This window comes from Teleopsis dalmanni, chromosome 1 (genome assembly GCF_002237135.1).
Source record: "Teleopsis dalmanni isolate 2A chromosome 1, ASM223713v2, whole genome shotgun sequence".
NCBI classification, from domain to species: domain Eukaryota; kingdom Metazoa; phylum Arthropoda; class Insecta; order Diptera; family Diopsidae; genus Teleopsis; species Teleopsis dalmanni.
This window is the reverse complement of record NC_051846.1, coordinates 106,559,132-106,631,220: the sequence shown is the minus strand read 5'-3', so window position 1 is coordinate 106,631,220 and position 72,089 is coordinate 106,559,132. Positions and strand designations below refer to the sequence as shown.

General features: G+C 33.1%; 1 protein-coding gene across 1 annotated transcript; it reads left to right on the top strand.

The window, feature by feature from the left end:
* The first annotated feature begins 36,687 nt into the window (after nucleotides 1–36,687).
* On the top strand, nucleotides 36,688–66,892 carry LOC119665067 (inhibitory POU protein-like). The gene is made up of 2 exons (XM_038074390.1): nucleotides 36,688–36,952; nucleotides 66,821–66,892. Exons 1-2 carry the CDS (start codon nucleotides 36,827–36,829, stop codon nucleotides 66,890–66,892), a joined length of 198 nt encoding a protein of 65 aa, XP_037930318.1. The 5' UTR covers nucleotides 36,688–36,826.
* Nucleotides 66,893–72,089: the final 5,197 nt, after the last annotated feature.

Sequence of the window (72,089 nt, the reverse complement as noted above, 5' to 3'; positions counted from 1 at the left end):
TAAACGCCGATATTATTTGGCGATCCTTTTACTAACATCAATTTTATTTTATTTAAAATCAAAGAAAGTTTTAAAGTTCGGAACCTAGTGCGCTTCTATTGAGTGCACTTCTAGTTCTGATTTTTATTTAGTTTTTCACTTTCGACTTAACCTAGGTACATAACGACGCAGCGTATGTACTTTCTTATTTACTAAATATTTTTAACAATTATATATGTATTTTAGTATTATTTATATTAATATGTATTTTTATTTATGTACAACACGACGCAGCGTAAGTACTTTAATATTTAATAATTTATTGCTAAGTAAGCGTCTTCGATTCCACTTGTATCGAGTACGCTTACTGTTGATGTTGTTGTATATGCGGTCAATGCCTGGCAAGCATATGGTTATATCGAAGGCAAAGTGCCGCCGATATGTGTGGTGTCAAATTCCTTGTGTGGAATTGTGCATTTGTTTGTAAACAATGCAATGCGCTTGGAAACAATTAGTGTATTTTTATATACACTGCGCATTTAAATATAGAACCACTTATTATTATATTAATTGTATGCATTGCCAATATAACTAACGCATGTACCATACATTACACCTCCTTTTTGGGAAAGAATAATGCCATAACGGGATTATTCTTACTTTCTTAAATAAAGTTTTAATTTTCAATAGTTTAATATAATTAAATTTAGTTTAGTTATATTTATTTGTGTAATCACTACATTTATTGTAACTTATTCATTGTACAATTTTATTCTATTAGAATGTACTAACTGTTTCTTATTTTTATTGTTTCTTATTTCAATGTTTCCATTGTTTTCTATACTTTCTATTCTATAGGGACCCGTGTATTGACTATCTAGCTTATGACCTACTTCATTCCTAAGTAGTACTTTATCTCCTATTTTTAATTCTAATTGTTCACTATTTCTATCATAGAGCAACTTTTGTTTTAATTTAGACTTATCTAAAAGTGTTTTGGCTCTAGTGTGCGCTATTTCTAATCTATATTTAATTTCTTTACTATAGTCATCTACATTATATAATGTATTGAATTTATTGAAACCTTTAGGAATTTTTCCAAAAATAAGCTCGTATGGACAATATCCATGCACCACTGATGGTGTTGTATTGAAACAATATGTGAAGCATTTCAACCATATATCCCAGTCGTTTTTATCGACTGATATGTATGAACGTACATATTCATTAAATGTTCGGTGACTGCGTTCCACAGTTCCGAGTGTTTGATGGTGATGAGCTGTTGATGTTATATTTTTGATTTTTAAGTATTTGCATATATCCGTTATTAAAGAATTTTTGTACTCTGTACCCATGTCCGTAATGAACGTCTTCATTGGACCGTATAAAAGTATAAAATTTTCAAAAATTGCCTTGGCTACAGTATTTGCACTTTTATTTGGTATTGGTATAGTTACTAAGTATTTTGTTAAATCACATATAAGTGTGACAGCATACTCATTGCCATTCTCAGTTTTAGGTAATGGACCAATGGTATCTACCAATACTGTGTCAAAAGAGCCTGTTGGCGTATCAGTTATTGTCATTGGTATTTTTGTATGATTATGAATTTTAGATTTTTGACATTTCTGACATGATTTGACATATCTTGATATATCTTTGGTCATGTTTGGCCAATAGAAATGTCTTTTAATTTTTTGTAACGTTTTTGTTATTCCGCAGTGTCCACCTTCCACTGGGTCATCATGGTAATTTTTTAAAGTTTTTCTTATTTCTTCCTCTTTAACCAGTTTGGTCACCTTTGGCAGTAGCGCTACTGTTAAATTTTTCAATAATTTATTGCCCTTGGCCTTAAATTCATTTATTGAGACAAATTCGAAAATTTTCTCACTAGGTGCCATTTGTACTTTGTTGATGCGATGTTTGCAGGTTAATTTCTCTAACCTTGGGAATAATTGTCCTAAGTCAATTTTCTCATTGACAAACAGATCATCAATTATTATTTTTTCAATAATTCTATTTCCACGTTTTAAATAACAGTGGTTAGAAGTCAATTTCAATTTTATTTGTTTTCTGACGTCAGTACTATTAATGACTTCGTATATATGGGGCTTTTCGTACTTTAATTGTTGGTCGAGGGTATTTATTTCTTTATTTTGTTTGGTGGTTGATCTAGTTCTCATTTTGAGAATCTTTATAGATTTTTCATTCATATCTTTAAAATCGTCTATCGTCTATCGGCAATATAATTTTCTTTGCCTCTGAGATATTCCACTGTGAAATCGTATTCTTCGAGATCTAATCTCATTCAGTTAGTTTTGAACTCGGGTTTTCCATTGAGAAAAGGTAGGTTAATGGGCGATGGTCGGTCTTAATTAAGAAATGAGTACCATATATATATGGTCTAAAATGTGTTATAGCCCAATGAATTGCAGTAAGTTCTTGTTCAATGGTTGACTTGTTACTTTCTCCTTGAGTAAAAGTCTTTGAAGCGTAGGAGACTGGAAGTTGTCTACCATCATGCTCTTGGCTGAGTACTGCACCACAAGCATGCTTGCTTGAATCAGTAGTGATACAGAATGGTTTTTTAAAATCTGGATACTGTAAAATAGTTGGATACATAAGTTCATTTTTTAGATAATCAAACGCTTTTTGGCAATCTTGAGTGCATTGAAATGGAACTTTCTTTTTGGTTAATCTCGTTATGTGTCGAGAATAGTCAGAGAAATTTTTTATGAATCTTCTATAATAGTTACAAAAAGCAACAAATCGTCGTGCTCCATCAGCATCAGTCGGTACTGGGTAATCTCTGATTGCTGTGTATTTATTGTCATCCGGAAGGATGCCTTTGTTAGTGCATTTATGATCGAGATATGTAACCTCATGCATAAAAAATGTGCATTTGTCAGGATGTAGTTTAAGATTGTACTTCCGACATAGCTCAAAAACATCTGTCAAATTTTTAAACATATGCCTTTCAGAACATCCGAGTACAACTAAATCATCCATATATAAAAATGCTTGAGATGGTGTTAAACCAGAAAACGCAAGAGTCATCATCCGTTGAAAAGAATTTGGAGCAATTTTCAATCCATACGGGAGTCGTTTAAAACGATAATAGCCATTTTCTGTAGAGAAGGATGTAATATCTCTTGAAGATTCGTGTAGCTCTATTTGATGGAATCCAGACATTAGGTCAAGGCATGAAAAATATTTAGCTCTTCCCAATTGATCAAGGATGTCTTCTATTCTTGGAAGAGGAAATTTGTCTGCAATCAATTTTTTATTTATTTGACGGTAGTCCACTACTAACCGCCATCTTTTCTCATTTGAACCGGGTAATGACTTTTTAGGTACTAATAACAAAGGACTATTGTAGTTTGACATTGATGGTTCTACTATGTCATCATCTACCAATTTCTTTGCTTGTTTTTCGACTTCTACTTTGTGGGTATGTGGTATTCTATAGTTTTTTATGTAGCTTGGTGTTTTATCGCCTAACCTTAAACGCTGTTTGTAGAAATTATTTACAGAAATTTGTTCATTTTCTAAACCGAATATGTCACTGTAATTTGTACAAAGTGTTGTTAACTTGTCGCTAAATTTATTAGGAAAATTTTTGGATAATCTATTTATGATTTCTTTAGTTCTATGGTATGAAGTATATTTTGGTTGTAATATATCATAATTTCATATTTTTTCAGTTTTTATATTTTTAGCTTTTAAAGCTGTAACTGAACTATTTGTGTTGAGTATCCTTATAAACGCATTATTACCTTGAACTATAGTGTTTGCAATAAACACACCAGGTTGTAATTCTTGGTTTGGCACCAATAAATCTTCCTGTTCTGCGCTGAGGTGTACTCTACTAATTACTTGAGATCTTGCTGGTAACATGATAAAATCATTATCACAAGTGTTTTTAATTGGTATGGCAATATGCTGTGAAAAACATTTTGGTAGTAAAACGAGCCATTCTTTATTTTGCATGAAATCGAGTTTACAATTAAATTCTCTTAGAAAGTCCATGCCAATGATTCCATCGCATGGTATAGGAAAATCATCTTGTACTGCATAAAATTTATGTGTTACTAGAATATTTTCAATTCTAAGATCTAACTGTGTAAGACCCAATGATTGGATCGAACCTTGGCCTATACCGCTGAGGGTTGTTACCTCAAATTTATTTACTTTATAGTTATCTACATTTGCGATTTTTAGTAGAGACACGTCTGCTCCTGTATCTACTAATAGGGTTAGTAATTTATTAGTGGCATTATTAAAAAAATTAACAAACACGCCCAGGTTAAGGTTTAAGCTATTTATTGTGTTATGTTTTAATCTCTCAGAGGCTGGTTCAGGTTTTCCGAACCAATATTGTTTTGGTTAGTACCATTATTAGTACTAGTTATTCTAACATTATGTTGGAACCTGCGGTTATTTCCGCGTCCTCGTTGATTTCCATATTGATTAGAGTTATTGTATTGTCTCTGCCTATTGTAGTTATTATTTCGGTAGTATCCTCTACCTCTAAAATTTCCATTCACGCGATTGTTTTCGCGATAATTATTTATATTTTGACGCTGTGTAAATAGAACAGTGTCTGTCCGTCCAGTAGCATCCGTTCAGCTTTCTACAAATTTTTGTACCGCATCGTTCAAATTATTGAATTGGCCTGACTTCATAATTAGTCTGACTTCAGGAAGTGTACAATTTTTAACCATTGCATCTACAGATGCCTTAGTTGAATAGTGTATAGCTATTTTTGGTGGTATCCCATTCGAAATGTAAGCACCTTGAATTGCTTTAGTTAATTGCTCAACCTCTTTAGTATATTGGTTGGCAGTTTTGTTCTTCTGTTGGAGATTCATTAATTTAGCAGTTAAGACTGCAACCGATTCTCCTTTGATATTTGTTTTTAAAGTATTTATTATGGCTAATATCGAGTTTTCAGTGGTTATTATTTGCCTAGCTGTACCTTTTAATTTAGTTTTTATTAAAGTAACTGCCAATCTTTCATGTTCTCCTTTTAACTCATCGACCATTTCGATATCGTCAAGGAAACTTTGTAGATTGGATGCAGTTCCGTCATACTCAGGAATGTGTCGTGACGCTGTACTAATAAATTGGTCAGCTGATTGTGCCATATTTGTAACGTGGTATTTTTCTATTTCTGATAAATTTTCAATTTCGCTATTTGCTTCTACAATTGGTATTAATATGTCACTATCTTCTGTGACAAACAGTCTATGTACATCGAGCTGTATTGGTTCATCTAAGTTATGTGGAATTTTTCCTCTATTTTATATTTAGAATAAATGTTTATTAACCTGTCTCTGGTTTCCCAAAATACAGAGTTAACAATTCATTTATGGCTTTCTGTTAATCTATGGCTATAGTTTATATATATAGTTCTGATATTCTCTAAACTATTAACTAAGGTCAATAAGTGTTTTCTCAGAGTTTCTGATCTGATAAACGTATTTTTGTTTATACACTTGTATGCCTTGTTGAAATTTTCTTTTTCTGTTCTTAGAAATTCTTCGATTTGAGACCATTTATCCATAAGAGTTAAAGAATTTTGTTGATTGATTTAATGAAAAATTTTTCTAACTATTTCATTCGCATAGTTAATTATTTTATTATGTTTCTTCAAATGATTGTCTAATTTCTGTTTAGTTTTGCAGCTTTTGCCACATACAAAGCAGTTAAAAGTTTTCATTTTGACGAATCTAAGTAATTTTAGAATATTTTGAGAAATGTTGATTTACGTGCTGCCTATCTAATTATTTATATTTTTTCTAATACAGTAGCGATATTTGCAGTTTTTACAAAATTTTTCTTAAGGGATCTATGATGAGCCTTATACAGTTTAAGAGCTAAGTTTGCACTAAGCAAAATAATTATTATTACGAAAAATTTTGTTGGGTTGTAAGATTCTCTTCTATCAACTTCTATTTCGTTTACTACATTAGCTACAGGTTTATTTATTTTCGATTGAGGGCTCCCCATTATAAAATAAGAAACAACAAAAAAAAAATATCAACAGTAGAGAGAGACAAGGAAAAAAAAAATCAAAGAGATACCGTAGTGATTAAACAATTAAAAAAAAAATTTTTCATTCAAAACATACTTTATAATATATTATAATTTTTAATGCAAAAGATGTTTTACATATTTTATATACATAATTTACATGCAGTTTCCCACGATGGTGGTAATTCTTGTTGATTTATTTCTTTATTATATTATTTCTGTTGCTACAGTTGTTGTTGTTGTTGGCTTTTTCCGTTCTTACACCCATCCTGGGTTTTGGTGCTACAGGAATAGCTGTGAGCCATGTAATATTTGCTTCCAAGTGCCGTTGTTGTCTGGCACGATATTCCTTGATTGTGAGACGTTTTTGGCACTGGACATGTGTTATTTTTATTTTAATATTTTATATATATATATATATATATTTTTTTTTTAAAAAAATAATCACATTAGTCCTGCACCAAAGTCACGGTCGCCATGTAATATTTGCAAAATACTGATGTTTAGTTTTGCAATAATGTTTAGTTTTTAAAGGATATTTAAACGCCGATATTATTTGGCGATCCTTTTACTAACATCAATTTTATTTTATTTAAAATCAAAGAAAGTTTTAAAGTTCGGAACCTAGTGCGCTTCTATTGAGTGCACTTCTAGTTCTGATTTTTATTTAGTTTTTCACTTTCGACTTAACCTAGGTACATAACGACGCAGCGTATGTACTTTCTTATTTACTAAATATTTTTAACAATTATATATGTATTTTAGTATTATTTATATTAATATGTATTTTTATTTATGTACAACACGACGCAGCGTAAGTACTTTAATATTTAATAATTTATTGCTAAGTAAGCGTCTTCGATTCCACTTGTATCGAGTACGCTTACTGTTGATGTTGTTGTATATGCGGTCAATGCCTGACAAGCATATGGTTATATCGAAGGCAAAGTGCCGCCGATATGTGTGGTGTCAAATTCCTTGTGTGGAATTGTGCATTTGTTTGTAAACAATGCAATGCGCTTGGAAACAATTAGTGTATTTTTATATACACTGCGCATTTAAATATAGAACCACTTATTATTATATTAATTGTATGCATTGCCAATATAACTAACGCATATACATTACAATGCAACAAACAATGAACCAATTTGATCAAATATTATGACTCGTATCATTCTGAATACGGATTCTTAACTCCTTAAGACTACCGAAACGTTCCTTCAGAAGTCCAAAACAATGTTCAATTCTTACACGTAATCTGCTATGGCGTAAGTTAAAAGTTTTACGTTTGGAGTAGTCAAGCTGTTGGGAGTTTGACCGAAACGGAGTTATAAGACTTTTAAGTAATGGATAAGCAGAATCGCCTGCTAACCATTGTTCTGAAGAAAATAAAGAATTTTCTTGGATGCATAGAGCGCCTGTACGAAACATGCGAGCATCATGTGCACTTCCAAAGTGACCAACTGCGACATGTCGAATCTTCAATTGATAGTCACATACGACTTGTGCTTTTATTGAATACATTTTTTTTTTTGAAAAATAGGATGTATGGTAACCACTGGTGGTTCGGCAAGTTTTATTTCAGTACCGTCAATATATCCAAAATGGAGCGAAAAACTCTTCGGGTTATCTTATAAATTGTTTCCCCATCTCCAGCACCAAATAATGTAGCGACTTTACGAATAGTCGCATTTTCGCCTGATGAACCCAAACGATATAAAACAATAGCAAGTTGAAGATAGAGCGGGAATTGTTGAATTGAAAGCGAATTAGTGAACTCCGCGCTAGTGTTTATTAGTGAGAGTATTGAGGAAAATTCGTGCCAATTTACTCTAAGCATCTGACGGCCTTCATCAAATTCTTGAAGAATGGTAGATCTCCATTGAATAGATTTTGGTACGGGTTGGTGATTTCTGTGATGGTTTACTAAAGTAAACAAAAGGTCTTCATTTAATTGCTCCATCACTTCGCAGTAATTTGCATCATCTAACAAATAGAAACTATACAGTAGTGAAAACTACATTAACAACATGTTAATACCTTCAATCAGAACAAGTATTTCACTTGTTCGCGGCATTGTTATACTTTTATTTTTCTTTGCTCAATGTGATACGCTTGCAAAAACAGCTAAATCATTTTGATGATGCAATTCTGCAACAGAGGTGTTCTCGCAGTCTTGCAGTTTTTGTATAGCATTCTTGCATTTCGTGCTCCTTGCAATGAGTTTGCAAGAGAGAGTGAATACCCCTTATGTGTACCACATACTTTACAACTAGTAATAAAAAATGCTATTAAATACTTTGTAAAAAAATGTCGAATTCTATCACTTATGTTGAAGTTCACGAATACTGATATTAAAAGATCTTTTTTAGATTATCCAACTAGATGAAATAGCACATACAATACAACAATAGAACATACAATTACTAGATTGTAAACGATTTTGTTCTTCTTTACCGGAATTTAATTTAGATTATTATTAAATGGAGAACGAATAGGAGAAGATACATTTAATTCTAGACACTATGCAACCCGTAACAGAATCAACTTTAAATTTACAAAGTTAACAATTAAGTTTAAGTGATTTTTATGGAGTTTGGATATGTAAAATAAAATTAAAAAAATCTGCAAATATATTGTTAGATATTTTATATAATGCATTATGCACTAAAGAAAAAATATTATTAAAAACTGATCATACACAAGGAACAATTTACCTAGATGCGCATTTTAAAATCTTACTTTCAACATTTGAAAAAATAAAAGCTGTGCAGCATTTAAAAATATTTGGAAAAGTTGCAATTGTTAGAGCAATCAATTCCAATTGCAAAGGAACAAGCAGTATCATCTACTCAAACCCACAATGAAGTAGTAGATGACTTAGAGATTATTTTAAGAATCAACAATACTGAAACATAGCTCTTGTATTAAAACTGAATTGGATACAGGCTACATATTAAATAATTTTGATCATGTACAGCGGTTGAACAAAGAAAAACACATATATATTAGAGTTTTGGAAAGAGTATAAGTATACTTATCCTCATTGCAATGGTGGTTTTAGGTGCACGAGCAACACAAGTTAGTATCGAAAGAGCTTTCTTTGGATTAAAATTTATTCTAAGGGACAACAGAAGTAATTTGAATGAAAACTCATTGAAAGATGTATTAATAATAAGAGAAAATTTCCACTTTTTCAAAATTTTTTATAAGTTTTATTTTTAAAAACTTTTTTTTTTTAATTAACATTTAAACTTACTTAAACAATTTTAAGCAAGAAGCTTACAATTATATCGTTGTTTATATAAACAGAAGTTTTGTTATTAAATATATGCATTAACTATGCTTTTTAAAAGAATGAATTAGTACTTTAGTTATGCGAAAAAAAACTGCATATAAATACATGAAAAATATTGGCAGAGAAGCGAACCGAAAACTGAAAAAAATCAATACTTTTGCCGGAACGAAAACTGGTACCGAATTGATATATTTTTATTTTGGAACCGAAACGAAAACTGGAACGGAAAAAATTCTGGTTGCTCTGATATTAGTGTACGTAAAACCTGACGTTTAATTGTGTTTTTCTGTCTCTGAAGAACTATTGCGCTCTTTTCCAATTGTAACAAGTTCAACTTTATAAATGGTGAGTGTAATCTGATGGATACTATTGGTGAGTTGTGAATTGTAATTTCAAGTAATTGAATCAAGATGTTATGTTAGTAAATAAAGAAAATTACGAATCTGCTATGATATATGTAGTATATGGTGTTTGAAATCATATTGTATCGCTGAAAAAATCGAGAGTCATCGTTATTAAATATATTTGTAAAATTTAAGATCACCCTCAGGAACTGACAGAACTGAACTAACACGGATAAATTAGTCTTTAAATTTTGAATGTGGATGCATATTGGGCTAGACTTTTTTGACTTTAAAAGATTTGATGTAAAGTGTAAAAATAGAATGTTTTGCAAAAAGTTGTTAGGAATAAATGAGTTTCCAGAAAGCAATAAAAATAATCCCGTTTGCCTCACGAACGGTTGAGTGTTTCCGAGAGTGAAATATGGATATAAATGTGCTATCACCTAGCTTCTCCGCAACAAGTCGGCCAGTAAGCCTTCTTATGACGAGACTGTTACCACTGATTATCGACGATGAGCCGACACAGAGTCGGCATAAGCTTTACACCCGAACATGCGAAAGCCGAGGATGTACGAATTTCTCTGTGAAAAACTTCCGCAATGGTTTCCATACTGTTGGCTTAGGTTATCAGGTTAGGGTGGAATAGGTCAATAACTTGAAAACTATCTGTCTACAAACTGTCCACAAAAAAAAAATAAATAGGCCGAATAGATCAAGAAAACTAGCGCAAGCCAGTAAAATTCTTAAAAGTTACATACTTTCTTTTATGGGCCTAAGTGAAGTAAGATGGAATCAGTATGGAAGTATTCAAACCACAAAAGAACATGAACTTTAACATATTTGTTTGGCATGATAAATGAAATTTATCTACATCAATATGGCGTTGGTGTTTTAGTCAATTTAAAAATCAATATAGCTGTCATACGTTTTAAATACATTAACGAATGCATTATACTTTTACGCTTCAAATTTCAAAAACAACATTCTAACGACCGTGTAGTGCTACGCCCCTACTGAGGTTGGAGATACAGAATAAAGGACTCTTTTAACGTTCTGCTTAATAATTCTATAGATAACACCCCCAAGCAGATCTGTTAGCAGTTATTGGCGACTTCAATGCCAAAGTGGGTACCGACAAATCTAGGTTTGAAGTATTACACTTCTTTGGATGTGTAAAGTATAATCTTACAAAAGGTAAGAGGAACGATCAGATCAATACGCTACATAGTACACTGTATAATCCTGCGAATTACACTGCTCAAAACTCAACAACAGCAAATATTGCGCATTCATGGAACAGTACAAAGAAAGCCATAATTGACTCATGTAAAGAGAAACTGGGAAAAAAGACCAACAGAAGTGAGGACTTTATTACTACACTCACCTGAAATCTTATTGATAGACGGGCCAAATTGAAAAACGATATAAGTTCTGCTAGAAATGTAAACCAACGAAGACAAATACAGGGTCAATACAGATAGATAGATAGATAAAAATATCATACGCATTGTGAGAGATAATAAGAGGGAACATATGGACAATATGGTTAAAAAGGCGGAAAATATGGCTGCTACGGCCTAAATGAAAGTCCTTTATAATATAACAAAAAGGAATCGTCGGTACCTGTAATAAAAAAACATCTACCATTAAAGAACTAGATGGTAACCTTTTGACTACCATGAAAGACCAGCTTAAACGGTGGAGGCAGTACTTTGCAAACGTGCTAAATTTACTGTGCACGGGCACGAAATCTACATTGAATTAAAATGTATTACCATTCCCTATAAACATAATTCACCATCAAAAAAGGAAATAATCGGCGCTATAATGTCACTAAAAATGTTCATAAAGTAGATGCGTAGCTATTTGCAAATATTCTTAGCCCTCTGTTTATTGAAATATTGAGATCGGAAGTTTTTCCCACAGATCTAGTTATGGTACAGTTGTAATGATACCAAAGAAAGGTGATAATCAACAGCTTGTGCGGCATAACATTACTTTATGTCGTTAAGAAAGTGTTTATGAAGGTAATTTTGGAATGAATCACAAAACATGTTGACCCTAATATGCGGCGAGAACAAGTACGATTTCGCAGTAATCGCTTATGCATTGACCAGATTAATACTTTAAGAATCATCATTGAACAGTCAAATGAGATGCGCTCCCTTCTATTTGTCGTGATGTATTTAGGTGGAGATGCATGACATCGGTATCCTGGAGAAGATAATCTCCTTTATATGCAACAGAAACGTCGGTTTTGAATGTGCAGTGATACATGAAGGTAAAATGTCGGATATGGAGAAATCAAAGCTGTGGCGTTATATGGAGTCTTTTAGACCCTAATGACCGATTAGAATCTTTGGATAATATAGCGAATACTTGAAGATCTGGAAGAGGAAGCGACAAAAGTTGGGCTTAAGATCAATGCACAAAAACCAAAAAGGCAAATTGTAGAACAAGTAAATTAATTTTAATAGTATTGAAGTGCAGTAGCTATTGATAGAGGCATTATGCTGGACGTGAGTGAAAGAATACGAAAGTTGTTTGATGCGTTTACAAATATGAACACAATATGGAGATCTAGCTTTTACAAGTTAACGACGAAAGTTAACATTTTCAAAGCATGTGTTATATCCTTGCTGCTATATGATTGCAATACATAGGTCATGACCGAAATAATTTAAGTCATACTAATCCAACTTTTCTTCACTAAAGTATAACGTTTATAATTGTAACTTTATTTTGTGTTTCGAAAATGTTTTCCAAAATCGTGATAGTTGTGAGTTTGATTTGAAGTTCCAAAATTTATATGGGAGGGATACTTATAAGTCAAGTTTGACCTTTTATAAATTTGTTCATGTGCTATCGCTAGTATCCGTTCATATACATATGAACTCCCAAAGTAAGACTTTTACCTATATAAAATCTGACGGTATATTCGAGGTACCAACTTCGAAAAAAATTCGACATAAATTTTATTTTTAACTTAAATATGTATGACACATATGTTACTAATATTTTTTGTAGGGTGATACGATCCTATATACCCAAATATTGACAGTAAGTAAAAATCTTATACCCTATACCAAGCTTCATTATATAAAAGTATATAAATTCCGAGCAGATTGATTTAGTACGAATCAAAAAAAATTACATTATATACAGATTATATATCTTTAAGCCTCATACCTTATATGTCCTTAAAGTGGGTTCGAAAGTCTTTAAAGTATATATTTATAGTAGTAGTAATTAAATTCAATTAACCGCGACGTGATAGGATTACAAAAATATATTAGGATTTAATTTCATACAAAAGATTTTGTAATGCATATGCATTTGAATCTGAACACATTTTTTGATGAAGTTTGTCAATTCGGGGATAGCAAAAATACTTCTACTGAGCCTTTCACGAGGGTGCCGTCTGGTAATGGGTCACACAGTTTTCTCGTCCTGTACGTTGTCAGGACGGTGCCCAGCTAAAATCAGGAGAAATTGAGTAAATTTCCTTAGGTCTTTAATAGCTGCACACCACTCAATGGCTTTTGATCATCGTTTGAAGGTCCCCTTAACTCGGAAATGTTACGCGATCTGTGCTCACCGAGAGTAGGTTTGCAGTCAAGGGGTCTGTCCGACTGTATTTTTGCGAAACATCTCTATTATATTGACGCATTTAAGAGTAAGTGTTAGGTGGTGTACGATTATGAACATGAAATTAATTCTTCCGATACTGTCTCGGAACTCGTGGCTTGAGAGTATAAACCCACTAAATTTACGGAGGACGAATTGGTGAAATCGGATGACGAGATCGTTGCCAATTCCAATACAGGTTGTTCCAGTCACAGTACACCGGCGTCTAATCCAATCCAAACTACATCCAAAACCAACGACAGCATTCTGTCTACGAGTAAAGTAGACTAAATGCCAACCGCGCGCCAACACTCAAAACTGCCAGTTTAAGCAGTAAAGGCAAGGTTAAATCACGCAAAAAAAACGGTCAGTATTGCACTTAAAAATCGATATCAGCGGGCGCTTTTTATGCTCAGGAAAATTGAGAGCCATAACATTAAGGCAATGTTCAAGAACGAGACGAAGCCGACGCTGTTAATTACCGCGCCATTGTGGAGGAGTATCTTCATGATGAGGGTTTGCTCCAGTCTGCTATCACCAGCAAGAACGTCGGAGATGGCGGCAAGCGAAATAGACCTCAAGAAGATCCCGGCTTGGCGGCGAAAAGGCACAAAGATGGAATGGGAGATGCGAATCTAGTGTCAAGACCGCCACAAGCTGCTCGTCCCTTCATTGAAGTGGAGAGAGATTATCTCTGTGTGGCCTTGATCGACGAACACAACTCTAACGGCAGGCTGCTGATGGAGAGTTGGAATCTGATTGACACCAAACTGCCCGAATTGGTAATGACTGAGCTCATGACCAATCCGGGGTAAGTTCCATTTTTCGACTGCAGATATAGTCCGTGGTCACCGAGTGATCAGATACGACAAAGAGTATTCGCGAAGTTTTCTCAGCAAGGCGATCCTAAGATTAGTGAGAACTGAAACGGTTTTAAGCTGAAACTTGGCCCTGCGGTTGAAATTCCATCTAGGTCCCGACCGCGCGTTTGGTTGCCCAAAAACCTTAAACCTCTGAACCTTATTCTGCAGCAGCTGAAACTACAAAATCCAGAAATCCAGATGGAAGACTGGTCGGTTATCAAGACCAAAAAAACCCAAAAACACAGCCAATCTTACCTCCTTCTAACCAATTAAGAATACGTGCCAGTCATTGAGGCTAACGACTTCAAGCTTCGCTACGGCATTTGGAAGACTAAAACTAAAATTTTCAAAAATGCGCTACCGGGTAACATTTTGGATGAGGTTGAAGGCACAAGTAAGTTGCTAGATGACCTCATCGTCCATAACAAACTTTGTTGATATGTCAATAGCCAAGGTGGTGCAGATAAATCTAAAACACTCTAAGTGTACTTCGGACAATCTGGCTGTCTTACTCAGGGAGGAGGACATCGACCTTGCCATCGTATAAGAGTCCTGGATTCATAGTTCATGTGTCAAAGAGCTCAACATCAATGGGTACAATCTTTTTTATATCAAAGGACAGGGTAAGCCTAGGATCATGTATTTTAGCAAAAACGCACCTTAATGCTTTTCTCTGCTCTCATTTAAGCTCTTTAGATATCACCACCATCTGGGTAGAGCGGAAGCAAAATCCTAGGGTTATAATAGTATCTGCCCACATGCCACACGATGATGAGTCACCTCCAGAGAGGGTATCACTAATACAAAATTTCGCGCAAACCGAGAAACTAGCTTTGTTGATGAGCTGTGACGCCAAAGCCCGGCACCACCTGTGGGAAAGCTCGGAAATCTCTTTTTGATTTTATATTAACAAGTTATCTAAAAATATGTAATAAGGGTAACATTGTTACTATCATTTTTCCGAGTACGGATGATCATGTAGGCTGGAAAGAGGTTTTAGGTATTACCCTTTGCTCGACTTCCCGCTCATTAGCGATCAATGACTGGAGAGTCTCAGTCAGCAACTCCTTCTCTGATCATAGATACATCATGTGTGTGATGAATATTCCCATAACGGCTAGGCAATCTCAACGTAATCCCAGGAAGGCAAACTGCGATACTTTCACGTCATTGCTCAATAGCAAAATCAACGTAACTTCCGCTCCAATTACCTCGATTAGGGAATTAGAGTGTAGAGTCAACTCTTTTACAAAGAACATTATTTCTTCCTTTGAAACATCGTGTCCTCGCTCGTATGCGAAGAAATGTAGGCCACCATAGTGGAACGGGAAGCTCTTTTTGCTCCGCCGTAATGCACGGAAAGCTTTCAACGAAAACTATCGAACCAAGGTATGGACTACATACAAGGATGCTCTTAGGGTTTATAAAAAAGCGCTTCGAGAATCCAAGAAGTTGTCATGGAATTCTCATTGCCAGCAAATTGAAAGTATTAAAGAATCGGCTAGACTAGCTAAACTGCTAGCAAATGGTCACTCTTGGCCCTCCCTCATCAATAAAGTAGATGGATGTCCAGTTAAATCCCTAACGGAATCCCTCTCACTATAGTAGATACCCATTTTCCCGGTTCCTCGGATGATCCCCCAAAGGTATCACCGTATCGTTTAGCCAACTCTGGTGAAACTATACAGGCAGTGGTATCTTCTAAAAGGACCAAATGGGCTATCAATTCCTTCTATGCATACAAAAGTTCGGGTCCCGATGGGGTCTTACCAATTATGGTATATTCTCTGGGAGATGTAGCTGTAAATTGCCCGTCCAAGATATTCTGCAGTTGCCTTTCACTTAACCATGTCCCCAGCGCTTACAAGTTAGAGTTGTTTTTATTCCAAAGGCAGGTAGAACAGGTCACAGTACGGCCAAAGATTATAGACCCATCACCATTACTTCATTTTTACTTAAAACTATGGAAAGAATGATCGACGCTTACATCAGGTCTTTAAGTGGTTTCGCTAAACTATCGAGTGCTCAACGGGCATACCTCAAAGGGAAGTCCACGGAAATGGCACTGCATGACGTATTTACCGTGGTGGAAAATTTGTTGAATGTGAACAATTTACCTTAGCCGCCTTTTAATAATGTCAGTGTGGAAGTCATTCAGCAGGTTCTCAGCGAAATGAGCCTCCCGGCCTGCTTCTCTCGATGGATCGCATCAATGCTTGGGTTCAGAATCATCAATGTTAAGATGGGCAATCTAAGCGTTAAGTATTACGTCATGAGAGGTACACCACAATGGAGACTGTTGTCTTCCTTATTATGGATTCTAACAATGAACTTACTGCTTCTAAGGCTTAACCAAGGTGGAGTCAAAGCAGTGGTGTATGCGGATGATGTTGTCCTTTTGGTAATAAGTATGTTCCCTTCGGTGCTGAGTAACATCATGGAGAGCGCTATACAGAACCTTAGTAAATGGGCCTCAAAGTGTGATGTAGGCGTTAGTCCTTTTAAGACAGAACTGTTACTGTTTACCAACAAATATAAAATTCCAAACTTTCCACTGTCAATATTAAATGGCAAAAGATTAACTCTTTCTAAAAATTCGCAAAGCTTGTGTGGCCCTTTATGCGTGCAAAAGGATGTACGGTAAGAGCTGGGGATTGCAGCCCAAAGTGATTCTCTGGCTTTACACAGTCGTCGTTCGCCCAATTCTAGCTAATAGATGTCCGGTGTGGTGGCCTTCGTTGAACAAACAGTACATTGTTCAAAGACTAACCAGAATGCAAAGATCTGCTTATATGGGAGCTACGCGGACTCTAAGATCATGCCCCACCAGTGCGCTCAATGTTATACTTAACTTGCTATACATTGATATTTACATCAAGCAAGTTACTACTCTCAGTGCACAGAGGCTTAAAGATCTAAACTACTGGCGCTCGATTGCTTTGGGACATGGTATTATTGAATCAATCTATCCGATAGATGATAGCATAGCGGTTACTATCGATTTACTAATCGGTTTTGCAAAACTCCGACCTATTATTTTATTGACAATTTATTTATAATGTTTGTATTAGTTTACAATAAATTTGTTATTATTTGTATTAAAATCGACACGCAAAGTGTTTCACATTTGTGTGCTTTCGATTCGTTTTTCGATTATACTGTCATTCATATTAATTGTCATGCAGCCTAGCAGGGCTGCATTCAGTGTTGCTTTTTCTGTTACATTCCGCCCTCCCGTGAATCTTCGTAAGATTTACTAATCTGACAAGCGGCTAGCTTGGTGGCTGGACGAGTAGTAGTAGGACAAGATAGCCCAGTGCCTCTCTCGGCGACGACCAATAGTAATATGTAATGGTTCACAGGTCAACACCTGTGTATGAGAATGGTCGTATGTACGGTGTTATACGGTCGACTGAGAGCTGACCCATTAACGGTGGCGCTGGCTTGGCGTCTTCAAGGCGGCTTTCCACACAATTGCGTTTGACTAATTTCAAAAGTAGCTTGGCACCAATTATCCAGAACTTTTGGCGTACGGCGTTAATAATTGTAGCTTGATTTTGATGTTTGTACGCAACATGAGAGTGTTTCATTATTAGTTCTGAGACGACATGACGCTTCGGCAATATAATAGGGTGTCAAGCTTCAAGAGGCAAATATATGGTTTCGTCCAGGCGACCACTGGCACGAATAATTTCTTCGTTGTTTACGTATGGCGTTAATTTGTAGAGCTTCCATATTTTGGAAAGAGGTTGTTGAAGCTTGAGTAGACTTTTCTCCTCCGAAAAAAAATCCTCCTGTATCCGTAGCATTATAAATTTTTCGGCTTCATTGATTTCACTAAGTAATAACGGTGGCAACGACTGCAAACTATCACACTCTTCTATAAATAGTGGATCCAGTTTTTTATGGAATATTTGGGCAGCTCTTAGGAACCAAGCAACAGAACGTTTAAGTCTAAAAAAAGAACAGAAATGATTAAATTTCATCAAGGTTTCGCTGGCCTGATATTGTAGTAGTATAAGTGTATTTTGTTTTCGACGTTAAAAGATTGGACCTTTTAACCAAGTGTTGCCATTGTTTATTTTAGGCACCTCTTTGGCTCTTGTTGCAGTGTCAGAAGGATTCATCTTAGTTGGCACCCATCTCCATTGGTGTACTTTCGTTGAGGTCTATATTCCAGCTATACGATGGGCAGCAAATAGTTTGAATCGGCGATTTCTTGAGTTCTAACAAGGAACTGTTTGGAATCAGTCCAAAATATTATACGGCTTATGTTTATTTCATGTCTGTCCACCACCAGCGTTGATAATCGAGTAGCCAAAACTACGGCCTGCAGTTATAACCTTGGCCTGGATAGAAGTTTCTTAGGCGCTGTGCGGGTCTTACCACAGACGAAAACTACATCGACTACATATTGATGTTTAATTCGCAGATACACGGCTGCGGCAAATGCAACTTGACTAGCATCCATAAATATATGGATTTGGGCCACTTTGCATCTGGTGCCTCTGGGTCAGATGCACCGGCGGTCACTAAAGAAGACGATGCATTTATGTTGGCACAATTTATGCCCAGCAGCATTAAAGGGCGAACATCGTCATAGTCTTCAGTCGGCAAACATTTTTTAAACGATTGTGTTGGCAGACAGATTGGCAATTACGTAAATATTTTTAATCTCATATTGTTCGGCTGCTTCACCCATTATGTGGACATCTACCACGGTTGAGTTTTGAGTCACCTTCTCTTCATCATACCACTGCAACGTTAAGTGTTGTTTCTAGCCTTTAAGGCCTAACTGACTCGCAATATTGGCATCTAGTATAGTAATTAACGACATTTCATCCACAAGTGCAAAAATCTTCAGTTATTCGTTTGAACTCATAATTTTTATTGGAACCAATTTTAAAGGAAACTGGAACATGGCTTCGCACAACTTAAAACCTGTTGAACTGATTCAGACGTGGGCGGCACTTGTTGGGACTCATGTAGTAATTTATTATGGTTTTTACGGCAACCGTTTATATCGCAGGATCTTTTCATTCTGCACTGTATGACATTGTGTTCTTTCTGCAAACATGAAAAACACAAACGAAGCTGCTTCACCTTTATCCAACGCAGCTGAACATTTTTACACAAAAACGCTTCACATGTAACGATCAGATGTGTGCTTGCACACTCAAAACACTTATCTCCCAGGTGATCCTCTTGTTCGGCTCCACGGTTTTGTGCATACATAACTCGGCGCGTTTAATTTTGGTTAGCTGGCATTGTAATTTTAACCGACGGAGGCAAAGACTCATTGGATTTCATCGAAAACATAGAAGAACTAGCACACTTATATAGCATCGATGTAAATCTAATTTCTCGGACAATACCTCTACTCCTCTAAGACAAAGCACTGTAATGACATCGCAACAACAATTGTCGTTGGCAGCTTTGGACCAGTTTTAAAATAGATTTTGAAAAATAAACAAGCGTTTTTGTATTTTATAACTTATTCAATTTTATTTTCTTTTTATTAACTATTAATTATGTAATCTTTAGTACTTTTAAACTTATTACGAAATTAATACATATTGAAAAATAATTCAATTATTTGATTTAGTTATTAACTTAAACACGCGTGCTGCTCATTTGAGACTTGAAATGCAAGAGCCCGATCAAGAGTGCTAGTTCAATCGTGAAGCCAAAAAACTGTAAATTAATATTGTTTTTATATTTTGAAGTACCGTATATGTGCAAGGTTGACGAAAGTCAACATTGGGTTGCATATTGACCATAAAAAAATGAGCAGCACGCACGTTATTTTAACTATTTTAAAGAGAAAGCAAATTAAACATAGCAAAAATGTAAACATTCAACACCGGCCGCGTTGAAGCACGATTATGTGTTCAATTTTCCGGCAGCACCGCTAATTTGTGAACTGGACGCCTCAGAATTCCGTTGCTGGTATTGACGTCAAAGACCCTAACTTTATTGTCGCGACCTGTAATTACGGCTTCCATCCTTCCGAGCTTCCACTGGTGAGAGGGAAGGTTGTCTTCTTGGATGACGACTAGTCGGCCGACTGCGAGATTCGGCTGCTCGAACACCCACTTGTTCTTGGGCTGCAGCTGTAGGATGTAATCTTTCGACCAGGCCTGCCAACACCTCCGTTTGAGCTCGCATAACAGACGCCATCGTCTCAAAGTGCTCAATTTGTTGTCGGAGACGCCTTGCGCGGATTCTTGCGGCAGCGTGTGGAAAGTACCTCCTATCAACAGATATGCTGGTGTTAGCGCCTCTTTGTCGTTCGGGTCTTGACTCAATGAACTGAGTGGCCGAGAATTTAGCAGGGCTTCTACCTCTATGAGCACTGTTTGCAGTTCTTCGCTGGTAAGGAGCGCACTGTTGGTTGTTCGTTGTATGTGGTGTTTTGCTGATTTCACCGCCGCTTCCCATAATCCTCCGAAATGAGGTGCCCTGAGTGGTATGAAGACAAACTCTATGCCCCTTTGTGCAGCATAATATGCCAGATCGTCCTTGCGCTCTTGAAACGCCTCTATCAGCTTTCTCAGCTTGCGATTGGCACCTACAAAATTTGTCGCATTGTCGCAATAGATTTTTTCTGGGAGTCCTCGTCTTCCGGCAAACCTTTTAAGACAAAAAATAAAACAGTTAGTAGTCAGATCTGTTACAAGTTCTAGATGTATAGCCTTTGACGTGAAACAGACAAACACTGCTATATACATTTTTACTGGTGGTCGACCACGAATTTTCAAAGTAGTGTATACAGGCCCACAAAAATCGACACCACTAATTAAAAAGGGTCGTAGTGCCTTTAACCGATCCGCAGGCAAGTTTCCCATTACTTGGGTCAACAGCTTAGGCTTGTAGCGAAAACAATGTATGCATACTCTTACAGTTTTACTGCATGCCTTGCTTGAATTAATGACCCAAATTTTTTCACAAAGCAGCACTTCCAAGGCTTTTGGACTAGCATGACAATTGGTTATATGAAGAAATCGTAAATAAATCTCAACAAAATGCAATTTTTTTGGTAACAGCAAGGAAAATTTTGAATCATAAGAAAGTGGTGCGTTTAGTAAACGTCCTCCTACACGAAGCAAATTGCATGTTCGAGAACCATCTTGGACTGTATGAATGAACGGAGTTAGTTTCTGAATGCTAACTGGCAATGTATGCGACTTCTTCATTTTTTCGATCTCATCCCTGAATTCGTGATTTTGAATGAATTCAACGATTTTCAAGAATGCCCAATTAAGCTCCTTTGTGGTCGGAATAAGAGCGTTAGCTCTCTCATTTTTCTTAGTCATAAAACGTAGAATGTACGCGAAAATTCTCAGCAGTCTTGACTTGATGATTGACTACAGATTAGTTGTGAAATGACATTAGTTTCAATTTCAACTGCTTAAAGTGTAGACTGCAAATGTTGTGAGTGTAGACTGATGACTCTTGATACAATATAATGTAATTTCTGAGTCAGTCTAAAAATATGCATTCTTGACGGCACAAGTAATAAGTGGCTGTACTCGAGTCCATAGTTTAGCCAGAAGGTGAGCTGCACATAATTCGAGTCTGGGTAAAGACTTTGTACTGAGCGGAGCGACCCTTGATTTAGCAGTGAGCAACGCTGTATGGATACCATTAGAGTCGTTAGTTCGGATGTAAATACAACAGCCATAAGCTCTTATCGAATCGTCTGCGAAACCGTGAATTTCGCATTTGGAATTTGGGATCACATTTACATATCGTGGAATTGCGATAGCATCCAGTGAAGATAAATCCGCTTTGATGGCTTGCCAACTGGTGTCAAGGTGCATAGGTATCGATTCATCCCAATCAAGTTTTTGAAGTCAAAGTTCTTGCAACAATATTTTTGCTTTAGTGATAATTGGACAAATTAAACCGAGGGGGTCGAAAAGTCGAGCTGAAACCGACAATATATTTCTCTTTGTCGCTCGTAAATGATTGAATTTTTCTTCTAAACGAAATTTGAAAATATCACTCTTTGGATTCCAAGGGCCTTTGTAATATCACTGTCATTGACTTTCAACGGTTTTTCTAACAGCTCGGTGCTTTCATAGGCTGAGTGGTTTGAGAACCATTTCGCTAATTGATATCCTGCTTCATTGAGAATATAACTGACTTCTTTTCGAATTGTTTCTAAATTTTCAAAGTTATCAGATCCAGTTAGCAAATCATCGACATAAAAGTCATTGCGTATTGAGTTTGCTCCCCTAGGATAAGTAAGTTTATAAATATCGCTCAAATGGGTTAAGCAGCGAGTAGCTAGGAATGGTGCAGATGACGTACCATAAGTCACAGTGTTTAATTTGTACACCTTCAGTTTGTCGGACGAATTTTCTCTCCAACGTATAAGTTGAAAATTTCTGTCTGCCTCGTCAACTTCAATTTGACGGCACATTTTAACAATATCAGCAATTATTGCATACTTATGCATGCGGAAACGAATCAGGATTGAATACAAATCTTCTTGCACGATCGGACCGACCATTAGTAGATCATTCAATGACATCTGCGAAAATGTTCGATTTGATGCGTCGAATACAACCCGAAGCTTAGTAGAGGTGATCTGTGGTCGCAGAACACATTGATGGGGTATGAAGTAGTGAGGGGTTGCAGAAAAATTCTCGTTGGTTGGTGTCATATGACCTAAGTTCCGATATTCTTTCATAAAATCCATATAGAGATTTTGTAAGATGGAGTCTTTCGAAAGTTTGCGCTTTAATAATAGAAAACGGCTTTATGCTGTCTGGAATGCGAACCCAAAAACACTTGGATCAGATTTAAAGGAGAGTTTCACCTTAAATCTACCAGACAGTGTACGTTGAACTGTGGTGACAAATTTTGTCTCGCAAAGTTGTTGTTCCGCAGTATATTTCTTAACCTTAATCTCCTTAGGAATTTCTTCTAATTCCCAGAATTTTTGTACAAGAGAGTTTAAGGAACAGTCATCTGTCAACTTTTCTTTATCTAAGCTTATTAGATTGCAGATTTCAGCTTTGGGACTTTCGGCATGTTTGAATCTTCCAGATACAATCCATCCGAGTAATGTTTTCTGGAGCGTTGGAAAATGAGTACCTTGTTTTATTTGTCCAACCGACAACAGTTCGAAAAAGCTGTAAATGTGGATCAGCAAGTGAAGGATTGGAAAGAACATTCCAATTACTCATTGACAATAATTTGTCGGGTTGGTAAGTGGAGATTAAAGGCATTACCCAAAAATCAGTAGAAAACTCGTAAGAGTTAATACGTGATCTCACAGTGGCATGTAATTTTTGCCGTACTGTGGAGTTTGTTTCACCAATGCCAATTAGGTTTAGAGGTTTTAGGTTTTCGCTTCTTTTTTTATTTGCAGTCGTTGTACAAGTTCCTCGGTTATAAAGTTGACTTGAGAACCGGAATCAAGCAATGCTCTGGCCAGCTGATAATCTCCAGATTTTCCTTGAATGGTTATGACTGCAGTGGCTAGAATAATTTGATCGTCATTCGATGAGCTATGATTCGCAGAGGCATGAGAAATAATGGGTTGTTCTGGATTATAAGATAAACCTGTTAGAGAAGTGTTAGTAGAATATTGGTGTAAAAGAGTATGGTGCGACCGATTACACACTCTGCAGCGTGATGCCTTGCATCTAGATACCGTGTACCCTTTCTTGAGACAATTTATGCATGCCGAAGATGATTTAATGAAATTGAACCGTTCAGTAACTGGGAGGGCAACAAAGGCGGAGCATGAATTTATTACATGTTCCATCGCATTACAGAACAAACATCTACTCTCCTCTTGGGAACTATTTTTTTTTGCACATAAATGAAGATTTTGCATTCTTACTTTGCCAGTTGTCCTGTTTTGGCCTGTTCGATCGAGACCTTGACGCGGAAGCTTCGTCAGCAGAAATGTGTTGATATCGCTTATTTAACGCAGTCTCGCAATCAGACCAGAGTGGCAGCTTGTTGTAATCTAATTGCTCCTCCCATTTGGATTTCGTAGCGGCATCGACTCTTGACATGACTAAATGAATAAGAATTGCATTTGAAATGTTCTTATCATCTCCTATTGACAATAGGGACTCATATAGCGCAGAAACAGTATCTATGATATTGCGTAATGCAGAAGCAGATGGCTTGTTCATTTCTGGAAGTTCAAAAAGCTGCGAGATACTATCGAAAAAGATTAAACAAGTGTTATCGTAAACTTTTTTAAACTAGCTAATGCCTTTGAGTAATTTGTTTCAGTGAGTTGAAATGCCTTAACTGTACCAAGAGCTTCGTCAGACAAACACGAAATGAGATGATTGAATTTTTCAATATCAGTTAGCGATCATTGTGCACTAAGCTTTCAAAAAGGCTTATGAAGTTTTTGTATTCAGAATGTTTCCCGCTAAATTTAGGTAAACGCATACTTGGCAGCCTGGAACGATGATTGCTGCATTCATGCGAAGTATCAGGGATACTAGACTTGCGGTTTTTACCTAACGCCTGTAAGAACGATGATTTTGAAGCAACACAGATTTCTTCTAGATCTGGTCGAAATACATCAGACTCGTTGATACATTCTATTTTTTGCTTGCAAGTCATGGCCTGTTTAATATATGAATTGAGAATGTCCAACCTACATTCTAGTTCTACAGGGTTTAAATCAAAAGTTTTCTCCAATATTACTTTTTTAATACGCAGGATTTTGGCCACTACAGTTTCTCGCTGCTGGATTAGTTTATCCAAATCTTCATTTTTTTGCGGGGATGGTGGTCGCTTTTTAGTTGACATAGTGAACACAATTTAGAATTTCGAAAAGAGAAGGCAATGCAGCGCAAAGAACGATAATAATATTTGAGTATTGTTGAGCGACGTTGTAAGTAAATTCCAACAAAAGTGAATGCGAGAAAGTAACGAAACGAAATATGCACTCACTTTGTTTATAACGATAAGGAAAAAACGATAAGTAGTCAAATATTGTTGTATGAGTAAATTTCAGCAAAGTGGATGCGAGTAACTAGCGAAAACGAAAACGAAAAATGCATTCACTTCGTATATAATTTGCCCCTGCAAATTACTCAATTATTTGTATTAAACAATTGGATTTAACGAACGTATATGTTTGATGAAGTTTAACCTAAGCTTGGTAAATTTGTTTCACGTTTTGTAAATTATTTGTTAGATACGAATAAATATAAACATATATATTTTAAAAGTGCAAATAATTACCAGTGCAAAAGTTATTTGAAATACTTTTCTTTTGACTATTATGTTTAGTCAGAGCATAACCTGGTACAACAATTTCATTACTTGCACTTTCTTACCTGACAAAGGGCAGTGGTGTTACAGTTGCACTCCATCCAGAAAGAGAAAGAAACAGCAGCAGTGGTGAATAGCAGCAGCAATGAAGAGCAGTATCAATCTGCAGTAGCAGCGGTCAGTAGCAGCAATGAGGAATTAATGGCAGTAAACTGCAGTAGCAGCGGCCAACAACAGCAATGAGAATTAAGCAGGAAACTGCCGTAGTAGCGGCCAACAGTAGCAATGAAGAATTAATCAAGGAAAAACCAATAGCAGCAGCCTGCACTTGTTTTCATCACAATATATGAAATTGACTGCTTCTTTGTCCCTGCTCGGGCGCCAATGAAAAATATACAAGCGTTTTTGTATTTTATAACTTATTCAATTTTATTTTCTTTTTATTCACTATTAATTATGTAATCTTTAGTACTTTTAAACTTATTATGAAATTAATACATATTGAAAAATAATTCAATTATTTGATTTAGTTATTAACTTAAACACGCGTGCTGCTCATTTGAGACTTGAAATGCAAGAGCCCGATCGAGAAACTTCAATCGTTCAATCTTGAAGCTAAAAAACTGTAAAAATTAATGTTGTTTTTATATTTGGAAGTACCGTACATATATGTGCAAGGTTGACGAAAGTCAACATTGGGTTGCATATTGACAATAAAAAATGAGCAGCACGCGCATTTTTTTAACTACTTTAAAGAAAAGCAAAGTAAACAAAGCAAAAAAATATAAAACATTCAACAGATTTCGTATCATTTTTTATTTCACACAAATATTTAGAGAAACTCCATGATGATGTAATATCGCGACGTCAGAAACCAAAAGAAAATTTCAGAACATATTTTATTGACATCAAAAATCTTATACGACAAGCCTGCACAAACTCAGATTCGCAATTAGAGCGAATATATCAAAACATGAGCGCAGACTACCAGACGTTGAGATTTCACAAGCTTAGAGGAATTAAAAATACTTGCTGATGACTTAGAAGAGCGAGGACAGCATAAAAGGAGTCGGGAGCCATATACGAGAAGAAACTATGGGCGAATGCATCGTGGTGGAGTCCCCAGAAACGATGTCATTACAAAATACGATAAGATGCATACCCACTACGTTAATACGGGATAAACTTATCCAGTATCGGAAATCAGAGCCACTTATCCTGAACAAGCAACAGAACCGACCGACGGCAAAGGAAACAACAGCAGTAAGAACTAGAATTACCAGTCCAGTAACAGAATTATTACCTAAGCCCAGCATAATAACACAGAGCAAGCACCGTAATAATTATTTAGAGCAAATGTTATGCAAATGTCTCGTACCATCACAAGATCCAGGAACAAGCAAAAAAAATCCAGAAGTGTTTGATTTCCATCCTCAAAAATTCATAAAAAATCAAGAGATTCTACAAGTTTAAATGGAAAAAATACAACGTGGACAAAATCCAAGATCCATCAATGAAACTCCAGAAGTACCTAAGTAGCAGCGAATCACACAAGATTAACTAGTTTCACCAACTAAAAAGCATGACAAACAACTACCGCAAGAACGGCAACGCGTGACGCATTGCAAAGAAAATCTAGAAAATATTAACCCAGTCCGAATCATACCAGATGAACCAATGTTTCAAATACTACCACCGCAAAGACTCCAACACGTTACGCTCACTGAAGAATATCCACAGGTGCAAGAGGCACAATCACTACGAAATCCACAGCTTCATAAAGAATTGCAAGCTCAAGTCCAAGAAATACACCGTCAACGATCTACAAAGGAGTTTCAAGAACAAAGCCAAAAAACACAACGCCAGCAAAATACAGAACCTATCAGACAGTTAAAAATTCGAAGCAAAGAAAGCCGAGCACAAGTTTCAATTAATCGTGTCAGTCAACAGGAACAACTGCCACCTCAGGAGAAATTTAACGTAGGTCAATCGAATGCAAAAGGAACCAAGTGTCAAACTCTAGTAAGACAATGTTATATTGAAACTGAGGATCTAAACAGTAGTCAAAATCGCCAGCAACAAGTAAGACGTTTAAGTATACTTAAACAAAAGGAGACAATCGCCAAAGACCATGACGATTTCTATAAAGTTTACAAGAGTCGGAAGAAACGAATGAGAAGTTTCGGAGTGTAGGGTGCACAATAATAAGTAAAATATATATAAAAAAAGGGACTACTCTACCACGATAATTCAAAAAGCTCGTAGCAATTCGAATCGTCAGGGTTTCAACTACATAGGTATAAGGACCACAAGAACCATAGCAAGACAGTATGTTCAAAAAGTCAAAGATGTCAAACGACTATGAAGTCAAGTTTAAGCGCACGGCCACACGTTTTCGCCAACAACTAAAGGAATTAGAAGAAAGTAAAACACGTAGCCGCTATTTACCAAAGGTTAATGAACACGCATCCAAGCGCTTAAAAAACAAAAACGAGAAAGTGAATTGGGTAAGAAGGTCTGAGCCAAGGAAGACTGCAAATCTCAATCAATTATAAGGCCCACGAATCGTGAACAGCTACCAAAAGCCATTGGGTGGCGAAATAAGAATAATCGTCATAACGTAACTAAAAAATCCAGTGCCACACGATCAGAGAATGCACAAACACGTACTCTATCAGTAACTACGCACGTAAGTATGGGCAACAGTGGCTACACTTCCAGAAAAAAAAGAAGACAATAAATAAATACATATTAAAAACTATTTTCACTGTTTATATATTTTTTAAAAATAAAATAACTAAAACCACTTCACAACCACTTATAATAACTCTTTAGATTATTTTATTGGCGAATTACCTAAAACATATCTCACACGATTTATATTATTTTTATTATCTGACAGGACACGCAAAGATTCTAGATGAAATCTGGAACTCTCCGTGCCTTAAGGTCTTTGACGAGATGAATAGAAAATTAGCTTTCTCCAGGGAACACGAAGTGGTCATTAGTGATCGATCAACTTGGAGTAATAATAAAATCAACTTAAAGCAGGGCTCTTAATTATGGTATACTGATGGGTCCAAAATGGATAATGGCAGTGCAGGAGCAGGAGTTATGGGACCAAACTTCCGTAAAGCAATCGCAATGGGAAAAACTGCTTCCATTTTTCAGGCAGAAGTTCATGCCTTAGAGCTTTGTTCAAGAGAATGCATACGTAGGGGCACCCGAGGTACCAACATATGCATTCTATCAGACAGCCAAGCAGCTCTAAAATCTTTAGCAAAATCCTTATTCCAATCAAAGCTGGTTTGAGAATGCTTTCAACTTTTCAACACCCTAGCATCGAGGAACTATGTTACTCTTATGTGTGTACCGGGACACGAGGAACATGAGGGCAATGAAATAGCAGACATATTAGCAAAGAAGGGTGCATGTACTCCTTTTATTGGGCCAGAGCCCTTCTGCGGGGTGACAAATAACTTCACAAATAACTTATTATGTGAACGGGAGAAACAGCATCTACTTGAACACTGGAGAGCCCAAACAGGCATGCGATAGTCAAAAAGATTCACTGATCCTGAACACATCAAAGTTGATGCTATCATCAACCTTAGCAGAAATGATATCAAAATCTACACCGAACTTCTTACAGGACACTGTAGACTTAATTATCACATGAAGATTATAGGTGCGGTAGAAAGTGATTCCTGTCGACTCTGTCATGAGGAGAAGGAAACATTAGAACATGTTCTATGCAACTGCCCAGCGGTGGCAAGACGTAGACTCGATTACCTTGATAGCGGGATCCTGGTCCCAAATCAAATAGGGAAAATTAAGCCCACTGCAATTATAAGATTTATTAATATTATAGTCTAAAATTGTCCTAGTTGGGCCTATAGGCGCACAATAGATCTTTTAGGTCGGGGTGCACAAATAGCCTATTTAAATAATAATAATATTTTATTTTTAAAAAAATTCAATAAATTTCTGTTTAACTAAATATTTAACGAAATATTATAAATCAACAGAAAAAAGCACAGAATACACGAACACTACAAGGAAAACACATGAAAGCACAAAGCACACAAAAACCACTAGAAGAATACACGAAATATACAAAAGTACAGAAATTTGCATACGGCAAACGAAGTCTAACAAGAAACATAATTGCCAACGGCAAATTTACCTGTTCGCTACACCAAAAAGTTTCGGTCGAGTGAGTATATAAGAACGCGCATTTCTTATAACAATTAACTTGGTTCTGTGAACTCAGATCGTAAACAAGTTCAACTCAGACTCTTTCAGTCTACTGGTCCTTTCGATCAACTTAGCATACAGGCTCATTCAGTCCACTGGTCCATTCGATCAAATTAGAATGTTTTAGGCTGATTCAGTCTACTGGTCCATTCGATGAATTAAGCTTGCAGGCTCGTTTAGTCTCATTCAGACTCATTCGAACGAATTAGGATAACTCAGGCTCATTCAGTCTACTGGTCCATTCGATCGAATTAGGATGCTTCAGGCTCATTCAGTCTACTGGTCCATTCGATCGAATTAGGATGAGTTAGGCTCATTCAGTCTACTGGTAAAATCGATCAGTTTAGTTTACAGGCTCATTCAGTCTAACTGGTCCATTCGATCAAATTGGGATAACTCAGGTTCATTCAGTCTACTGGTCCATTCGAATAACTCAGACTCATTCAGTCTGCTGGTCTCTTCGACAGAATTATGATGATTCAGGCTCATTCAGTCTATTGGTCCATTCGACCAATTTAGCTTATAGGCTCATTCAGTCTAACTGATCCAATCGATCAAATTAGAATACTTAAGGCTCATTCAGTCTACTTGTCCATTCGATCAAATTAGGATGATTCAGGTTTATTCAGTCTACTGGTCCATTCTATCAGTTTAGCTCACAGGCTCATTCAGTCTACTGGTCCATTCGATCATTTATTATTAAATTTTTCCTAACTTACCTGGCTCATTCAGTCAACATCACGTTCTATACAGGTCTTCCAGCACTGCTAGGGGTTGAGATCCAGATTACAGCAAGGAATAAATACGTAACTTCCAAGTCTACCGTAGGTCGATTTCATTCGAGAAGACAGAGCCGTGTGTGTTTTTCTTTTATCTATTTCCGATGTACCAAGGCTGTGTTATTGGAATTAGCTTCGAATTTATACATCAGCGTTAGAATTAATTGAATCTATTTATCCCAGTTTAAAAATCAGAAAAAAACCACTTTTAATTTATAATGTTAATCTATGAAATTTTAAAAGAGGAATAAAAATAAATGATAATCAAACTTCAAGTGAACTTTATTTCAATATGTAAGTGAACTTTAATATTTTATATATGTAAAATATTATTGCAACGAACCTGGGTATCCGATTTGCTACCCTAGCAAACAAACGACTGAATGTGGTCATCACAAAGGTCTAAAGTTATTGACTTAACCCTGTGCTCAGAAGCTATGACGCAGAAAATTGAGAAATGGAAGGTCGCGGACAGACTGTCGATGTGGAATCATCGGGCTATGTACTTTGAAATACTCTGTCGTCCAAAACGCACTAATAGTCATAGGTTAATAAGAATTCTTGAGAATACAGATCAGGTAACATACTTGACATTGTTGAAGGAATTATTACAAAACAGGCCGCTAAGGAAACTCAAGACCACATAAAATGGATAGACAGAAGTCAAAGCAATTACTGTTGCGTTGAGTAATGCATTCGATAACGCTTGTCCCTAAACCAGCATTGCAGAAAAATCATCGACACCCTGGTGGAATTAGAACCTTAATACAATAAAAAAGGAGACAAGAAATGTCTTTAACAAATACATGAGGGAGAAGAACTCCGTATTATGGGATCTGTACAAGACTAAAAAGCGTGAATTCAAGAAAGCACTTCACAACCGGAAACGGGAGTCGTAGCGGAATTTCTGTTCGAGCATGAAAGGGACCTCTGAAGTTAGTCGGTTACAAAAGATGGTCACTAGACTTGTTTAATCCGAAAGAAGGATGGTACAATGACGGAGACCGTAGGAGAGTCATTGAGTACTCTCATGGAGACCCATCTTCCAGGAAGTTTCAAATTTGATGATCACTGGCCTTCTCTCAAAAGGGGAATGCACAGAGAGGAAAGATTTGAAGCAGAAAGGATAGTGACCACAAATGCAGTTAGGAATGCCATCTTGACACTCGCTTCATTTAAGTCACCGGGACTGGATGACATATTTCCAGCACTCCTGCGATGGAGAATTGATCTGATTGCAGTTATGCTCACGGAGATAGTCAGGACGTCACTGGCAACAATGTACATTCCTAAAGCTTGAAGAGAGTCAAGGGTGACTTTTCTACCAAAACCAGGAAAGAAGGATTACACAGAAGCTAAGTCATTTCGACCAGTTCGCCTTACCTCTTTCATGCTTAAAGCCATGGAAAAGGTAATAGTGGACTATCTGGAAGGCACCACGCTAATGAAATATCCTTTAAGCAGATGTCAACATGCCTATAGGGCGGGAAGATCCACAGAGACTCTGACAGAGAGCTAACTTCAGAAAGCATTTCGATGGCCATCTTGATATCGGTTCACTCATTATTTTATGGATAGATTTTATGCTAAGACAAAGAGCAGTAAATCTACAAGACACGGATTGAGAGGCAGAGCAGTTAGAGGTTGACCACAGGGAGGAGTGCTTACACTATTCCTGTGGAACGTGACCATAGACTCACTACTTCAACAGCTTGACTTCAAAGGCATACAAACAATTGGGTATGAAGACGATATAGAACTGATGGAGAACGGCAAATTCCCAGACACCATTAGAAACGTAATGAGAGGTGCTCTCAAATGCGTCGAAAAATGATGCAGGGAACAAGGCCTGATCATCAATACGACGAAATCAGACACTATCCTCTTCAAGAGGAAGAGAAGTCTGTCAATGAAGCCTTACAACTGTCAATGGAGTATCTAAGAGTCATCCTGGATAATATACTGACCTGGAATGAACATGTGGATGAAAAGATCAGACAAGCGAAGAGAGCCCTATTTCACCGTCAGTTGTCTGGTGCGGTAAAGCCACCCAAAAGACAAAAAAGCGAAGTTAGATAGGGTCCCGCGACTAACCTATATTGAAATAACGGGCGCTATGCGCACCACACCAACACCTGCGTTAGAGGCGGTGCTAGGTTTGCTTCCGTTGAATTTACATATAAAGAAAATGGCGGCACTGGCAGCAATTCGAATGAACCAGAGCTCCACATGGAACAACTTCGGAAAATTGGTGGGCCATCAAAAAATTCTTGAACTCGTTTAGACCGCGGTCAAGGAAACGCAGATGCCATATACGACAGAAATGTCCTATAGAACACTGATAGTAGACGGCCTTCTACATAATGAATGTGAAAAGAATGACATCTGCACCTTTACCGATGGCTCCTTGATGGATGCCAGAGCTGGTGCTGGGTTTACTCGAAAGAGCTAAATCTAACGTGCAGTCTACATCTAGGAATTCTCTTCATTGATGCATTTGGAGTAAATCGCGTAGGTGGTCGACTAAAAAACTCACTACTAAGTTTCGAGGCTCGCCATCCAATGATACTTCCAAAAACCCATTTTATCACAAACGCAATGATAACTGTCTACCGCGCGACAGAGTGTAACCAAATAGAGTATTCCACACTACTGGTATTGACTTCTGCAGGCCCTCTTATTATAAATCTTAAGTGCGAACTTGTATTCCTGTAAAATCCTACATCTGTTTGTTTGTTTGTTTTTCGAAGAAGGCTGTACATGTGGAAGTGGTCAAAGATCTAACTACATCATCGTTTTTAGCTGCTCTGAAACGTTTTACAGGTACCCGAGCAAATTCCAAAGATAATTTGGTCTGACATTGCCACGAAATTCGTTGGTGCAAGAAACGAGTTAGCCGAAGTAAAACAATTGTTCGAAAATAGCCAACATCTTAGAAACATTCATCATCATAGAATGGAAATTCATACCACCTATATCTACACACTTTGGTTGTCTCTCAGAGGCTGCCATAAAATCTGCAAAACGATTGTTTTACAGCACTGTTAGACTTTTAGTTTTATCATTTGAAGAACTACGCACACTCGCATGCCAGTTATCGACAGTGCTTAATTCTCGTTCTCTTTGTTCTATTTCAGAAAATACGGACGATTTAGAAGTTCTCACACCAGTTCAATTCTTGGTGGGTGGTCCGATGACAACGAGTTAGTTACATGCTAAAAATATTTTGAAAAAAGTGGAGTGTCAACTTCCTCACACTATTGCAAGAGCGTAGCAAATGGCGCTCACCTGCAGCAAATGTTAGTGCTGAAGATATAGAGCTAGTACATGAACAATCTCCCACCTCTTAAATGGCATTTAGGCCGCATCACTAACATAATATGCGGATCTACCCACTTGGCTCGAATTTTGGAAATACGTACGAATATAGGAACTATCAAACATATTATAAGGAAGTTGACAATTCTTCCGATAGACGATATATATGTTCAAAGTCTGAGCCTTTAGACTGGGGGTGGATGTTTAGAGTAGTGGTAATTAAATTCAATTAATTTCATTTTAACTTTGTTTTACACTGCAACACTGTGTGTTCGAAAAGTTGGCTTGTATTTCATTTTTGCTTTTCTATATTAAATCCTTGTTCTTGCTTTTTTATTTGCCTTGTTTGCTTTGCATTAATAAATTCAAACTTTCATAACTCGAAGTCCCATTTTTGTTTTTTCATTTTTGAAAGAAATTAGAATTACATTTTAAAATATTTGTTTATTTGCTTGCAATCAAATAAAGCACATACTTTAATTTATTTCTTATTTTCAATATTATTTTACTTTATTCATACTTTAATAGTGATCATCAGTTGTAGGATCATTCGTTTGCAAATATAAATTTAGAATATTAAAGGAGTCTTCTACCTTATTCTTGGAAGGTTGATGAACAATTATATCTACCGAACCCTAAACATCACTTTTCGTTGCGCTTAGAATTGAATCCAGTAATTTAGAGCTATAGTGCTTAATAATATCGACATCTGTAGAAAGCTTGATATACAAATTTCATTGTCAAGCTCAATATAATCGTTAAGAGTAGCATTGGAAATTATTTTATTAACTTTAAACCACGCTGCCAGCGACTGGCATTTGCACAAAGAAGCAACATAAGAAAGAAAAAATTAAACATTTGGTTCAGAAAAAGGGTTTTCAACTTATAGACTTTCCCATATTCCCATATATAGAGAAAAACAAATTATAAAAGTTCGAGATATGGAAGCAGAATTGTATATAATTTGCTCTCTAAAACCTTAGTGCACTGTTTTTGGTTCGATTTATAGATAATTCGAGTTATAGAAGTACGAGTTATGGAAGTTGGACTGTATTCAAAACTTCTCTTACCGGTTGATCATTGGCGAAGGACCACGCGCCTTTTGTCTACTCGTTCTTAAAATTTGAATTTATAAAATAAATAAAATATATATGAAATAAATAATTACAGAAATTAAAAAAATAGTAAATAATATTTTCATTTCAAAACAGTCTAGTTTCGAAGTCTTTAATTTTTTCATATGTTTCCTAAAATATTTACAAATTTTTTTTTTGTTCACTTACTAAAGATTTTTTTTTCCACCACACACCGTTTTCTTGTAATCGGGTTTTAAATCGAGTGACTTACAATTTTAATTCACAAAGAAGTAAAACTTTGTTCATTATTACTCATTCCCTCTAATAAATTCATCTTGGTTTTTCAAAAAAAAAAAAAACTAACAAATTTCCTTCAAAGTTCTATTGTAAAAAATCCTTATGGATAGAAGTTAAATTCTTTCGCAAAGCATATTAGATAAAATTAATTAAACAATGTTTCTCCAAATATTGATTTTCAACCTATTATAATTTCTTAACCCATTTTAAAAAACAACTTAGGCATAAAATTAAAGCATATATAATGAATATGTGCCAAAGTATTTGAGCCGTTTTTGAGATATTATGAGTTATTTGACTAAACGTATTATTTGGAATAACTTTTTATTATATTAAATTTTAACTTAAATTTATTCATTTATAAAAAATGCAAACATGTACATATGTTCTATATTTTTGTAAAATAAATATAGAAACCGCTTTTGACTCCGTAGATATGTCAGTTAATGTAAATGTTAGTTAAATGAAAATTGACCGTCGTGCATTTAGAAGAATAAATGCTAATTTTTTAGAAAAGCAATACCACAACAAACAATATTAAATATTAATCATATCCAAGAATATTTTATATGTTAATAAAATGTTAAAATATACTAACATAAAGTTAAGGTCAAATTTGCGATATAGTGGAACATATTTATTTTTAGGTTCTGTTATGATTTCTTTAACATTTAGTGTGCAAGTAATTTACATCTTTTAAACTAATATTAATATTTTTTAAACCGCACCCGCGTACAATGCATATTTTTGTATTGAGAACAAATTGCTTTCTCTCTGAGAGATTAAAATCCTTGCAACACCTTTTTAAACATATGTAAAAATTAGAACTCTTGTAAAAGTGGAGAAATGGATATATATATATATATATATATATATAGCCTAACGGGTGTATAGTACCCATAAAATACCAGTAAAGAGTAAAAACTCTTCCCTTCTCTTCCATTTATTTCATCCCACAAGTGGGATGAGCCTTAAACAAAAAATGTCCATTATGTTCATTATTTGAAAGGGGTGGTTCTAAAAACTGTTACGCCCATTGCATACAAATTATAAATTATGTAAAATTGTCCACCCTAAAATGCACCAAAGATAGTAAAAGTCATTATAGAGCTCTTTATCACACATTTATCTAGTTGTGAAATCTGCTTGGATCCGTAAAGTTCAAATAACAGCAAATAATATAAAGTAGTATTCATGACTACAGAACTCGCGAAATTAGTTTACTAATTACCTGTACTCGTACATCGATGTATTATTCAATCGTTTCATATATTTTTATAATCTTGATATTACTTATGTCATGATTAGCGTCCAATAATAATTAAGATTGATTTAAAAAATATATAATTCAAAATGAAATGTGTAACTTTAAACTCTAAATAAATTCCAAATTAATAGTCGGAGTGAATTCTATTAATACCCACCACTGTGGTTAAAAGTTTACAAAAAAAGTAAATATATAGCAATTAATTAATTAATAATTGAAATTTGTGATAAAGTTATGTTCTTTAGTCTTTAAACATTTTGTGTTTATATTAAAAAAAAAATTTGTGAAATTTATATCCTACATATAAATATATGTAGGATTAATAAACCCCAAATAAGTGAGAGTTTCAAAATTTATTCCCCAACGGCATTTGACGCCTCTAGGGCGTTTAAATTGGAGGACGATTTTGGGGTAGGTTGCATGTCTATGTCGATGTATTCGGCGTCAGATAAAATGAAAATGTCAGCACCCAGTTATTTTCCTGGTAGGTGCAGTCCGTCATATCGAAGTTCCGAACAAATGCGAAGATGTATGCCAAATGCTTCTGTAAGTATGAATTCACTTCTAAACTTTATTATTTTCTTACAAATTTACCTGAATCACTTTACACATTGTTGTGACAGTATAGCTGTTGACGTACTTCTCAGCTGTATTTATTTCAATACAATATATATATTATTATTTTGATATTTATATAAAAAATAAATAAATTACAATCGTCACATTCCAAAGCAATTATTATAGCAAAGCTTTCAACTAAAAGTATAAATTATATATTGCACTTATAATTTTCTGTTTTATTTCTAATGTTATTATAATTTGTCCATTATTTATTTTGTGACATAAGTATAATTCTATTTGTGGTTTCTTTTCTATAAACAATTTTTGACAAAAACATTTTTCTTTTATTAAATACCTATTATTAAATTAGAAAAAAAAAATTATTGATCGAAGCATTGTTAAAACGTATCTATAGTGTTAGATATGTTTTAAGGACATAAATAACTCTAAAAAAGCATTGATTATTTGTTGATGTACATTTTGTCTGAATTTGTAAAATTATTTTTAATTTAGTTAATAAATTAATAACATTGTTTTATTTATTGCTAATGAGGTTTTTTGTGAAATGACTATCATCTTCTAAATTTTCGATATAATTTTAAAATTACTTAACTCAGACTCATGCGCTGCTGTCAGTCTTTGGAGGGAGATTAATTTTTTTAATTACAGAATACACTAGTGCAATGAGTTCTAACAGTATAAGGGAGGGATCGACAACCGCAATATAACCCTTGAACTCACGACACTCACTTTAATAAAATTAATACAGTTAGAGTTAATATTACCAATACAAAATCAATTCTTTAAATGAACGCAAGACAGAGAACCTAACATTTGCAGTATTTTTTAATATTTATACTTTAAATACAATTACAATTTTACATCACTGCTATGCTTGCAATTCAAACACTTTTCATTTATTGTTTTGAAGGCCAAGAAGAGTATTATGAAAAACTTTAGTGGGTTTTCTATAGGCTTGCGCTTTTTGTATTGTTTAAAGGACTGAAACACCTTCTAAGAGTTTTAATGACTATTTTAATCAGTTTTATGGTTTGTTCATTTCTTTTGTTGTCAATATAACAAAATTATTTGTAGTTAAATTGAGATAGCACTATAGCTCAAAATTAAATAATTTATCCTATATTATTGAAGATACACACATATATTAAAAAGGACAAAATACCAAGGCTAAAAAATTTGTCTTGTACAATACTACAAGTCCTCTCGACAAATTACGCGAAATAATGAAGATTTTGAGTGCAACAAACGCGTGATCAAATTCAGTAAATCAGAAAGAGACTGTCATGTTTTTGTATTGAAAAGGACTTAAGTAGGAACAATATGTTGTAGTCAATATATTCTTAACAAATAACACAATTGTGTTGGTAATCCAAGCTTATATAGAGTTAGCAAATATCGACCGACATTGTTAACATATCCTGAAAATTTATTTGTACAATTATTAGTTAAAGATAGAGATGGTAAAACTGATTTAACGAAATTAAAACAGATATAATAAATTATTTAAAAAGGAGAGGATTGTAAATGCACAAAATAACAAGTTAGTGTATCATGGCATTTACAGTCATAATGAATGGTTTCCTAAAAATAAGATGCAATGAGGCATTTCTTCTTCTTATTTGGCACTACAGTCCAGTGTGAACCTTGGTGTCCCTCACGATCTGCTCCCATCTGTTCCGAAATATTTGCTATTCTCTTTCAATTCAGTACTTCAATCGTTCTTGCATCACCATACACGTTCTTATCCCATATTATTCTTTGCCTACCTCTATGCCTGGCTGTCATCGGTTCTGCTTTGTATATGCTGCATAGGTTGCTCTCCGGTCCTATTCTTACTACATGAGCAGCTCATTGTAGTCTTTGTGACTTAATGTATCTCATTATATTTTCGTTTATTAGTAGTTCTTCTTTTTGAAAGCTTCTTCGTCCACTTTCGTCATTGTTTATGTTTCTGAGCCATATGTAGCTACTGGTCTTATTATTGCTTAAAAGCTCAAAATTGTATTCACTAATTACTATGTGTTGCGTACCCGTACTCTTGTTCCTTCTCGTTATCTTGAGTTATTTAGTTTTACTTTCATTTATTTTCAAACCAACTTTTTTAGTGCTTTCGCCTAGCTTTTGAAAGACATTTGATAGGTCTCTTGCGCTCTTTGCAATGACTGCAATATCGTTTGTATACGCACAGATCTGGTACGATTTTGTTATAATATTGCACAGATGATAGTTATATCTGATAGTTACTGTTTTTCTCGTATAAGTTACAAGAGTTGTATGAATTATTGTATTTTACTTTATATATTCTATAATTAATTGTTGATCTTATATATCCAATCTTTAATCTTAGTAACACAATTAATGGGATGTGTCCAACCACTTCAACTGTGAGAACTCCAAATCGCTTATAATATTGCACAGATTTTCAAGGGAATGAATGGCATAATTTAATGATAATATAAATAAATAAACCGAAAGGCTGTCGCTCTGTTTAACTCTGGAGCTTATTGCAAAAGGTTTTGAGAAGTGTCTATTGAGAATAAACTTGTCTGCGGAATTCTAAAGGATCATTGCGACCAATCGAATAACTTTTTGTGGGGCATTTGCCAACGCTAGAGCGCTTATGGTTGTCTATCTTTCAAGGCTTTCGAAATTCTGCCTGAAATCTACTTTATAGCACTTTCCATCGATTGAAGTAGGACAAAGATTTGATCAAGAGTTGACCTGCCAGGTCTAAAATCGCATTAACATTCACCTATAGTATCGTTAATTCCTTCATGAAGCTTATATTTTAGGACAAGCTTGTTGCCCGTCTTATAGACTGGGAAGAATAAATGGCGCACTGATCTTAACAATATAGGAAAAAACAGAAAAATTTAACCTGCACTGGATGAATGTCTACAGTGTTGATTGAAATTTCATCAATTTTGAAGCGTTATGGTTGATAAATATTAGTGTAGATTTTTGGGAGTATTATTTGTTTTCGGTTTATAGTAATTAACAATATCTGGGAAGGTTTATTAGTTATGGTGTTTGACACGTGCAAGTGTATCCGTGCATGGTAAAATTGTCGAATTCTACTGAGTACAACTTGCAAATACTTCTTAAAATAGTTTTCATGTTGTGTGACAGTCTAGTTTTACTAATTGTAAATAAAGTGATATTAACAATTCAGTTCTGCTAAGTGCACTTTCTAAAAGTTTCTTTATTTGATTTTATTATATAGTGTGTTATTTAGGCAGTAATAAATTCGCTTAGTTGACTAGAATGACATTCAAGTAAGATAAGTTCAAAGTACAAATGGTGAGTAACAATAATGGTAAATATAAATTGGATATTTGCTGAATCCCACAATTGGAGTATTTTTATTTCTGATATGGCCATGAGTAAATAGTGCCTCAGCTGTCATTACAAAATATTGTGAAGAGATCTACTGTATTCCACAGAGAAAAAAATGTGTGTATGTAAATGAAATTTCAATTTTATGAAATTTTACATAAAATTAAAAAATTAAAAATGATTTTTTTCCTGTGTACCATTTTCGAGTTATCTGCGAAAAATGGAAATAAAAGATTAAACTTGAACAAATATTTTAAGCTACATAACGTCAGTATGACTTAATTGGGTTAGCTGCTATACTCAAAAATGCACAGATGAAAAATTTTGACTGTCTGAAAGCATTTCATGCCAGACAACTTATATATTAAATCTTTTCAGAAACAAAATATCATACAAAATACTCTGGATGACCTAAATAATATGTTTACAGAACCAACAAGGCCTCTAATTGTTGCAGAAATTTCAATAAGTAAACAAAATTGAATGCGAATTAATTAACAAAGTTGGAAATAAATAAAGATACTAGCATTGAATTTGATGCAACATTACTACCAACCTAAAAAAAAATAGCTGGCATCGAAAAACCCGCGTATTTTAAATTAAAAGTTTGGTTTTTTTGAACACAGGAGTTATAACAATTATTTTATATAATTAGGTAATGTAATAAAAACTATTCTTTGCTTACATTCCACAGTTTATGAACTCTTATTAGAAATCAATATTAAAACTACTTACATACATTTTACTTACATTGATAGATAATACAAGCCATTGATAAAATTCATTTTTTTGAGAACATGTAACTACATGTTTACATGTATTATAAACTATTTGGACTGTAATTCCAAACAAGCATTAAAATATGAAACATATATAAGAAATATTTTGATAAATGACAATCAATGTGAGTCAGTGTAAATTTATATTGAAACTTTATTCGGATGACGAAGCATAGTTTGAAATGTTTATCTGATTTATTATACCACGAATAATTTTTACAATAACTTTCGGCAACGTATTGTTTCACCACTTCACAAAAAATTGCTGGAACAGAATTTATCTTCTTTTCCAAATTATCCCACAGATGTTTTATGGGATTAAAGTCTGTTAATTGTGGTAGTGCTTGAAGTTGCTTGCAAGGAGCATGGTAAAGCAACTAATTCTTTACGATCGTTGTTGTATGCTTAAAGTCGTTATCCTGCTGAAACAAAAAGGTTGCCTTAAGCCGTAACATTCTGTCATTTTCTTTCAAATTTGTTTTTAGCATATATAGATATCCATATTTATCCATTATATCTTATATAAATTCAAGTTTAACGGCACCATTACTTGCTATACACCTCCAAACCATACACAAACCCAAACCATTAAGTCTCCACCATCACGTTTCACCGTTGAAATTAAGTTTAGTTTATAGTAAGCTGTACGCAATTTTCCCCACACAAGTTTTCTACCTTTGATTCCAAATATACAGAATTTACATCTGTAATGCATATTTTTTAACTTACTCTATGCAAAGCGCCTTTTTTGGGTGCAATTTTACAAAGAAGCTATGTCTCTACAAAAAGAATAGCTTTGAAAAGAAATATAGAATAGGCAAACCCAAAAAGTTAAACTTTCAATTCGTTGAACTTGTGTTTCCAAAATAAAACTGTAGTTTATAAGCTCGTTCTAATTTAAAGCACGGCAAGTGCTTTGGTTGGTGTCACTAATTAAATAAAAATAAGTGACAAAACCTGGAATTTGAGCATTGAAAGTTTGTGCAGCCTTGGCTATTTGTGGATAAACACGATTAGTCATCGCTTCTAATTTGACAGGCACGAGTTCTAAGCCTGACACTTGCAGTCCAAACAAATTATATACGGACTATAAACTAATTAAATAAAAATTCGATTATTTCCAAAGACCACTGATGAAGAGTACTTGGCAATACTCGAAACAGCGTGGTATGGTCAGCCAAATTTTTGTCTTTGTCCTTTCTTTGCTATTCGAATCCGTCTAAATATCATTTAATTACATAATTATGCTAGCAAGCGAATTTAAACGAACGGTAAATCTAAATATTAGAAGTGAATGCATACTTTTTCTGTTTCAAAATTTTTTCTTAAAGAATAACTGTTAATTATTTTATGTTTGAACTACATTGTTGTTTTTTTGGTTAAAAAAAATAGAAAACAAAAATTAATTTCAGTAAAAATTAAATAAGTTATGCACTTGACATACTACCCTCAATCATAATAGAGCGTCCTCCATGTTTTAAAGTAGCTTTTGTATTGTGATGATTGAATTTTGCATTTAATTTACGTGATACAAACATCTTACCAACATCTTAAATCTTACTAAAATTTTTTTTCGTCAGTAAACAAAACCTTAAAAAAACTAAAATCATCAATGGAAATATATTTAAGATGATTTCCTCTCAATTTACCTGCACTTATTGGCCAATCTAAACTCATCACGTAAGCTCTTGATAATGTTATGGTAATATTGTGGTGGCATGAAATATGCAGATGAAAAACTTATTGTTTGCGTTTTATGGGCTGCCCCAGAAATATTGAAAAAAATATTTTAAATTGAAGGGATCAACCTTTAACAATTTTATGAGTGCATTTACAGTAGGGTGACTGTAAAAAACCGATCCGGACCAGCAATATGTTGCAATTTGGTCCCGTACAAGACTTCAAATGAATGCAGTAAACTTAGAATGTGATCAGCAGAATGCGCTGCAACGGCGCAACGTCTGCTGGATAGCACACTATACTGAATTGAAAACCATTGCGTCTGCAGGTCGGGTTTTAGCTTATTCGGAGTGCACACGGGTGTATAGCAAGGTAGCAGTAGTTCTTTTGTAACTTAATAGTGAAAATGGAAATTCTGAATAGTGCTGGTATTAATAAAAACAATAATTTGAACTATCAGAAAAGTTCATAACAAAAATCCAGTTAACATTGCTGACTCGTGTTTAAAAGTGAAAGTAGAAATTCTGGGCAACATCAGAATTAATAAAAATAATAATTAGAATTATCGGAAAAGTTCACTACAACAGCAACAATTGTTACAATTACGTTAACAAGATCAATCAAAGATTCTGATAACATACCTGATTCCAGATTTTTGATTACGTTAAACTGTGTTAAGAGTGAGATTCAACTGCAGCTACAGCAATTAACTTGACGAACTCTGCACCCAATTCACCTTTGCCAGCTAAGCGCTTTTTCGTTTAACAAACGCCAACCGCAGTACAACGGCAGCCGCAATAGAATTAAATTAAGCACACATCAACAGCAGCACAAAGCAGCCGCAGCAGTAATTACAGCGACGAGTAAACCTAGTGGCGGATCATACAACAAGCGTTCAATAAACTCATAAAGTCAAAACAGAATTTTTTTTTATTTCGTCATGATCAGGTCGACCAACAACAATTAACAATGAATATAACGTATCTAACTGTAAAAATTGAATGAATATTTCGATAATCATTTTTTCATATTTGTTAAAAATAAGGATTTCTATAAACTAGCCAAACTTTCAGTGAAAAATCAATTCTTAAACTTTTATGTTTTTTATTAATAAGAGCATGTATTAACATATAGTAGTTTATATTATTGCATTGAAACAATGCTCAATCATATGGTTTTTCTAATGAATTCTATAGATTTTGATATAATTGTGTCTTCGTCACAGTTTTTGCAGCAAGAATGATCCAACAACAATTTCCAGTGTAGTTAATTGGAAAGATGTGATATTCCCAAAAAAAATTAAAATGTTTATGTTAATCTATCCTAATGAACATCGGAAACTAAACCAATACAATATAATAGTACGTTCCTTTTACAAATATACCAAATACATATACAAAAAAATAATAGCTAAAACGAAAATGCTAACGTTTTCAAAGTTTCCTTTAAAAGATTTTATACATTTTTTTTTTGCTTAACTAAAAAAGGGATATCACATTGTAGGAAGTAAAAATATCGTTTGGTGATTATTGTTGGTCTATTTTACTCGAAGGAAATTCTTGCCATAAAAAGTATAACGGTAACACACATGTACTAGAATTAAAAATATTAATACAAAAATATATAAAATTCAACATTATTTTAATGTATTATACAATAAAAACAAGTGAGTTTAAATGTGTTTCAATTTTTTGTGTTGGAAAAAATTTTATTTTAAATTAAATTTAAATTATTTGACAGAACGTTTCAAATTTCCTGCACTATTAATTCACAGAAAAGATATAAAATACTTTCGACCATTAAGTTTACAAGCTCCTTAAGAACTCAGGAACAAGTCAAGATTTTAAGGGCCCTCCCAAGTGGGAGGTATAGTTTGCTGAACTTTGAGCCTGAGGAACAGTTGGATATTTACTTGATTGGAACAACAGTTAGAGAAGAACTAGTGGCACCATGTCTGAAAAGGTTAATGAAGTAAATGTATCAGAGCCCCCCTAATATCCCTCTACAGGTTAATAGTGAAATCACAACTGAAATGATCAACATCAGTGTGAAGGAACTCTTTGTACTTAAAAAATTCAATGAAATTCTACAAGCCAACTATATCAAACTTAGGCAGCAATTTGAAATGCTCCAGGAGCGGTATTCTGATATGGAAAAACAATTAACGCTAAAAAATCCAGTAGCTACTGGTAATCAATTAAAAAATAATAAAAGGAAGAGGTTTCACCGCCTTCCCCAGTCAGCTCCCCCCATGACTCCGCTGGCTCTAATGAGGAAGAAATGGAGATAGAAATGTCTGTTGCGGAGCCTAACCCTTTTAAGATTGAGGATACTGAAATTGATTTCCCAAAAGATAATCCAAAGACCGAACAGGTGAAATCAGCTGTAAAGAAAAGACTTCATAAAACAGCACCAAATTCAGCAGCAGTTAAGTCAATTTCAACATCAAATTCTCAATTTCCAACTCCTGAGCGGGTCTTCACGCCTGAAAACATCCAGACTAATGGTATTGTTTCTGGCAATATAACGAATCGAAATCTTATACAACATATAACCTCAGATAAGAAAGTAAGCAAAGTTGTACCAATTGTACTCCGTCGAACCAACACCTGGAACTCTTTAGTCAAGGAATTCTTAACAAGAAATATTAATTTTAGCGAGGTAAAGAAGGTCCGTTTGGGCTAAAAATAACTCCTGCCACTATAGATGACCACCGCAAGATAACAAGATATCTAAATGAGATCAGTGAGCCATTTCACACCCACATTCTTCCTGACGAAAAACACCTCAATATTTTAATTAGAGGTTTAGAGAGACAGAGGATAGATGATATTAAAGAAGTTCTTGCAGGCTAAGGATTTAGTATCTTTGAATGCCATTTTTTAAAAACTAGACAAACTGCCAGCTGACCAGAAGAACATATATAATGTTTCCAGAATTTGTCATTTAAAGCTGATTATTGAAGAAACATGAGGATAATTATTATTCATAAGTATCTGTCTAATTTGTTTCTTACAGATACTTATGAATAATAATTATCCTAAGTATTTTATAAATAAAATCTTTCTGTCCTATAAATGCACAAAAACGTCAAAAAATACAGTTGACAATGTTAATAACAATAAACCTAGATGTAAGTTCCCTTATATACCGGGACTCTCTCAAAAAATTTCAAAATTATTTAAACAAGAGGAAATAATTGATATTGTACTTTACAACTTGAAAACAACAAGGAATTTATTCTCAAAAATTAAAGACAAAGAAAAGAAAGAAAATTTGTCAAATCTTATTTATAAGATCAATTGTAATGATTGCAATGGAGCTTATATAGGAACAACCAAACAAAGATTGGCAAAAAGAGTTGGTGAACATAAAAGTACGTGTAAACATAAAGATGATGGGAAAAAAACAGCTCTTTCTGAACATTCTATTTCTAAAGGACATCAAAATCAAAAATAAGAGATAAAACAAAATAAAAGTCAGCTGTTGAGTTTCTTCTTATTGAGTAATAAGAGATAAAAAAGAGAACGTTTGTTATTATTATTATTTTTGGCGGAATATTAATATTAAAAAATTTTTTAGTTTCGTTATGCTCGTTATTTATGTCCAAAAAAATTGTGTATTAATTTTTAATGTGTGAATTTTAATTGTTTCAATTTTTTATTTTTATTTGTTAATTCAATTTTATGTACTAATGACTATTGTGGAACAAAAAAAATTACTGCATTTTATAAAAAATAAGGTATATATATTTTGATGTTAGTATTTTATATTTAAATTAATGTTTGTTATTATATAGCACTGATGAAGTTCTTAAATAAAGAACGAAATATTTGCCAACATTTTTAAATAAATGCGTTTAATTGTTCGGGTCTGTAAGCTGATAAGAATCTAAATACAAGCAAATTTCTTTCAGGAAATGATACAGGAAATAAAACCTTCTGGGCTTTGAACAAGTATTTTAGGCTTAAACGTAAACCGGTAGTGCCGCCTATTTATGTAGCTACCGGCATGGCTTTCTTAGACATAGCCAATGCTGAGGTCTTTGCAGATTCTTTGGAGCTGCAATTTCAGCCCAATACTGATAGTGAGTATAATTCCCTGGAAGAAGCAAATATTGCTGAAGAGGCTGCTAATCTTAGGAACCTAACGCCAGATGAAAGCATCTCACAGTGTTCCAGAGATGAGGTTAACTGTATTATTTCGAGTCTAAAGGCCAGATCGGCACCCGGATATGACAATATCAGTAACAAATGCCTACGTTATCTTTCAGAACATGCAATCCAATGCATCGTTAACATCATCAATTGCATGCTTAGGCTTCGCGAATTTCCAAAGGCCTGGAAGATGGCCTCAGTCGTAGTGTTTCCTAAACCGGACAAGAATCCTTCATTTCCGCAGAACTGGCGTCCTATCAGTCTGCTCCCAGCTATGGGGAAATTGGCTGAACGAGTAATCCTGACTAGGCTTAAAACAGCGGTGAATGCCCTAAATATACTTCCTGATGATCAATTCAGGTTTAGGGATAATCTCTCCACGGAACTACAACTAGCCAGAACCGCGCACCTGATACAAACCGCTCTAAGTAAACAGGAATCAACCGGGATGATTATATTTGATATAGCCAAAGCTTTTGACAAAGTCTGGCATGATGGTCAAATCGGCCCGTTTTGGGATCCCTAGTAGTTTGACTAAAATCATTGGTAGCTTGCTGCAAGAAAGGTCCTTCCGTACTAAAATTAACAGCACTCTTTCGTCAATAGTAGCAGGTGTACCTCAAGGGTTGCCTTTGTCTCCCACATTGTTTAATGTATATACGGCAGACATCCCCACCTTTGGTCCCACGTCGATGGCGCTTTACGCAGACGACACGTGCTTGATCTACTCGGATCGGAATGCCATAAATGTAAGCAACACTTTACAGAGAAATATAGACCTTATGGTGGAATACTTCCATAAATGGAAGATTAAAATTAATAATGACAAAACCAAGGCTATATTCATAACTCGAAAAAGAAGACAGCATCCTCCAAGAGTGAGCGTTTGTGACACGGAGATACGGTGGGAGGATAACATAAAATATCTGGGGGTCACTTTTGACAAACGGTTCAATTGGCTTAAACATTTGAAATACAAACGGAATAGCTGCTCTAAGATTCAACATTTATTAAAGCCGCTATTTAATAATTATCACTTCAACTTTAAAAACAGAAAGTTACTTTATACGCAAGTAATTAGACCAGCACTACTGTATGGATGTGTTACATATAGCAAAGCCTCAAATACTACCTTAAAGCAATTACAGATAGCTCAAAACATGGCTTTAAGAAAACTGTTTAAAATTCCATGGTATATTAGATCAACAGACATACATAGAGATCTTAAGATTGACTCAGTGAAAAAATATATCAGAGACAGAGCTCTAAAATTATTCACTAAAGTTGATACGCTACTTAACCCCGCCGTAACAATCCTCAAGTCAACTAAACTCAACTAAAAGACAAATAAATGATATGATTTTTATAGCCTAGTTAAAGCCTAGTGTGAGGTAGAGATAAGCCCCACAGCCATTATAGAGTAAAAGTACGTAATAGCACTAACTCAAGAAGAAGAAGAAGAAGAATAAAAACAAGTAATACATTTCAAAATTTTGACATATCTATACATATTAATTTTAATATATATGACTTATAATATATTAATAATATAAGAATATTGATTTATGTATGTATAAAATGAGTTGACTTGATAGGTTTGAAGTGAAGCAGCGCAAACGTAATTTTTTAAGCTTTTTTTGGATAAGTTAGGTAAGCCAAAAAATATAAAAGTATACAGCAATTTTAATTTATTATACAAATCGTGAAACCTGAAAAGGTGCAATCAATTGGAAAAATGTTGAACAAGACATTATTTAATGTATGATCACTACAATTGTGTCTTGTTTGTGAAGCAACCAATCAATTCGAATATAAGCGAACACAAAATATTTTGCTTTGGCAGAACCACATACAAAAACTCTAATAAATTTCAGTGCCAAACAAAATAATAGCTTCTCGTAACATACATGCCTACGAAGTTGGCCTAAAAAGAACTACTATTTTTGAAATTGAAAATTTAAATTATTTTATAAATGATTTCTGACAAAATATAATACAGTCCACTTACATATGTATGCGGATTGCCTACAATAAAATGAGTAACACAAGTAGTAGCAAACTAATGCTATGTTCAGACAGTCAAATTTTCTTAATTTCGAAAGTATTCATACCGCCACAAATTAAGGAAATCATATGTTTTTTGTTTACAAATCGAATTTTAAAAAGTAAATACTCCAAACATTATTTGTATCTGGAAAAGTTTAAAAGTTGATTATTATAAAAGTTAATTATCACTCGGATACCTTTTTTGGGTATCGCAGATAGAAGTGAAAATGGCCATGAAAAAAATGATGAGTTTTTGTGCAATTTCGCTAATAAAATTTTATTGATAATTAAAATTGAAACTTTTTTCACACACAATAAATAATAATATCCTAAGCTTTAAACAAAAATCAAAAATGATCATTTTTGAATAAATAGTAAAAAAAATATGAAGGTTTATTTTTTGCACAAAGTTGTGTTGCTATATACATAATATGTATATATGTATAGTTTAATAGGAGTAAAAAGTTTTTTTTAACGATAATAAAAGTTTTTATATAAAAATTTTGTATGGTGGGTGGGAGTGTCAGTGGGCGGAAAACCATAAAAAAATTTTGAAATCTAGATAATAATGTAAGTTTTTTGGACACCAAAATTCAGCATTCAACCTATCATAGTTTTTGAGTAGTTTTGGGACATCACTAAATGCCCCATGTTTGGGCAAAAATTTCGAGAGGTTCCGGTAGGCCGATTGGGCTCAAATTAGATTTAAATCAGGAAAATTTTATATCAATATCTGTACTGGTTCCGAAAATATCGAATTTTGACCGACTAATTTTGTGTTCTGTCACACTGTGCATCGTTTCACCTAAATTAATGTCATTTGCCTTTATTTCGTTCTAATCCTAAAACTGAATTTTGTATGGAAAATATAACTTAATTTCGCTGAAATGAAGTTGAAATTAAGATCTTTGCGAAATTAAGGTGTATTTAAACATAGTAATAGATAGTTATTTTTAATAATATATATAACTTATTAATATGTTTGTTGGTGAAGGCTTTACTATATAGTAGCAATAAGCACCATGTTGTTCAATAATTAATTATGCTTCATATTTTAATAAACAGATTATATTTTGAAATGTATATATTTAGTTATGATTGTTTTTTTGCGATCTCTTTTTATTGAAATGAGATGCGAAATAAGAAGAAATAAGAATTTGCATTAGAAATTGTTTTTTAAAGGAATTTACAATTCTCATCAGTTTTTAAATTTCAATATTTCAGATTTTTTGAGTTGTAAAGATAATTGATTAATTTTTAAAATAGTTTAAGTGATTGAAACTGTTGATATGTAAATACAAAAATTAACCGAAAATCAAAAAAAATTTGAAATATTCATCGAACTTTTTAAATTCTATTTTATGGTCTTTGTCATGAAATTTCATTAAAAAACTGTTATTTTTAAAATTGTTATTCGTATGTTATATTATGCTAAAAATTAATTTAACCTCTCCCTTATGGGCTACGTGTACGTACTAAATTTTTGTGAATTTAAATTTCGATAAATAAATCACAAAAATTATTATGTTTTATATTAAATTTAAACTAACTTTTACATCTCTCTTATAATTCAAAACGTTTAAGGACTAACTTTAAGTTAAATTCAGTTTTTATAAATTTACTATTATAAATATTTATTTTTATATTTATTTCGAGATAATTTTATTTTTGGAAGTACTTTTTAGATTTCATTATTCTTGTGTCAGAACCTTTAGTTATCGGGAGGTGAGCTTCGTTACTGTTATGAGTTCATAACCATTTTCATGGTTATTTTCATGGACATGCCCTTAGTATATTACCTAATGACAATACCCGGACACGGTAAAAACTAACTACCAGAACTACTCCAAAAATTTTTTTGGCTGTTTTAATTATTATAATTAGTAGTGTTATTCTTCAATATTATTTAATACTAATATTACAATGACAATGACAATAGCCATAAACGATACACATGTATATATGTATGTGAAAATATACACAAGCTCCACTCTGATAAGCCTACAGTTTTATCGAAACGTGTCATTGCAAGCCACTCTGAGTATTGGACTTTTTTTTTTTTTCAAATATCTATGGATATTAGTAAGCTTTTATGATATTTTTTATGACATTTATGTAATCTAATTAAAATTTGGCATGGCACAATTTCAACCCTTGGTATTTGCAGTCTCAAAAAGTATTTACAAATTATTAAATGTAACGAAAAATTCTAAGACTATTGATGATGTGTGTTTGGCAATATTCGAAACTGCTGTATGATTCAATTAAATAAAATAAAATGAATTTTTGTTGTTATAGTTCACTACTGTTTGAAAAACCTCATTTTATATCTTATTTATTTATTTATTTATTCAAGTATATTTATTTATTTGTATATATGTATTAATTTATTTATGGGGGTAATGTATGCCATTACCAGATTATAATCTGTAACAGTCACGACTGCTCTAAGGTGCGGAGGTGTACGGCGCACATCCTAACATAATTTGCAAATTGTCAAATAATATATATAAATTTATTCAATATCTTTACATCAAGAATTAATATTGTTTATTACATTTTCATATATATATTTTTAAATATTAAAGTTTTAGCAAAAACAATTAAATATGTTATAATTGTCTATGAAAACTTGATTAATTTGCTTCTCTTAGCTATTATAGTCTGTAGTTGTTCTCATAAGTTTGCAGCTCACATCGCAAAACATTTCTATCATATTTCTTTCCCCTTTAAGTCTTTCCCCTTTAAGCAATTGCATTCATAAATTGTATGAGAGTATTTTCTGTTCTATTCAAATATCAACTACATGGATAACAATTCAACATGTTGACTTGCCGAAGCGGTTAGATGTGCGGCTAAAGTTTGCAGGCCACATCACCATACATTTCTTTCAAATTTCGTCTCTCCCCTTTTAGCTGTTACTCAGCGAATAATTACCACTTTGTGTGCGGAGTAGCTAGTCGCACATTAATATGTTGCAAGTGTGTCGATTGTGTTTGATCACTGTATAAGCATGTATGGTTCTAAGTACAAAATTTTTTGTTTGAAAAAAGTTGGTTTGATGTTATAAGATATATATGTGAAAAGTTGTATTTATTATATATTGATATAATATTAAACTTATATATGAATTATTTATTTTATTTGTTTAATATGTTATTTTGTTAATGAATTATTAAATGTAATATTATGAATATATTGTTGCCTAATGTAATATAGTTATTATTAATAAAACATCTTATATATTTCAATTTATCATTTTTAATTTAAGTGGTATATGTAAAAACAACATTGTACGCGTCGCACTAGTCTGTAGGGTTAAGTAGGGCTAGATGTGCAAGTGTATAATCTTACAGGTTGTGTAGTCTTCTTCAATCTTCTTGGTTGTGTGGTTTTTATGGCAAAGATTTCTATCACGCCAGACTTTGAACGGTTCAACTTATTTGTGTTGAATTTTTGGATAAATATCTGCTCTGGCGATGGTAACGATTCTTTGTATATATTTGATGTTAGTTTTTACTTTAGCACTCTATATTTTAATGCCATATCTTCGAATCAAAATACTTATTGTTTTGTAAATGATCAACTTATTTGGTTTCTTATCAAGTTTTTTAATATTATTTTTGGTTCAAGTCGACTAGATATAATTTGGACATTTTAGATAGCAGACTTATGGGTCTGTAACTCGTGGCTTCAGTTTGGCCTTTAAGTGGTTTGGGTACTGTAATGTGTACATATATATCAAGCAACCCGAAAGAGAGAACATTTAATTAAGCATTTGTATCCCACACTGTTGAAGTATTTTTGCAACTTGTAATATATGTATGTTTTGAGTAGGCAAATATATTTATGAACATTAAATAAACACATAAATTTCATATGTATATGCTGCGACGCTGTGTACAACTAAGTTAGTTATAGGTTTGAACACATAAATAAAGACACTTCAAACAACTCGAATTCTTTGATTTTATTTGATTTTTAAATGCTAAAATTAAATATTTTAGTTTTAAATTTCAAATAATTTAAAATGACAAAAAAAATAATTTTTTTTTTAAAAAGGGACATTAAATTATCAAAATCGCTTTAGAATCGCCTATATTATTACAAATCGCCTATTATATTATTATAAACAAAATAAATTGAAACTGATAAAAGTAAATACATAAATTGCAGAAAAGCAACGATGGCGCCGCTATTAAATATATGCGGTAGAAATACATAAATGTAATCATTGAATATTATCGATTAACGCCATATCAATCAATAATTGTGGAAGAAAATTATAATAAGCAGCAGGACCATAACCTATAACGATAACAGAAAAACCAACGGAAAAAATTGGAGCACTTTAAGTTAAAGAAGAAACACTTAACTAAAATACCAGTGACACAATAACCTCCAAAACGGCGCGAATACGTAAGCATCTACGAAAATCTCGGCGTGTTACAGATGAATAAAAAATGGATATTCTATATTTCCTTTTTAGGAAAATACAGCATCTTTAAACGCTACTCTCCATTAGTTTAGTAAAAATATAAGTTTATAAGATTATGTCTTTATAAATATTTATTTAATAAATGTTAAGTCTAACCAATTACAATTATACTATAATTATAATGCATTATATAATTAAATTATATTTATATTATATTTTCCTGTATATCATATTTTATGTCTCGTATTCCCTATATTGTTCCGTAACTTGTTATATCAGTATATGTTTGCAACATAGCACATTACATTTATTTATTTATGCATACAATAATAGAGACAAAATTACAATTATAATTACAAAGCGCAGAAAATAAAATAAAGTAAAGATAATTGTTCTCATACGAGTACTTGAAAGGCAACATGGGCAACCTCCAGCCAAGGATAAAAAAGCCACAGACTCAATAATCAATGAAGAATAGACAAATGAAATTCAATCTGATCCTACAACACACCTAATAATTATAATTGCATTATTGGCAATTAACTTAGTTATTAACCTATATTATATACATGGAAAGGTATTAAAAAATAACTATATAAAAACAATTTCTGCTAGTGTAGATAAAATTGATTTATGTTAAAATATATATTATATGTAAATAAATAAAATTTGGATCACAAAATTTATTACATATGAAATTGAACTATTGAAATTAGATGGAAGATGAATTTTCAACCAACTGAATGGAAACTCTGAATTTACACAGTTTTCTTGATGGTTTATCAATAAATCTTACTATGGCTTAATTACGAAGCATTGGCGGCAAACCTTATAAAAACCAACTTTAAAGATAATGCTACACCATTCATAACTACAGAAACTACTGAACAAGACTTATGTTATTAAATAATCTAAAAAAGTTCAAGTTTAATGATCGGAGTTATATCGAAGTTATATGAAAGATAACTTCGTAACCGATTCACTATAGAGAATCTTTACTTACAAACTTTATAAAGTTATTACCAGGTCAAACATCAAGGAAAAAGATTAAGTAATAAATAAATATATCCGCGTTCAGCAATAAAACAGTAAAAAGCCCCAAACATGCAAGACGTCATTAATTACACTGCGTTTAGAAAAAATCCAAAATTAAAGATGACTGTAAAAAAACTACATATGGATATTAGAAAAGATATAAAATCAGGGTTTGAATTGCTGTTGCTAATTGCATTGCTTGCATAATTGCTAACGCATTGCATATGAAAATGAAATAAAAATATGCATTAGCAACAGCAAAAAACGAAAACTGGTTTCATTTTGATTGCTTGCTAATAGTCAATTTTACATTTTTGACTATTATGCATTTGGAATATATGCAACTTGCTTGCTTATGCGTTAGTTGCTTGTGTTTTGCTATTAGCAAATGTGTATGGATTTCTTTTTTTGTTTTTGTTTTAAGGGAATGTGTACGCATTATTTCTTTGTCAATTATGATGTGTGCGTACAATTTGTATGCAATTAATATAATTTTATTTGTAATTAGATTATGCCTAAACTTATGTTTATTTTAATTATTAAATTTCTGATATATATGATATATATATATATATATAGATAGATATATATATATATATTAATTATTAACTATTAATTAATATATAAATAAATATATATATATATATATATATATATATATATATATTATATTATATATATACAGTGGCTCACAGCTTATTTCGTGCAAGCAATATTTTTGTAGATTTAGTCGTGAAAATCCAAAATTTTGTTCCAAATAAAAAATTTTAAATATGCAACTTTAAAGAATGTTTAGTTCTTATTATAAAACAAAAAAAAAATTTAGCAAAAATATCAATATTCAAGAAGTTAAGTGAACAAAAACAAACATACACCAAATTCTGACCTCACAGCTTATTTCGTGCAATACATTTTTTTTTAGAAAATTAATCATTTTTGGCATAAAAAAGTGAATTTTAGTATTTAGTGGAATAGTCCTTTTGTTTAATTACTGCCTCCAACCCTGAACGCATTGAAATAACTAATTTTTGAGTATATTCCACTGATATTTTTTGACATTCCAATTTTAAAGCTATAAATGTTATGTTTTCTTATGTTAGGTTCCAGAATATGCCATAAATTTGCTATGACACTAAAGTCAGGTGATTGGGGAGGTGTTTGGATGATGTGTGACCAATTCCCAACAAGCCAAGTCTGCACAAGACCCGACTTGTGCTTCAGATCGTTATCCTGGTAAAAACAGAAATTGTTAATTATGCCTAAATATTTGGCATTTTTATGCAAATTTTGCTTTAATATATTAAGATACACTTCCTTATCCATTGTTGATTCTATAAATTGTAGATTACCTACTCCTGCCGCTGATTTACACCCCAATACTATCACATGCTTGCCACCGTGTTTAACTGTGCCATATAAATTTTCTTTTTGGAGCTTAGTATGTGATATATTTGGCGTATTTTTAATAGTATTTCACATATGATATACCATCTGAAGCGTAGAGATCAAATTTACTCTAATTGACAAAAAATACTGCGTTTCAGAAAGAACTATTCTTGTACAGGTGGTGTTTGGTAAACTGCATGCGAAACCGTCGGCAGGCATATGATAGTATTGGGGTGTAAATCAGCGGCAGGAGTAGGTAATCTACAATTTATAGAATCAACAATGGATAAGGAAGTGTATCTTAATATATTAAAGCAAAATTTGCATAAAAGTGCCGAATATTTAGGCATAATTAACAATTTCTGTTTTTACCAGGATAACGATCTGAAGCACAAGTCGGGTCTTGTGCAGACTTGGCTTGTTGGGAATTGGTCACACATCATCCAAACACCTCCCCAATCACCTGACTTTAGTGTCATAGCAAATTTATGGCATATTCTGGAACCTAACATAAGAAAACATAACATTTATAGCAAGGAAAGTATGAAAGCTGCTTTAAAATTGGAATGTCAAAAAATATCAGTGGAATATACTCAAAAATTAGTTATTTCAATGCGTTCAGGGTTGGAGGCAGTAATTAAACAAAAGGACTATTCCACTAAATACTAAAATTCACTTTTTTATGCCAAAAATGATTAATTTTCTAAAAAAAAATGTATTGCACGAAATAAGCTGTGAGGTCAGAATTTGGTGTATGTTTGTTTTTGTTCACTTAACTTCTTGAATATTGATATTTTTGCTAAATTTTTTTTTTGTTTTATAATAAGAACTAAACATTCTTTAAAGTTGCATATTTAAAATTTTTTATTTTGAACAAAATTTTGGATTTTCACGACTAAATCTACAAAAATATTGCTTGCACGAAATAAGCTGTGAGCCACTGTATATATATAAAAATATAAAAATATAAAAAAATATAATATATATAAATAATTTTGTATTAAAATTAAAATATAACTTAATATTTAAAACAGTTTAAAAAGTGAAATTTTTTATTTTATTTAAAAAACGTTTTTATAAACTAATGTGTTTAATAAACGACCTACGCCCGGTAAAAAACATAAAAACTTTGTTATCAATTATGATAAAAAATTTTAATTTGATGTTATTATTCTTCTAAATTTAAGTCCCATTCAGGAGGTTGAAACAACGGCATATCATCAATAGCATGGTCCAAAAATTGCGGATTTAGTTTAACCATGAGAATGTTTTCTAAAGTTTCATGATTAAGACGATTCCGTTGATCAGATAATATCAATTTTAGTGACGAAAAAGCACGCTCGATGGTAACCTTAAATGTAAATGACATTAATTTGATTATTCATATTATGTTGCGCCCTCAGTAAAGTTTCAAGTATTTCAAGCGGCGGTAATATCAATCCTCTTTTATACAGCACAGGTATGGGGATTAGATGAATTTAACGAAGTAGAAATGCTTCAAAGGTACTTCATAAAAAGAATATTCAAGTTATCACAAAACACGCCCAACTATATGCTGCATTTAGAAACAGGATTGTCAACTTTATATATAGAGACGCTAAAACTACATTTTAAATATATAAATAACGTTATGAATCTGAGTGACAATAGACTCCTTAAAATTCTGGCAAGTTTCCTCGCAAATACGAAGACAGGTTTTGTTGAAAAATGGCAATCACTTGCTAATACGCATGATGAGGTATTGTTGCTCGAAAATAGAGAAGTAATGCGTTCGTGGCAAAAAAATATATTGATATAAATTATGGCGAATGAAAGAGCTAAATTTACATTGGCAGCAAGGGCAAGTGATTATAGACATGCTTACAAAAGGTTGGAACATGAATTACGCGATCGGAATTATTTTAAGGATGATTATACTATTAGAACTATCAGCTAGATTTTTAAAACTTGGGGCGAACTCCTTAAGTTAAACTATAGACCATATGTGCATGTAAATTCAACACATTGTTCATTGTGTAATTTAGACCAGCTAGAGGACATAATACCCTTTATTGGATTATGTCCTATTCTGAAAGAAATGCGCTACAAATTCTAAAGGAAGCACACAGTGGCGTCGCTAGGCGTCAGCGATGTCGGCGACCGCCAACGGCCTCGCACCCACAGGGGCCTCGCAAAAAGATACCGACTGTGGATTCTAAACACTTAATAAATATTTTGAACAATTTGGTTTGATAATGGTATTAACCAAATTTGAAATATTTCCGAATGTTTATATAGTAACCAGATTCAAATTCATAGTTCCAGTCAGTATAGCTTCGACGGAAAGAAGCTTCTCAAATTTAAAATTGAATAAGACGTACTAGAAAAGTATGATGATCCAAGAGAGACTACCATTTGAAATTCTATAATCTGAAGCGAAAATAGCTGGCGCAAATTATGAAAAATTGAGTGAAGCTAAAAGTAGGAAAATTAAATTATTTTAATTTGTATTTATTTTAATTTGATTAGCAATAAAACTTTCAATCATGCTTTGTCATATTAGTGAATATAACTCATTTACTTTTACAACTGGATTATAAAGAGGACCTCATAATTCTAATGTCGCCGACGTCCAGAGTTGGTCTAGCTCCGCCACTGGAAGTACACTCTTACAGAGGAGGAAATAATAGAGGCATTAAACGGGGAAAACTGGACCGCACTCTCTGGCTATGTTAAAGATGCAATTAATTACGGACATAGAATAACATATGAAAATTTTTAGTTTTAAATAAAATAGTATAAGAACAAGAAAAATATTTAGAATTCTACTTTAATATACTGTAAAATATACTTTAGTTAACTTTAGAACACTTCATTATTAGTTAATTAGTTTGTTGGCAGACGGCATTTGGACCATGCCTTTAGTTCAATAAGTAACAATATTTGATTGTGTAAATATTTTGTAATTTATTTATTAGTAACATAAATTAACGTGTAAGATTAGTTTTAAGATTGAAATATTACACTGATTTTGAACTAAAATAAAAAAATACTATTACTACTACTACTACTACTACACTAGTTTACAAATAATTAAAAGTTTTGATTTCAAAAGACGAGACTTATAGTTCTTATGGGGAAATTTTCTGTACAACTTGAAAATCACAACGATTTTTTTTCCTGTGTTCCGTTTTTGAGTTATTTGCAAAAAACCGTTATTTAAACGTTATTTAAAAACCTTTAATTTAAAATGCACATCAAAACAGTATTATGTAAAATTGTACAAATTTTATTTAAAAATTAGAAATGAATATTATTAAATATTAATATATTGTATTTTATATAAAAGTTTGACGTCGAACGTGGACAATTTGCTTCACTGTATAATGTTTTTTTAATTATTATACAGTTTTTTGGTGTCCATATACATTTATATTAGACATTTAAAATTTATTCATACTTAGTTTGATTTGTTCAAAAAGTTTGTTCAAAAAGTCTCTAAAATCGTAAAACGATTGCGGGTAATAAGTGTTGTTTATCTCATTGCAAGAGATCCAAAATTTTCTCGATTTAAAACTATTTAAATTTCGCATGGACAACATTTAAATATAAAACTTCATAGAATGGAAAAATCTGATTTGAGACAAATAAATTCGTATTGTGTTTTTACACTACAATTCATAACAATATCAAACAGGTAATTTTGTTTTTGTTTTATATTATTAAATTCAAAAAATTATCAAATGTACACAATTTTGATTTCGTCACTGAATTCCTATTTGATCGCCTGAACATTTTACAGCGAACAAACATACAAACATGCGTATAATGTAATACAGAGGATTGCATTGAATGTCTGATTGAAAACGTATACAGAAGGGCTTTTGTCATCCTTATTCGACTCACATATAGGTTTGAACTGAACATCATTCCAGTTATGACTCGATCGAACATTGTTGCATGAGGTTGGGTGGATTTATTATAAATCCACCAGCAAAATAAAGTGGGTATTTCGTTTGTATGAGCGTGGCGCTTCTTTGTAGTCTAGATTTGTTGCTTAAACTTTAATTTCTCTAAAGCATTACTTATTTACATTTTGCAAGAAGATTCTTAGCTCATTGGTTATTTGAATTTAAAGACCCTGCAGTCGCGTACTATTTCAGAAGCGTCGAAACCTGATGTAGGGGACTCAAAGACATCACTTTTACTGGACTTCATCTTCTTCCATTTCTCCAACTTTTTCTTTTAAATACTAGAAATTTCTTTAACCAGTACCTATTGCTAATTTCTTGCTTATTTTTTGAAAAAAGCAGTTTTTTACCACACCTTAGACTGTATATGTAGAACTTCGCATTAGTGTTGCGGCTCACACTATGAACAATTTTCATTTGTTTCATCATCGACATAATTACCAAGATTTTGTTTGCAGTTAATTAGATTTAAAATAGTTTTACATTTTATCATATTAAAATGTTTCAATATTTTTTATTTGTATATGGGACTACTTACCCAACTATTACAGCACCAGAGTTTGTAAAAATTAATTGTATCACGTTATTTCTTGTTTAAGATTGGAGAATAAACGCAACATGTATAAACATAACTTCAATCAATACAAAGAGAAACTTCGAATAGGGACACTGTATTCTTCAAAAAGAAGGTACATCAATACAGCTGGTTATTGTCCTCAAGAAATACAAGGCAGACATTACCAGTCTCCAAAAGACCACATTGTAATATCTACTATAACTGTCATGCAACAAAGCACGAATTTGGAGTTGGATCTGCGGTAAGCTGAGAAACCGAAGGCTACCAAAAAATCAAATGCCAGACAAATGGTTATATGCTCTGTGGTAATCACAGCATAGATGAAAATGATAATCTGTTGATATGTGTCAAAGGCTTGCTTAATATTTGACGGTATCACTTTTCGAACCTACTGAATGGTGGTAGTAGTGTTGTGACGCAAAGCGAAACTCATCTCGAATTTTCAATCGTTGACGATATAATAATCGTTCCGTCCTATAACTGTTATAAAGTTAAAAGAACTATAACGCTTTGAATAAATAAATAAAGATAAAGCTATCTAAATTCATGCAACTTGTTGGAGTTTAAGTGTACTTTGTCCAATCCAGTTGATCCTTCAAACTGCGCCAATTATTAGGGGACTAGTCTTTTCAATATCGTATGAGGTTCCATCAAACCTACTATGTGAAAAATTGAAGATAATCGCCATTTAACTGATTGGATCAAATTAGTGTAGCTTCAGATCTTGCAAACTAACCCTAAACCAGATACCCCAAAAAATCAGAGTGACACATTTAATCTTTTTGTCGATTTCAGAACCGTTTTTGGCACTGCGACTGAAAGCATTCCTTATGTCGCTATGTTTGAATTTGGTATTCCAACAAAACTTAAACGGCTATGCAAAATGACGTTGAGCATCATCACCATACAAATAGGGTGACTCCTTTTCGTATGATTTCTTTAATCAAATGTTGGAAACGATAATCCGAGCAGTAGATTTAAACGATACTGGTACAATATCTTACAAAAGTATAATACTGTTTGCATATGTCGACGGAATTGATATCGTTCGAATTAACACTCGCGCCGTCATCGCAGCTTTTCCAACTTATAAAAACAAGCGAAGCAAATGGATCTTTTAGTAATCAAAAAAAAAAAACAAAGCAATTCCTGTTAACAAACAAATGACCTTACTGTTTAGGATTCACGTTACTGTTGACAACTAAAAGTTTGAAGTTGTGAAACCCTTTTTTTTTTTAGAAACCAGCTTAAACACTAAAAATGACTTCAGCCGAGAGATTCAACAAAGAATCACTCTTGCCAACAGATGCTACTTCTGGTATATAGCCCGAAGTGTTTTGGCTAGTTAAGCAATTGAGAAATTAAGCATATAAATCACGCACTACAAGTCTCTTATCATGCCTGTCCTGATGTATGGTGCTGTATGGAAGCTTGGACAATTACCAATAGTGATAGAGAAAATTTTTTTTGGAGGATCTATGGTTTCTTATGTGTTGGCAACAAGTATTGAATTAAATTGAACAATGAGCTCTATGAACAAATGAGCAGCAATATATTCTCAAAATGTATTTTAAGTCGACTTGAGTTCTGACTGACCGCTGCTTTGGCAAACTTACATTAAAGTGCTATAGTATTTGTTCAATATTATTTTCAGAACAATATAGTAAGTTCTATAGAAAATGCTTTGTCGCTTATTTGTTAATAAACGTCCTTTGCCATAGAATTTTACCTTTGAACCTTAGTAAACCTTTATATGTATACATCTAATGTAATTATGAGTAGCAATAGAGATCCTCATGTTATATACACGGCCTTATGGAGTTATATACAGTGTTAGACTGTGGATAAACTACAGGACTCTACATTATTTTTTAAATATTTGTATATAGTTGCCTTTTAAAAGTATGTAATACAAAGGAAGTCATATTAATTGGTACACAATCTTTGGCTGATTCCTTTCAGTTCAAATATCCTTTGGTATTAAGACAAACATTACTTGCCTTCAGTTAGAAAAAACATTTTTTAGGTTTAAGGGCATACTTAAAATTTCCATCAATCAATACAGCATATAATGTGTTGTTAACTGTAACCTTTAGGAATGATCTTTAGATTGACAATTTTTTGTTGGTAACTATATCCTCCATGCGAAGTAGTGGCTCATAAGGTCACCGCTAAGTAGAACAAGTTCCATTTTTATTCTGACTAAATCCTAGAAAGTAAGTCTCAGAAAAGGTTTTCAAAATTAAAATTTAAATTTTAAGCAAATATGCAAGAGAGTTCTATTGGTTTATTAATTAGAATCTTCTTTCTGTGTAACGTTCTTTTCCATAATTAGCACATATTAGATTTTGGTGTACTGCTAATCTTTTAAGTTTATTTAATGGAGACAACTTTATATTTCTGTACAATAGCCAGTTTAAATCTCAAAATTTATTTCTAATTTTATTTTGTTTAATTAATCAATTGTCTCCGCGAGGTTTTGTGTCAAATGTTATTTTAAGATACTTTCTGATAGAATAAGTTTTTATTTATTTTATTTTTACACGTGTATCGTTTCTTCTTTATTATCTTATATTCCCCATTTTTTGAATCATGAGGGTGTATTGATGAAGCATATCTATCGTAACATTTACGACTGACGCTTACGTCTTTCTTCTATGCTTACAGAACTGTATTGTCTACATAATGGTCGCAATAATTATTGGAATTGATTACCATGGAGTTTCCACTGTATGTTCAAAATATAGAAGAGGCCAAAGTATACAGCTTAAAGGTACTTCTGCCGCCATTGGAAAGATAATTGAGCGTCAGTCACATTTATCAGTAAAGTATATTTCATCAGATAACTTCCTAACTACTGCTGGAAACTTAATGAAAAGTCTCTTAAGAAATTTTTCTTTAACTAGATCGTAATCTAGTCCAGTCTTTTTGTTATTTAATTGCTAAATTTTTATTATAATTTAAATTGGGGCAGTCATTTTATCATCATATGGTTGGTATCTTTATAATTTCTGTCCTTAGTTTTTTGTTACCCATGTTATTTTTTATTTATTTCTAAGATGGATTTCATAGATGAACGTATTTCTGTCAAACCTTGTTTTTTGATACTATTAGTTGTTTTTCTGCAAAGTGTCCGACTTTGTTTGTATAGTTGTAAATTATCTGTGGATTGCTATTCAACTACAAATTGGGTATACAAATGTGTGTACTATGAGGTTTTTTGCTGGCCAGAATGATGGTAAACACCGTCTCAAGCGTCTTTAAGTTTAATAATCGCACCGTTGAGAAAATTCAGTGAGTTTGATCATTGCACTCTTAGACTCTACAACAGTGAACCACTTCTACTGAGTCAAAATGTGGCAACTAACTTTCACGTGTACAATGAACTTTTAAACAATCATTTATTCAAAGCTGATGCACACGAAAATTCCTTTTCCGCACTATGAGTTAGAAGTAGGCACACTAGAGCTGAATTATTTCAGGTTATTATGAAATGCATCTGTGCGTCGTTGATATATTTTCAGTAGCTCAAACAATCATAATGATAATCCTTTAGCCAGACAATCTCAAGAATATTACTACAGACTTTTATGGTACATGCTTCAGTTTGGAATACTAAGTTTCTTGTGCCTGAAAAGATAGTTGTTCGGTTTTTTGGTTGTAGATTTCCGTCATCTAACCCCCTTTACTTTTGCCATCTGTGTATCAGACAATATCGTAAATAATTGTATTTATTCTAATTGTATTTAATTACATAATTGTATTTATCTAGTTGTAATTTATATGCATTTTAAAGTCTGCAGATGTTTTTAATTTGCCCAACAAGGATATATATTTCTTATTAATCAGTCGTCCTTTATGTTGATAATGATCAGTTTAAAGGAGTTCGCATAAAAGTGGATTTCCAGACTCTTTTGACGAAGCTCATGCCATTCCATTATTGCTATTTTCAATGTTTACAGTACGTTCATACTGAGTTGGGCAGTAGAAGAATAATTTGGGACTTATTCCACTTTCACCTACCTTTTGAGGATAAATTGTTAGTTATTGGTGGTATCGTCTCGAAAGTTGCTTCGATACTTACTCAAATAAGACTCCTGAGGTCATTTGTAAAGCCAGCATAGTGGTTTCTGCATCGGTAAAAATTTATAAACGATCTAACGAGTTTTGCAATAGAGTTGGTCAGCTCGTACGAGGCCCCATGTTTAGGTAGGCCATTTCTACTACTGGACAGCTTCTGATATTCAGAAATTCCGATTACGACTGATCATAAGGCACCTAGCTAAATTGACTGCCTGCACGAGTAGCCATAAACTTTAGTTTAGACTATATAGGAAAATACAAAAGTGGGCTCGGGATAGAGATAATAGGGAAAGAATGGATAGATAGATGGGATGCGAGTTGACAGAATTTAGTTTGTTGCTCTACTACGGTTTGACTAGCATGGTCTTTCAGAAACCTAAGAAATTTACTAGATGGAATGAGTTAAGATCCATCAGTATAGCTCGTTGTGTCATTGTCATAAGCCCGCGCTCACGTTAATGTGTTTTTCACACGGGAGAATTCATTGTAATATTTTGCGAATCACAAACCGTTTGAGAATCTGATATATTCAGTGATATTCCTACTAGACCCATTACATAACATGACTATTTCTTATCTTATTTTGTTAAAATTTTTTTTATTTCTTACGCTCTTATTTTGATGAATGTGAAATCATTATTCAGAACGTCCCCTAATCTCGCCAAAGGAACTAGATATGTGTTGTCATTTACAAAACTCACTGAGCCGTAATTTGCTTTGGGTTGTCCAATTTCTTGATCTTTCACGCAGCTGCGCCAATATCATGGTTTTCCACCCGTATTAGCTATGAATCCATTAAAGGTGGGGAATTTCGGCTGGTATCCAAGCACGAGCTCTTGATTAGCAACTAATCTGCTGCTTAACAAAATTCTCGAACCTACATCTGGTCCACTAATTTTAAAGGTAATGATACGATATAATCAACACAGCATTGATCTATTAACTTTACATGTCAATGCATTTATCAATAATGGCCTAGAAAGCTCTTAAGGATATCAGAGTAGACATCTGTAAGTTTCAATCTGTAAGGCTGTATATTTCAAGCATAATAATTCCCTCATGGTTGTTCTCATTGAAATTATATGCCCCTATAGTTCAGTTAAGATCTAAGAACTTCAGACGTTATCAAAGTAGGTTTGTATTTTTTCAGCAGTCTAGCTGCCACTGTACGCATTTCACACATTTTTCTTCAGAGTCTGATAGTGGGAACAAAACAGAGCTTGGATTATCAGAATGTCTTCTGTTGCCTCAAGCAGAGACAATAGGTATCTAATTATGACAGTAATCAAGATCCGTATGCGATTTGCTCATATTTGCCTAAACTTTTTCTTATATAGAGTTTACTTCTTAGATGTGGGCAGTAAAAAGTTGATCTGGTTAGATATCTAGTATTCGCCCAGCAGCCGGTAATACGGCCAGAAGAGTCCTATTGTACCAATTTTACTATTGATTACACAAAGCCCTTTAAAGCTTTATGAACAAAGTCCAGAACTAAATCTAGAGAAGAACTCTATCTGTTCTGGTGACAGAGATTTCATATGAAACAAGTTTCTTCTATGCGGTATTAAAGCTAGACAGTCACAAATAATATGCATGGTAGTTTCTTCATCTTCGAGGCATAATCTGCATTCCGAATTAGCAGATAATCATGGTTTAATAAGATGTTATTTAGAGATCAAGATTTAGAAATCAAGGTTTTATTATAACATTAAGTCGCCGAAGATGTGCGTTTAAAAAAAACTAGCGTAATGCCTTTTATCTCAGCGGCACGTGGTAACTAACACTATAGACAACAGGTTTTGTCAAAGTATCTAATAAGTAGAAAAACTTTAAGGAAATTCGGTTTAAAAATGATTCAAAGCTGAAAGTCCTGGCTCCTATGTTGTGACCAGAAATTTCTGTGAATATACTTTTATAGTTACAGATTTCAAGTAATAAGAACGATAGAAAAATACATTTCCAGTCATACGTCTTTACAAGTACAGTGTAAAATTAAAATTGCAACGTAAGCTTCAGTAAGATATAAAAAAGTTTAAAACGTTTATATTCCATTAAACTAAGTAAAAATGTGTGCTTGGTTTCTTTTTTAAAACCTACCGGAACCCTTCTACTTAAGTTACTGCGGCGTAAAAACAATATTTATTGATCAACCCGTAGGTTGGGAAATTATCCATGTCACCTCAGAATTAGGATAGGATAACTAAACTTCTGTTTTAAGCTTATTTAATTGTACTTTGCCAAACTTAACCAAACTACATATTCTTTCCAAATATACATATTGTTGTAACATATTATAATTTCTATTAAATAGTATTCGGTTGTGAATTACTTTTCAACATTTTTGTATTTTTACTTTTATTTTCAGACTCGTTTGTTAGAAGATGCTTCCCTTCTATGTAACTCGTGGTCCGCCCGACAGAACGTAAGTTTTTGCTAAAAATAAGTCTTATGTAATCCCGAATGATTAAAGAACGCTCAGATAACAAAAATTTTTCAATTTATTAGTGAAACTTTTATTTAATACCCATCCCATGTAACATTCACACTATTGAAATCAATACAATAATAGTATCTGTTGTTTTATATATTAGATTTCATTATTTTTTAAATTTTAAATAAATCAGTGACAAAAAAAACTTTTGTGTGCATATTAAGGTTGAATGATATTTCTACAAAAATTATAGTACTGGCAGCACGCAACAATAATTGTAACCTTGATTGCGTTATTCAAGCCAATGCTTTGGTCATTGCCGTCTGAGAAAAGGAAAAATTGACAAAAAGTATATAATTCAAACAATGTTGCAGCTGTGCTTCGTTCGACTTGAGAGTGCAAATTCAATGCATAAAATAAAAGTAAATAAAATGTTAATGTTTTTCAATAATAAAACAGCAAAAAACAAAAATAAATTTGGATTGTTATTATTAACACATGTGCATTGTAAAAATAATTTTTTGTAAAAGACGTCTTTAAAAATATAATGGTTATTGAAAGTTATAAAGTATAATTTCACAATTCGAGCAATTTACTTATATAAAGATTAAATTATTAAATTGTTTATTGACCATATAACTGCATTCCGAAGCCACCCCATACCCAATTTTAAAATTTTTTTGAAGCTTTGGATATTCAACTGTATATCAAGCTTCATCTCTGTTGTGTTTTTAGTTTCAGTTTCTGTGTATCAATTTCGTACTCATATACAGCACAGTGCAATAATAAACATTTTTTTCGTTTTTTTATTTTAATTTAAAACAATGAAATACGTTAAAAGTTTAAAGTAAAAAAGAAACTTTGAAGCATTTTAATATGCATAATTATTTACATTGAGTGTTTCGTGCATCGTCACGTTTTAAAAATTGGTGTTAAAACAAGTAAAAAGCGAATAAAATCTAATATATACTACATAAATAAAGAAAGTAGTGCTAAACTTAAATATACATTTGGATTAACTATGTATTGAATGTGTGAAAGACATCACATAGATCGTTTATGTATACTTTGCGTGACTCTACGGCTCTTGGTTTAAGATGTTCCCTTTCTTCTGATTTGGTTTCTAGACAGGTTTTTATGATACTAGTATTTCTGAATCAAGAGCTGCCTGTATTATTTTGCCCAATTTATTTCTCTTGAATATTTTGATAAGCTGCCAATACCAGATTTTTTACAGTTCTTCAAAAACAGTTTTCCTAGAGTTATAGCCATGCCCCTTGACAATGCTAAACACCTATACCGAAATAATAGCTTAATAATAGGTAATCCACAACAACGTGACAAGGTGTTTCTGTTGTGACATTTCTTTGCAAAACGCTGTACCGACGAAAATTTATTCCAAATTTCCGCCAACATAAATATACACTAAAAATACCACTTAAAGATCCATTAAACAGCATCGCCCTCTCTCATCAAATTTTTCAACCATTTTTTAAACACGCCTCATAATAAACAATAAAATAAACAAGAACATAAAATCATACATGCATTTCAACGATGTTTTCGCTTTCATCCTTTATGCGCGTACATAAGTTAATACCAACAATATTTTCCGTTAATAAATAACATTTCTTGCGAAATATTTCTTATTAATTGCACTAATTTTTGCAACAACGAGTTCGTTGACATGCATTTCCTGTTTTCGTTGGTTATTCATGTTATTCACCTGACCGATTAAAAGTGCTGACGCCCTGTCTGCATTATTTGGTCACGTTGAATTTAAAGGTGATGATCAATGTTTGATGATAAGTAAAAACTGTAGAATAAGTTAGTTGTAAATTAACAATACGAAAATAAAGACATAGTCTTTAAAAATAAAATATAAAGGAATAAGAAGACATAGTCTTCCCTAATTTTTATTTATAAAATTATAATACGGAATAAGAAGACATAATCTTCCCGGTTATGTTAAAAGTAATAAACCAATAAAACATAATTTTTTTTAAACATAAAATAAAGTGTTTTATTAAGTTATATATAATACATGAGCATTTTTTTATCTCATTTTTTTGTAAAATGCGAAATTTGTTCGAGTAAAAGTAAAATTTGAAATTTTAAAAAATGCGTTGACGAAAATCAAAAAATTTTGATATTACTTCAAACACGCTCGTGTTTTTACGTATACAGTCGGATTTTGTCGGCATGCAAAATTTCATTTATTTTGAGAAGTGGAAGCGTAAACATCGTTTAAATGCACGCATGATTTATAGTTAGCAGACGATGTTTTGCAACAATGAATGAATTGTATCTTTTATTTTAAATGTTACATATTTGTATTTTCTACCTAGGTAAAATTGCTAAAATACTAATAACCTTGGGCTAACAAAAATAATAACCAAACATTAAATTACAATGAATATTTTATTTTAAATATTAATTGCATTGTGCACCTACGAAAAATGTATTACTAAAACACTTCAAACAAAAGATTTAAAATATTAAAATAAATAATAAAATATTATATATGAAAATACACATATAAATTAAAATTATAAAAATAAATATTTCAACATTTTTCGTTACGAAATTAAGCATAGCAGCCGATGTTGACACTTCAGCGATTGCTTTAATACTGATGAGTGAACAAATTTTGCTTTGTTTGCTGGAGGCGTGTTTAAAAAATTGTTGAAAAATTTGGTGTGTAATGGCGAGAGACGACTTCGTGCGTTATTAGCGGGCGATGCTGTCTAACGGCCACATGAACTAATAAAACAAAAAAATATAACACCGAACTAAAAGAAACACATCACAACACAGGTCTTTATTTTTTCACATCACTTTCTTCTACATTTTAACACAAAAAATGATATAATCATTCACTAAATACAAATGTTGAAAATATCTGGAATAAAAATTGTTTAATAAATATTTAATATTTTTATTACAAAATACTTACCATAATCCACTCCCGCACGTAAATAATTGCAGCATGCACTTCCAGTTTATCCAAGTGATCTGCAATTATATCTAAAAGAAATATAGAAATATAATTGAAAAAAAATAAATAATACACTAACCTTATTTATTTATTAATTATGTTTATTTATTTTTAAGCACTATACAATATTTATTTTGTTATAAAAAAATAAAATAAATATTAAATTAAACAAGAGAAAATAGCGAAACAAAAATTTTCATAGAATTCGCCGTAAAGAAAGGCCTACAAAACAAAAAGAAAGAAAGCTGAAAGTGCAGCTTAAAACATCGCACGCAAAATGGTAGAAAAATTGCAAACGGCAAAATAAACAAAAATAGCTGTAGACCAAAATGATATGCTACACAAAAGCTCGGTCAGTTTAATATTAAAGATGGCGCATTTTGTAAAAAGATAGATCATTAGTTTGGGCGGAATTACGTCAAATTGGTGGAGTGTTTGATCATTCGTCTTGGTGGTATTACGCTAAATTTAATAAAAAGATATATATATGCAGATAAGGCAGTGAAGAGAAAGAAAGAAGTAAGGGAGGAAAAAGAAATGACGAGAGAAAAAAAGAGTTTCTTTGTTAAAAAACACCCGTTTTTGAGAAGTTGATAAGTGTTAAGAAGTTTTTGATAAGTTTAATATATTTTGAGAAGTTTGAACTTTTAAAGTTAAAAAAGAAAAAACCTCTAACTTTTACTTTATTATTAAAGAAGTTATTATTAAAGAAGTTTATTATTAAAGTTTTTGATAAGTTTAATATCTTTTGAGAAGTTTGAACTTTTAAAGTTAAAAAAGACAAAAAAAAACATTAAATTTTATTTTATTATTAAAGAAGTTTTTTTTGGATTAAATAAAAGTCTGAGGTTCTGTAAGAGTATCGAAAAATATTGTATATTTTTTAAAGAAATGAAATGAAAGAAATGGTGTCAGAAGTGCACAAAAAAAATAGCTGACCTTGAAGTGTATATATTATATATATTAATAAATAATTAAGCGGTCGAAAAGAAAAGAAAAAAAAACTGAAAAAATCGCTAATGAAAAATTTGCACGAATCGCTATCAGAATTAACCACTAAGCAATTGCAAGAACTTTTAAGAAAATACGGCTTACCACATTGGTATAATTTAAAAGTAAATTTAATTGACCGGTTAGAGAAATTCATGGAAAATTCAGAGAAAAATTGGAAAACTGAATTAAAAAATAACGAAATAACACTCAATAAAGAAGAAAAATTAGTGAACGCGAACAATAATAATACGATCGAGAGCGACGCGGCGGACGGTGAAACATTAAACATGTCAAGTGAACCGGTACAAAATAATATAAACTTTAAGGAGGTCGAAGAATCGTTAGAATTGTTCGATGGTGAGTCAAATAAAAAAATAGAGGACTGGTTGATTGATTTCGAAAGCATTTTGGTAGTGTGTAAATGGAATCAAGTACAAAGATTCCTATATTGCAAAAGATTATTACGTGCGGCTGCAAAGTTGGCTGTGGAAGCAGAAACTGGAGTCAACAGTTGGGAGATATTAAAACGAACTCTTAGAACTGAATTTGGTTGCCAGGAATTGGAAAATTTGCACAAAAAATTGGAAAGTACGAAAAAGCTAAGTAACGAATCATTCTGGGAATATTTTTATAAAATGAAAAAAGTTGCTTCTAGAGGTACAGTCGAAGAAACACACTTAATTGAGTACATTATAGCAGGCATACCGGATAGTTCACTAAACAAGGCCACACTCTATCAGTCTTGTAGTCTTGAGCAGCTAAAAATTAACCTCAAAGCTTATGAGAAGTTTTAGGCCGATCAGGAGAAGGAAAAAAGATGCCAAGGTCGAAATAATTACGATAACTATTATAGTGGAAACCAGGTCAGCAAAAGATGCAATAACTGTGGAGCGGTGTCACACACAACACAACATTGCCCAGATAGGGGAAGAGGAAGAAGATGTTTTAAGTGCAATGAATTTGGTCACATTACCACAATATGTCAAAATAATACAAATTTTAGACGACCTGTAAGCCAATAAAATCCAAATCAAGCGCGTAGTTCAGCATCACGAATTGATAGAGTGCAGCTCTCGGATATTACATTAAAAATTCAAATATTGGAGCTGTCATTCGAAGCTCTGGTAGATACTGGTAGTGATATTAATATAATAACACAACGCGCAACAGAATGTTTGGGTGTCGAAGGATTCAATGGACCAGGTACAAGTG

Bases quoted from the DNA above. Each gene is read 5' to 3' on its own strand.
- LOC119665067 (XM_038074390.1), top strand. From the start codon at position 36,827: ATGTCTATGTCGATGTATTCGGCGTCAGATAAAATGAAAATGTCAGCA. The intron at 36,953-66,820 runs GTAAGTATGAAT...TTTTATTTTCAG, and splicing joins GATGTATGCCAAATGCTTCT to ACTCGTTTGTTAGAAGATGC.